The following is a 72,089-nucleotide window of genomic DNA, read 5'->3' as shown; positions in this document are numbered from 1 at the left end:
TTCTCTTGGCCTTTGGCATTAAAATAGCCCTTCATCATACCTAGAGATTGGCATGGTGTACTTTCCATAAGATCATCTCTCAATGCAAATCAAACCAGCTATTAGGCTAACTGAAATAAACTGATGCCAATCTCTAGGTGTGAAGGTTAGATAGATAGATAGATAGATAGATACTTTATTGATTCCCAAGGGGAAATTCAAGGTTAGTGATGATGTGGGGCTTAATTTCTAAAGGCCAAGGGAACTTTATCAGGATGCAGGACTTTCAAGTAAAGTGGAAAGCCCAGCTTTCACCTTTAAGCCAATCACAGCCGAAAAATAATAGCTCGCAGCAACATATGGAAAAAAAGAACTATGAACTAGTTCATTTTTGGAACTGTGAAATTTTGAATTATGAACTATGAACTGAACTAACCTGACCCTCGCCAGATGAATTTCGCTCCGCCTAGCTCCACTCATCCATCTGGAACCGATCCATTGGAATGGTGTTTCAGAAGGCTGGGCCTAATCAAAAAATGCTTGCATATGATTGAATAAGCCACTTGTCCGTCATCTATTGACGTGCTACTTCAACCACTCACATCGAAGCCAACCCGTGACGCTGATAACAGTCTCACGGTCGCTTCTCCACTACGTTACAGCTATGAAACTCCCGCCCTGCGTCCTGATTGGCTGAACCATAAAGTCGGTTGCAGAAATCACTCTCAATGGAAGAGGTCCCAGATGGATGTGAGTGAAGCTAGGCGGAGCCAAGCGGAACGAAATTCATCTGGCGAGGGTCAGGTTAGAACTGAACTAGTTCATTTTAAAATGTGTGAACTGAACTTTGAAGTAGTTCATGTAGAAAGTGAACTTTCCCAACACTGGTAACCATTCATCCAAGGTTCCAAAGGCACATACTAATGTTTACTAATCTGATAATTTTAAAAGGCTAACTGAGAAAACATTGGAGAACCTTTTTGGAATTATGCAAGCACATAATGTAATCTGAAAACTGCTGTCCTGAGTAAAAAAAAACAATGCAAATTATCTCAGCTGGTATTCTGTCTATAATGGAGTGGAATGTCTATAAAAGTGTCTCTACACTTTTGACTGGTAGTGTATCTATTTTTAGTGTTTATTGTCACTGAAATGTCAAGCTTTTGTAAAGCCTCATGCCTTGGCTTGAGAACGAGTTAATTTGTAGTATTTGTAGCAAAACCTGTGCCATGATAGACTGTAACAATAGCCTGTAGTGCATGATAGCCCACATTGTGTATGACAACAACTCTGATAATCTGTGCATTAAAACCCCAAATCATTACTCCTATCCCCATTCTATTCATAGGTGAAAGTAATGACTTATTATAAATGTTTTATACATTATTTTGGACAAAATATCACAAAGTATTATATTTACAAAGTAAGAGGCTCATAAAATAGAACAGAACAGGTTTTATTGTGGCTTGAATGTAAGACTTTAATAAGTATTCATACTGTTTAACCTGCACTATTTTGCAAAGTAATAAATAGGCTCAGTGACCGTACATTTCATATCATGTGACACTCACCGTGTGAACACTTTCTTCATCAATGTAGATTATATTGTACTGTTGCAATGTTATATTTAGAACAGGAATCCTCAGCTCCTCTGGGGCAACAACGGTAATATGGTCTTTGTAAGCAAATGGCCCCGTTAATACTTGTTTAGCATGTCTGTCTCAGTAATTAACAAAATAACAGCTCCCCCACCCCTTGGTAGCTTATTCAATTTGCAATCAAACAATGTAGTCTGCAAAGTTTTTAATTGTGCCCATGGTGACAACTGGCTGTTTGTAATTACACTCTCTGCTTTAGCTAGGATGAAGCTTGCACGCTATTCCCAGGTGGGGAGGAATTCTACCGGTGTAAGCTAATTCGGAGGCGCGGCTGCCGGTGCGCTTGCCGGTGCCGGAGATGGGCCCGCCACACATTGACCGGCACGTGCAGCACCGCGTGTACGTTCCCCTCCTGTACAACAGAAGGCGAGTTAATGCTCCCGCCAATTACTTCCACTTGGTGTGCACCCCCAGCATCTCTGCAGCCCCCCAGCCTCTTGTCTCCGCTGTAGTGGGAGGACTGTGGGAAGACCCTGAACGCTGCGGCTCATCATGGCTCGGTATTGTAATACAGTACAATGAGTGCAATGAGGAGCAACACACCCACACACGCACGCACGCACGCATGCACACACACACACACCACACACACACCCCACACACACACACACACCACACACACACACTCACTACCAGAGCCGGACAGTAACGGAGTACATTTACCTGAGTACAGTACTTGAGTACAATTCTGTATATTCTGAGGGATCTGTACTTTACTCGAGTATCATTTTTGGGGAGTACTTATGACTTTACTCAAGTACATTTGAGAGGCAAATATTGTACTTTTTACTCCACTAAATTTCTATCCATAACCGTGAGTACCCGTTACTTCTTCTAAAAAAAAGGAAAAATCTCGGATTTTGTTGTGTCCCTCTCAAACGTGATTGGATTGTGCAGGTGCCACTGATTGGGACAGCCTATCAGCAATCACCTTCAGCTTTCCGCCAAAGTCAACTCCATGGAATGTGCCAACCCGTGGCCCCACCTCGCCAGACTATTTAAATTTTCTGAACAAGTTAATGATAGTTTTCGCTTCGAGTGTTTCAATTACAAAATAGTATTTTGTATTTGAAATACGTATTTTATATACATATATTAGAAATACTGCCCATCCCTGGCAACATGGTAAAAAGATGAAAATGACTTGATTTTACTTTCAATTCCTTTTACATTCTCCAAGGTATTAACATTTTTCATAACTCCATGTAGGACGTTTCTGTACACAAATGCACTGTGGCAGTAGTAATGCAATATTTAGAAAAGGCACTTGTACTCTTGATACTCAAGTACTTTTAAAAACAAGTACTTCAGTACTTTTACTTAAGTAGACATCTGACTGTTGTACTTTTACTTGTACTTGAGTAAAATTTAGCAAAGGGTATCTGTACTTTTACTCAAGTAATGAAGCTGTGTACTCTGTCCGCCTCTGCTCACTACGCACACTCTCTTTCTCTCTCTCTCTCTCTCTCTCGCTCTCTCTCTCTTTCTCTCACACACACTCATCACACTCCCCCACTTTTTGTCTCTTTCTCTCTCCCACACACACACACACACATTCCTACAAAGAGCCATAGACATAAACACAGATACAGACAGAGTGACACAAAAACAGATGTAAACATTAACAGATGTAGAGAAACACGCACACACAGAGGCAAACACAGATGAGTGTGTAGACATGACATAGACAAAACATGTATGTATGCACATATGTACATGCAGAAGCACCGCTAGGAATTTTGAGATTTTTTAAAAAATTGAGAAAATAACCTAAAAAATGCTTACATGGTGAATTATGTGAAAACAAATGGATAAATTAATAAAAAATAAATATATTTCATACATTAAAGCATATTACAATACAGCCTATTAGGCTTAAAGAAAACACAACAAGAACAAAGTAGCCTTTATAGGCCTACACAAGACTACACAAAGAGAGGGCTAAAATATAAAGGCGCTCATGATCATTTTGCCAACAATGACATTTATAACACCAACACAAAGTGTAAAATTTAGACAGCGTTATTTAGCCTACTTGATGATTATATATAAGTGTTCTCTGGGGGCCCCCTGCTGGGCCCTTAGAATTGTCCTAACCCCCCCAATCAACACCCCTACATACATGCGCGCGCACACACACACAGGGTCATACCCACACACACACACACACACACAACACACATCTAACGTGATACACCAGACTGCACCCTTACAGCAGAAGGGGGCACAGTTTATGACTTTAGTCACTTACATTAGCTTCAGCTATGCTGGGCAGAGAGGTCCACACGCCATGACTAATAAGCACTTCAGAAGTGCCCCCCATCAGATCTGTGAATCATGAACTTCTCAGCTGACAGCAGCAGAGGCTGCAAATTATATGTGGCTTGGTGTTCCTTTCCTAACCCCCGTTACCTTACCGGGGACAGCCGTTGCGTTGTGCTTTGCTAACGGCCATAAATAGAAACAGTGGGGTGACCACCCGTCCGCGTAGCGCGTGCGCACACAGCGTTTGAATCCCAATTCATGCGTCCCACAAATTGAGACTGTGTCATGCATAATCAATGCTTGCTCAAAAAAAATTGGTCGCTCTATATCCTGCAGCCGGTCGCACCAGTTGAAGGTAAGTTCCATCTTAGCTTAGTTCTAACTGGCACTATGTTGAAGTTTACGAGCTACTAAAATGTATCGGGTTGCACCACGCTAAATAGTTTCAACGTAACACTAGTTAACTTAAATTACACACTAACTTACACCCCCCTCTCCCTAGGTGTAAGGTCCGTCGTAGGTAATTTGCTAACATGGTTTTCTCATTTAAATGGTGGGAATGTTAAATTTAACGAAGTATAAGTCGAGAAGAGTTACATACGTGACTGATTAGGCCTACACACATTTAATTTACTTGAGCAGTGTTTGAATGATGTTTGTATTCACTGGAAATCATATGGACCTAGCAGTAGCCTACACATAGGCTACCAACCATCTACCTATCATTACCACACAAAGCATACATTTCATTGCTTTGGATTGAGTTGTTATCCGAGATTTCATTAGCCATATGTGAAAGTGTTAACGTTAGTTATCCACTGCGGTAGCCTACGTTAGGCCAAGTGGTGGCTGAAATTTCCCCAAAGCACATATAGGCTACAACAAAATAAAGTCTGTTATTTACAAATACAGTGTTATTTTATTCCATACAACAACGTAAATGCGTAGGAAGTCAAACCTAAATGTGGCTTTATCATACATTACAGCGAACATTAACGTTACCCAGAACACTGAACAGTTTTTTTCCCCTGTGCATGCCTTTACTAACATGCAAGTTCACCATCCTTCCTCCCCCTTCTCGTTCCAAGAACCTCTGGAGACTTTTTTTTTTTTCAACTGCTCCTATGTTGAGCAACTACAATTCCTGTTGGTCCCTGTTAATACTACAATTTTAAATTATAATTTATTTAAAGTGAATAAATTGTAATGAAAATAAATAAAATTAAATAGCTAAAGTAAATCGTAAGTGGAAGTGCATCTGTCAATTCATTGAATGTTCAATTAGGATTATTTATAAAAAAAAATACACATTGGTTGGCCTATTCATGAGCATACATCAGCAATTACACATTTTTAGGGGAATAGGGCATTATTAATATACCATGTAAGGTGGTATGTGCTAGAAATCAGTGAGTCTGCCTGTGAGGTGGGGGCACCGCTGCGCCAGGCAGTGTCCCACATTGTCCCTCAGAAACATACCCCTTGTCCCCCCTTGGGCTTATTAGCAGGTGGTCACCCTAAGAAACAGCCTGGACTTCAGTTGTGCTAAATTGTTGGGCTTTCTCTCTTCAGCAAGCCTGAGTGGACAGAGAGAGGAGAGCTCAATGAGAACAGACGCGCGACCGACACACAGGGGTGTATTTAATATATCACACCATTTGATTTGTTTGATATGTCTTCTGAAAGAAAAAAGAAAGAAGAAGAGGAAGAGGAAGATGTGGCTATGCATAAACGATAAAATCTAGGTCATTACTGTGCTTTCTTGCACAGACGCAAGTCAGCGGCAGCAAAAACATAGAAGAAATCAAGAAGAATTGGCCCAAACGAAACCAATTAGGCAGCCGTCCAACTAGATCTACAGTGAAACTGATACTGACGAATTCACCAGCATCCACTATGCAATTTGTACTGTTGTTAGGCAGTGAGCCATGGAAACAAATATACTGAAACATCTTCACTTGCCATGTCACTATGGCATCAGGCTAAGAGTGAGTACATGGTCACTCTAGACCCCATCAGCCCGATACTGCCTTTTCACACCTATCGCCATATTACACCTTTCCTTTCTTTAGGGGACATGGACTAATATGTGAAAGAATGAAGCATATTTGCTGACATGTCAGGTTATCGATTATACATACATCTTGTTCAGGACCATAGCTAACTCAACACGATGTCATACACACTTACATTTATACAACTATAGACCCAAAAACTGTGTTATTCACTTGCCTTACAGTTTGCATCAAAAATAAACCTGGAAAGTTTGCCCATTGACTGTTGGCTGAATTTACTTTTCGACCCAGGTGATATTTCCAGCTAACAGGAGCTGTTGTGCAAGTGGTAGCATCTCGACCACATATGGGTCCAAATGCCCCATGTTCCTTCACTTTAGATTTTATAACTGCACATTCGCTTTCAGCATAAAAGGACAGAATTATTTCCTGTATTGGACAAAGTTAGCAGTTTATTCAGAATGTTTATGCTCAAGGCTGAAAGCCTCAAGATAAGTCTGTTTCCAAAAATGTCAAGGAGAAATTCAAGTGTTTCCTTTGCAGACAATCATGTGTGCAGCAGAGCAATCACCTTGTGACTGTTCATTTGTCATCAGAGAGGAAGTGCAAAAGACCCACCCGCCCAGCATGCATCCACAACCAGCACAATAAAATACACACACACACACACACACACATACACACACAGCTATACCTTAGCACACACACACACACACACGCACACAGAATCGAGAAGTGTATGGAACAAACATATTAGCAGAGATATTTTTCAGGATTATACGTGGCTGTCTATGAGGGCCTCAAATTTGTCAGCAAAACTACAGATATGGCTCTATCAATAATCCATGGCATTGTGTATTTCCCAGCTGAAGCTATTATAAAGCCGCGGATGACAGGCGGCGGCCACGGCCCCCGTCTCGCTCCCTGGTGGGAGAAGAATCTCATAAAGCACTCTCAACAGAGACATCTCATAGAGAGGGTAATAACCGCAGCCAGTTAATACCGGGGAATTATCAGAGAGAGGAGAAGAGCAATGAGCTCAGGCAAAACTGGCCAGGAAATATTATGGTGAGGATAGCACAATTGCTAAAGAGAGAGAGGTGGGAAAGAGAGAGGGAATGAGTTAGAGAGAGAGAATGAGTTAGAGAGAAAGAAAGAAAGAGAAAGACTGGGCAGAGTTTGAGAGAGAAAGAAAGAGAGAGAGAAGGAGAGAAAGTGTGTGGGAGGTAGAGAAAGAGATGGGTTGGAAGGATGAGGAGAGTTGTGAACGATCCCAGCGACAAACAATGCCAAGTGCATTGCCTTAGAGATTTTGTCTTGTGGCCCTTTGAAATGTGATGCTTTGTGATTTTCTATACTTCTGTATGAAAAATGTTGGTGTAACATAAATGAAAATGAAGGTATGCCTATTTAAAGATGTGATTTTAAACCAATAACTAGCTTGATGATGCACGTACATCTAGCTGAAGTGCTCTAATAGTGGATGCTCAGGTGCATTATATTGAGAGGGAATTACATCTGATGTAAATGAATGAATGTGCTTTTGTCACCACATATCTCTTGTATGTAAACACAAGGTCCTGGCTAACCTTTCGTTATTTCCCAGTTCCATGACATTTGTCAAGTGAGCACATTCATAACGCCAGGTGGCTGTCAATTGGAGGCCATAACCAAAAAACTATGAGGGAACAATGAACCCTCCCTCCATCCCTCCCGGTAAAGATATTCAGTGTTTGCATTCCAGGGGAACAATAAAGAAGACCATCTGTTCCTGTCATTTGTGTTTTACTGTCTTACCAACCCCCCCACACAGACACACACACACACACACACACACACACACCTCCAGCACTCCCCACCGATGTTGTTCTTTGGAATTCCTCTGTGCAGCCACAGGCTCTGCCGCGTCATGAGATGTGTGACATTGGGGGGGGGGAGAAGAGAGGGAGGGAGAAGAAGCAGAGAGAGAAAGAGGGAGGAGAAGCAGAGAGAGGGAGAGAGAGAAAGAAAGCTCAGAGATGTAGACAGAAAGATAGAGAGGGAGGGGGATCATGCTGAGAGAGAGAGAGAGAGCTGATGGATAGAGGCTGAGATGCAGGAGGAGAGAGGAGGAGAAGAGAAGGATGGGGAAGGATAAGAAGAGATGTAAACAGAGGGAAAGAAGGAAAGTCAAGCAAATGAATAAGCTGGGAGAGGAGAGGAGAGGAGGAAGGGGGTGAGAGAAAGAAAGAGAGAGAGGAGATGGAGGAAGAGAGAGAGGGAGGCGGTGGGAGTAAGCTGAAAGGGAGAAACGGGGTTGAGAAACAGACGCTGAGGTAGAGGGAGGTGGATGAGAGACTTAGAGGCAGGCAGCATGGTGAGAGGAGGAGAGGGAGTCAGGCAGAAGGCAGGGGAGGCGCAGGGAGCTGGCTGGTGGAGGTGCCTCGCCCTCCTCTCTAGTGTGGAGGGGACGGAGGAGAGGAAGAGAGGAGCTTCAGAGAGCTGCATGGGCCCTCTGTGGTACTGTGTGGGAGTGCCAGCAATAAGAGGGACACACACACACGCACACACAAGCACACACACACACACAAATGGGAGAGTATATGTGTGCCTGCCATGAAGTGTGCCAGGGGACTGTGTTTGGATGTTGGCTGAGGAAAAGAGGACCTCCCTGGGGTTAAATCGACCAAGTCTCTTCAACTGGGTAGATCTGGCAAAGGGAAAGTCTTTCACTCTCTCCATCTCTCTCTCTCTCTCCCTCTACATCTATCTCTCTCCATTTCTCTCCTTCCCTCTTTCTCTCTCCTGCTCTCTACATCCATCTCTCTCAGCCCTTTACTCTCTCCATCTCTTTCTCTCTCTCTCTCTCCCTCACTCTTTCCTTCCCTCTTTCTCTCTCTCCTGCTCTCTCTACATCCATCTCTCTCTCTCACCCCTCTACTCTCTCTCTCTTCCTTTCTCTCCCCCTCCCTCTCTTTCCCTTTCTCTCTTGTGCTTTGGCTCACAGACTGTAAACAGCGCTCCATGTCAGGGAGTCTGGGGATGGGTGTGGATTGAAGTCAGTGCAGTGCACCAGGGTTTGCATGTGTGCTGGGGGCTGGGGTGGTGGCTGGGGGTTTGAGCATGCCAGTCCAGTGACCCCATCCTCTGACAAGCAGCAGACGGAGTTGCATCAAGTCAAGATGCAGTGGAATTTGTCTGTGTGCCACAATGGCCCATGGAGAATCTGTCTGATGCACGGCCTTTGTGGATCAGCGTTTGCCTCATGACATGTATAGGCAAGGCCTTCAATGTGTTTCTTATGATAGTGATATGACTGTATAGTCATACAATTTACAAGGGTAAACCCCTTGAGGTTTTTTGGGTAACATAATGAATTTAGCTAGCATGTACAACAAGACTATAATCTGGTGATAGATCAGTCCTATGTTTTTTAGTAGGTAACCTATCATATAATGTTAAAACAGACAACGTAGGAGCAGATTTGCATATGCACTTGCAATGAGTAGTAACACAGTTTTATTTCATTAGGGTTTTGCAAAATCTCCCATTTTAATGAGGTGAAATCGTTCCAATAATCACATTCTGGAAAGCAAAAATATCCATGAGGGTGGATGAATTGTTTTCTCAATTTCTTCATTTTGTGCACGTCAGCCTCATTGAGCATTTTTTTTTGTTTATTTGTTTTAATTTTCCACAACCCTTCCATAACTGTCAGCAAGGTTAAACTCTTGAGAAATTAAACAAATTGTTCCTTTAATGCAGAATAAAGCAAACTGAGAACTTTAGTGCCAAAAACCCTCTTGGGTTCTAATTATGTAAACTATAGACATCAGAAGACACAGTATTCTTTAATGAGCACTTCAGAGAACAAAGGGAATTTAAGTGCATTTTAATAAGGAACAAGACAACAGAATATGGCAAAATGCCATATAATGGTAATACATGTACCAGGAGATACCCACAGCCTGTGGAGCTGTGTGTGTGTATGTGTCCCCTATACTAATGGCATCAGACAGATTATACACCACATGGTTTAACGTCAATCAACTCCAAGGTCTGCCCTATTTTGTATAATGAGAGCCCAACCCTTATTCAAATAATTATTACTAATAATGTCTGAACTGCCTCTGACAACCAATTTTACTGCCAGGTTTTTTCTTCCTGCATTGATGTGCCATTATGTATGACATACTGGATGTGTTATGGCAGTGGTGAATACTGCGTGGTTATGACAGTGCATTAATTGCCTGGGGTGATATCCAGGATGAGGAGTCGGGGGGGAAAGGGCTGAAGCCGTAGCTGCAGGATTGTTTATGATCGTGGAATATTACCAGATGATTTTTCTAATGTCTCTAGGGCTCCGGCTATAACACATTGATTTTGTTCCACTGAATCTCCTCCCTGTTCTTCTCTTTAGCTCCTTCTGCTTCTGTTCATACTTTTTCTTTTCCCTTCTCTCTTTCTCCCTCTATCTGCTCTCCTCTACATCTCTCTGTCTCTCTCCCCCTTGCCTCTCTCTCTCCATCTTTCCCCCTCTTCCTCTTTTTCACTCTCTTTCCTCTCTCTCTCTCTCCCTCCTCCCCTTCCCTCTCTTAGTACTGTTCAGCACTGGATCAGCAGCAGAGGATTTGGTGGCTAACAAGTGTTCTGTACGCTGGAAAGTCTTGTTCCACTTCACTGATGGGTTGGTGGGCCAATTAGCATTGACAAAGACTCCCATGAGTATTCCCTACACTCCGCCTAGGCGCCATATTTTCACTTCATGTGCCAGTACCGCTCTTGGTTTTTGTTTTTTTTCTCCTCTTTCTTTTTTTTCTTTCTTTCTTTCTTTCTCTCCCTCCCTCTCTCCCTCTCTATCTCTCTCTTTTTATCTCTCTCCGTTTTGTCTGTGCTTTACATATACCCAAGCCAAGAGAGTCGAGCATCTAAATAGATTCCAGTGCTGTGTTTCTACACGCTGTCATCCATATGAGACCTCGACTTGTGTTTTATGTGAGAGTGAGCATGTGTGGAAGAGAGGGAGAGAGAGAGAGAGAGAGAGAGAAAGAGAAAGTGAGAAAGTGAAAGAACAGACAGAGAATAGACATTAGTTTTCTCTTTTCTTTTCTCCCCCCACCTTTTTCCCTTTTTCCCTCTGCTGTCTCTCCATTCTCTCTCTCTCTCTTTCTCTATCTCTCCTTTAGTTATTTCATTTGAGGAGCTCCACTCAAGACTAAGAGAGGTTTCATTCATAGGCAAGGACCTGAAAGGCTGCTATTACATGAATCACTTTCCCATTCCTACCCATTTCAGCCACAATTTCAATGACAATCAGATTCTTACATGTATGGTGGAAAAACGATATATCAGCCCAGCATCTGCAACCGACCGCAGGTTAATGTGTTTGAAATATCGTTTAGTAGAAAAATAGTAGAAAATTAAAGCATGTTGAATCGATTGTTATGTATTCATTTATGTTCTGTGCACTGATGCTGCATCCTCAGTAATACTAACATAGTAAACATTTACAGCAAGAATAAATAGTATGTTGTATTCTGATGAACCCATTTTAATATGAATGGGGTGTAGTGGAGCAGTGGTTTGAGATTGGCCCAGGTTTCAATCCTGAACCCACTGCTGTGAGCCTGTGTCAATCTGGATGTACTAAGGCATCTACTACATATCTTTCCACTTTAAAGGAGATTTCCGGTGTGATATTGACCTAAAGTGTGTTGAAACATGATACCGAGTGTGAACGTATGTCTCATAGCCCATCTCTAGCCCAATGATCTCTTTAATATGTTAAAACCTGATCAACAGATGAACATAGCCAGGCCTCACTCCCCAAAGTGCTGAATGTGAACCAGAACTGGCTGAGCGGTTCCAGATTAGGGGCTGATTCAGTCCCAAGTCAATTCCTATGGCATTGCTTCCCACCAGATCTTGCTTGCGACCATTTCCACCCTTCACATCATGATGTACCAATTAATTTCAATTCTCATTTTTTTGTGTTTGTATTTAAGCTCCTGTAGTGAAAGGCTCGGGCACACTGATTAATCATCTCAGGTTCAGAATGGACAGAAAATGGATGATCTGCTGATAATTATTTTTCAAAGAGGTAGAGGAGCATTTCATCTTATTTTATTCAAATTCTGTGAGCCCTTTTGATTTCCATATTTTAAAAGGGAGGTAACCCCAAAGGGCTCTGATGAACTGTCATCTCTTCCCCAGAGGCGAAGAGGGCTTTCTGAACTCCTCCTAATGATGTGGCACTACTGTGAGCCCATCAACCCTGCCATGCCCCGTCACTTAGCCCAACAAAGAAGGAGAGAGAGAAAGAGAGAAAGAAAGCTACCTGAGAAAAACAGAAAAAAAAACTTTCTTTGGACGCCGGAGGGCTGGGAAAATGGTAACAGCTCATCTTAAGCCCTTGCCAGAGTTTGCCTGGCACGCTTTGGGTTTTAATCACCAGAGGCTCTCCACCACCCAGTCTTAACTAAGCAGTGTTCTGTTTGCGACTGGCCAAGGTCAAACAAGTGGATGTTTGTTCCTTTTCCTTGCACAATCATTGAGGGATTATTACCAAAGGTCGAGGACGCCATCAAGTCACAGGGCAGATGTGCTGGTTGGTGCACAATTACTCCAGATACTGCTCCTTGTTATGTTATGTTTGCATGTGTTTATCTGGCAGATTTTTTCACCTGTGTGTGTGTGTGTGTGTGTGTGTGTGTGGTCCCTGAGGAGTGAGACCCTGACCTTGGAGTTGGTAAACCCTTGCTCAGTAGTGCTGCTTGCATGCTAATACTATTTAGCCTTCCTTCCTTTCTCTGCTCTACACCCCTCACCTCAGACGCATCTTGCCTGGTCATTTAGCTATTTGACCAATAAAGCGGATATTTTGGGATGGCAAATATGTTGTCAGGGTCCTGCCTGAACTTGCCCTGTTGGCTGCCCTGCTGGCCAATGTGTGTATTGTATTTTTTTTTCTGCTTGTGTTCTTGGCTCTACCCCTCAAATGTCACGTTTCATTTCCTTTCTTTGTTTCCCTCCATTTCCCTCCATTTATCCATGTCCTTCCCTAATGTTTGTAAGTTGCTTGATTTGCCCGGTGTTCTTTTCCTTGTTTGAACGAGCCTCCGGCCTCAGAGTCAGAAAGTCTCGCGGTCTCGCGATGTAACAAATTGCTTTGCGGCACTACACACATACACGCCAGGCACCAGCTCGAACAAGGTAGCGATGGAGTTTCGCAGACATTCGTTGTGGCAGAGTCAGCGAAAAGAAGCAGAAAATGAGTAAACCGCTGTTGGAGGAACAGGGAAAGAGGAAACGGCAGGCTAACCGAGCGAGCAGTGTTGTAAAATATATACTCTGAAGCAGTAGGGGGATCTCTGTAGAGAAAACTGCGAGCAAAAAGCAAGAAAACAGTGAAGAAATTGCCAATACTGCATAAGGTCCCTTAATGTCTAGTATAGAGTATAGAAAACAATGTAATTTTAAAATGGTGCCTGAAGTTTAATCGCTGCATGTTTTGCTAATCATTATATTTTGATGGGGAAGACACACAGGGCAACTTTTTGAGCAATGTTGTCGGGCATGATACTTTTCTATGTTCTGAAACTGAAGGGTTGCCGCCGGTCTGAAACTGAAGGGTTGCCGCCAGTCTGAAACTGAAGGGTTGCCGCCGGTCTGAAACTGAAGGGTTGCCGCCAGTCTGAAACTGAAGGGTTGTCGCCGGTCTGAGACCGAAGGGTTGCCGGTTTGAAACCGAAGGGTTGCAAAGGGTTAAATTCCCTGACCACTAGGACACATTTGTGTGTGTGTTTGGGGGGGGTTGAACACTGCTCTCCCATGCCCATCTATGGCTGAAGTGCCCTTGAGCAAGGCACCTAACCCCTCATTGCTCCCCGGAGCGCCGCTGTAGCAAGGTAGCTCACTGCTCTGGGTTAGTGTGTGCTTCACCTCACTGTGTGCTCATTGCGTGCTTCACCTCACTGTGTGTTCACTGTGTGCTCTGTGTGTTCACTAATTCACGGATGGGAGAAATGCAGAGACCAAATTTCTTGTATACACAAGTATACTTGGCCTATAAACCTGACCTGAACCATGTTCTGACTGGATGATCACGATAAGTGATGAAGATTTAAGTTCTTCAGATTTTGTGGTCAAATAGCTGTGATATAGCTCAAACACAACATTGGTCAGCAACATTACCGAGTACCATTCCCTTTCATGCTACGCCTAATCTGACCTGAACATGCAAGATCTGTGCCAGCAAGGGACTGCATCTGCACCGGGGTGAGCCGGTGTTTGGGTCATTAATTCCCACCCTGGCATACATTTGAATCATTTGTCAGTCATGAAGAGAGACTTCTCAATGGCACTTCACATCATCTCTGCTTTACCCACTCGACAGCCTTGGTTTACGTTTTTTACCAAATAACCCAAGGCTCTTCTCTTTGCAATTTTCATTTTAGATTGATTTTACCACTCCTGGAAGCCAATTTGGACTGTTTGCATGTTCTTCCATTCTACTGATTTGATTCAGTGGGGAGAGTTGTTAGTTGCGTTCTGCATGGAGAAGGCGGATTAGATTCCATATTAAAAAGAATGGTAATGGCTGTAAAATATCAGGCGCCCGAGGCGATCGGGAGCCTAGACGAGGCCTGTCTTTCCTGTCCCTTGTACATTATTAAATCACTGCAGAAATGGTGAGCTAGGGATACAGTTGAAAATAGAGAGAGAGAGAGAGATGGCAGGATGGGAACCTTAGATATGTAAACAGATATGTTTACATTGAACAGCAATCATACTGTCATGATTTTAACATGGCCATGCATCTTCACACAGACTGGGATTGATTGAGGAAAATGTCGCCAGGTTCTGAGGTAACGTTAAATCTTCCAGAAGCTTAAGTTAGCTGTTCACAACAGTCCTAATTAAGCCACTTTGGCGTTTAGGATAGGTTATTTAACAGAACACAATTACAGTGAAAGATGTAATTTAATGTTAACTGTTAGTAACGTAAATAAATACTGTTTGCCTTAAAGACAGTAGCTCTTGGCTGCCTTTCTGATGCCTCTTTTGGTTGACTATGTAAATTCCTCTCTGTACTTGTCCTTATCTGAAAGATAAAACACAATGTCATTAACAGAAACCATGCTTTCCTTGTACACTGGTATATACAAATGGAAAACAACTGAAAATTCAGTAGTAGTTGCACTGTTTGTTTCGATGGCAGCTGGTCTCTGAAGCTCTGAAACTCTGAAGGTAAATGAAACTTCTGTCATCCGTGAGCCGAGCACTTATAGCAACCATAGCAACGATGCCAGGATTCTATGATAAACACTAAAAGCGAGATTGGAACGTCATTATTACGCCATCCGGAACTTTTTCGCAGGCCGGAACAAATTGTTCATGACAGAGCCAGTCAAACACTGAGCTCTCTCAAACACTGTTGTCTGAATGAAGGCATAGATAAAGGGTCTGTTTTTCACAAGAGAGGTAAGTTACGGAGAGGAATATTCAAGAGCTGCGTGTATGAGTATGTGAACAGTTCCGACGCAAAATCCTGTAAATGCCACCTCTGTCAAAAATGAGATAACAATGGTGAGTGAATGCTCTCCACACATAGTATACATTAATCAAAAATAAATACCACCCTATTCCTGGTCGATTTATAGGCAAAAAACTATAAGACTCTGCTAAAAAATACTCAAAAAATGCTAAAAAGAAAAGTAGTCAGATGGATTTAGAAGGGTTTGCATCTAAATTCTTTTTGTGTCTCTGTGGGAGAGTGTGTTTGGGTGTGGGTGTGTCTGTGTGTGTCTGAATGCATGCGTGGAAGTGTGTGTGTGTGCGTGTGCGTGCATGCGTGTGTGTATTTGAGTGTGGTTCAGCATAGCACAGAGTACCTGTTAACTTCTTCAGCACATGGAGGCCTAGTTCAGTGTGCCCATTCAGTGTGCACTCACATGAGTAGAGAGAGGGGAAAATAGTCTGTTTTCCCAAAGTTCTGTCAAGAGTCAGGGACAGGAAAGTGTGCAGAAAAAATGGAATAGGAAGAAAGTGGGGAGTTAATATGTAGATATCTGGAAAACGAGTGGTGAAAGAGTGGGAGAGAGAGAACAGTGTGACTCCTCTCTTTCTGTTTCTTTATCTCTCCCTTTCTTTTATATTCTCTTTCTCAACCTATCTCTCCCTATCACTCTCTCTCTATCTCTCTGTCCCTCTTTCTCTATCTATCTATCTTTCATGACTCTCTCTCTCCCTACCCCCTTTGCTCTCTTTCCCTCACATGCACTCTCTCAGTGGGGTGAAATCCACAAATCCTCACCATCTTTGCATTTAAAACGCACATACAAACACACCGCAACACCCAACACTCTCATGTAAAAAAGCGAGCCTGCATCCCAGAACACAAAAGAAATATTCACAATGCTCCCGAAGACAAAGAGAAAAAGACACACACAAACACACACACACAAACACACTGCTCGCTTCGCAGTGAGCTGAAGAGTAGTGGGAGAAGCTTCTACATCAAATGCCAGTAGCATAGTTGCTGACAGAAACGATGCAGACTGCCACTCATATTCCTCAGAGAGAGGAGTGAACTTCTGCTCAACATGTTCCCCCTCCCCCACCCCCAAACACACACACACACACACACACAGGGAGTGTGACTTTGCCAGAGTGGCCTCGTCTGTATGCAAGCCTGGAAAGGGGAGGGGCTCGGCTCATCCCTCAAAAATAATTATGACATTTATGGTTGCGGCTCCAAAATTCTCATTTTACTTCTCAAATGCACATGAAGAAACTATTCTAGAGGAATTTGGGGGAGAATAACTCAAAGCCAAAGACCGGGGCACGACTAGCAGTGCCTGATCCCCGTGAATGTTTTAAACCCAACCACTGAAAGCATTTTTTCTCTGCTAGGGAAGGCAGGATAGCTTAAGTGCAGTGCCTTCTCAGAGATATTTATTGCCCTATTAATACATATTAATACATATTAATACATATTTCTAGGTAAATTATACATGAGTACAAATCACATTTTGTATGCTTTTGACAATTTGGTAGGACTAGGTGCCTGTTGGAGCTGGGCCCACGTTTCTTCTTGTCTCCATGTGCAAACTGCCTCTCATGTGCGGCACGATCCCTGGAGATGCCAAGAGTTGTGTTGATGTTGGGAAACTGTGATCTCTCCCCAGTTTCAGCCTCTTTCTAAAGAGCGCTTGTGGATAAGGGTATGTGTTTGTCTTTGCTTGTGAGAGTGTGTGTGTCTGTGCTTGTGAGAGTGTGTGTGCCTGTGTGTCTGTGTGTGTGTACATTCTTATATTTCTGTGTGTTTGTGTGTGTGTGTGTGTGTGTGTGTGTGTGTGTGTGTGTGTGTGTGTGTGTGTGTGTCTGTACGCACTAGTATGTATGAGAGTGTCTGCCTGGATGAGTGTGACTTGCATGTGTGTGTGTGTGTGTGTGTGTGTGTGTGTGTGTGTGTTGATGTATGAGGACTGTGATCACTCCCCAGTCTCAGCTCGTCTTCTGAGCAGGAGAAATCTGAGACATGAAGCGGCACCGCAGAGCAACGATGAGAGCACGGGCAAAAACAACGGATTTCTACCAAAACAGATTGTCAAACCAGATGGGAGGCTCGCCCTGAACTGGGCCAACATGGATGGACTTTGATTAGGAAAATATGGCAGTCTTCTGACTGACGAAGGCAGAATGGCTCTCCCATCCAACACCTCTCTCAGCCTGCGTCAACAAACTCCAGAAGTAAATAAATAAAAAAAACAACCTTTTTCCTGAACCATAGTTTGACTATGTGTTCGGACAGAGAGAATAAGCATCTTTGAAATCCTCCCAATAGACACTACCTGGGGGGTCATGGCTAGCAGTTTATTCATGGCTATGCTGAGTCATTCAATTAGCCAAGCATACATGCTGCGTTATGCAGCGTTCATATTCCAGAGTCTCTGAATAACAAGCTAGAGAAAACCAGTTAAATACTCAGGTGCAGAAATCTCTCTCTCCAGGACATACACAGCGCAGCATAACGTATAATTGGTCCCATGTTTAGGGGTCCACTGGTGAGTGGGGTTGTTAGGCTGGAACAGAGAAAGCAATGGCTAGAGGGTGGAGAAGTGTTTGATTAAGTCCCAATGTAAAAAGCTGAAGTGTTTTACACCATAACCTGCAGAGAGGCTTCAACGAGAACCCTGACCAGGGCAGGTCCGACACCACTGGACCAAAGGATGTGGGGCCTCCTGCGTACAAACCAGCCTGAATTTCAATGCTGTTCACGGAATCAGTGCACGAATCTGTGGTTGCCCGCCGTCCAACACACACAGACACTCTCACACACTCACTCACTCTCTCTCTCTCTCTCTCACACACACACTAGTATACACACCTCATGCCCATAGGGGGCCGCACAGGATGAAGGTTTGTCTTGATTCCCTAAACTGGGGCTCGACTCCCTCCAACCCCCAGCCCCAACCCTGGCACTTCAAAAGGCTCGGGACTCTCCAGCCCTGTGCAGTGCAGTGCAGTGCAGTACAGAGCAGCGCTGCCTCCGCTCCGCGCCAGAGTCCTGCAGGGGCCGTGCTAATGGTGCCGGCACTCGTTGGCGTTTCATTAGAGCTCGCAGGAACTCCCAAGACTGGGCCGCCGTTTTGCACAGCCCTGCTGTTATTACAGCACCTCTGGCAGCACCTGCCTCTGCGTTATTAGCATGCAACCTTTGATTTTTTTTTTTTTTTTTTTTTTATTTTATCTTATTTTATATTATATGGTAGGAAAGGAGTCATGCAATTAGGTGAGTGGGGGTTGTTATATTCTTGGTTTAATAAAGCATTTTTTTTTAAATATCCACAATATCGGAAAATATCCACAATATCCACTGTGTCGTAGCTTAGTGGTTGTTTGAGCTAAAGGAACAGCTGAGTGTAATTCAAACAGAGGAGGTAAAAAATTATATTTTTTGTTCTCCCCCCTCTCTCTCTGTCTCACTCTCTATTGGTCTCTGCGGTTTGGATTGATTGTGGCTGCAGTTGAGCTGGGCGTAGATGAGTGCCTGGGTTTTAAACACGCCTGCAGCACTCCTCAAGGTTCATTTCAATGCTGGAGGCAGAAACCACTCCAGTAACCATGGGTCTAACTTGATCTTTTTGCCAAAGGTTTTATCCATATGGTGGTATATAATGTCTTTGCCAGGAGCACCTACTTTAGAGCTCTTCCTGATCCCTTTAGTGATCGTGGGAATCCAAATAGCGAAAAACTTTTACTTTGGTATAGATATTTTTGCAGATTGTGCAATCCATAAACGTGTGCCAGCAAGATGATGTTATTTTTGTTTGAAACTACCAATTGGATGGAGATTTTTTCATTACCATATATAGAATAAATATGAAATGTTGTCTATTAAGATACTGGTGTGATTGTGTTGTATGTTATTCATGCTTATAAAGCATTCAATAATTTACAAACCATGGCTTGTTGTGTCAGACCAAGACTTAAAATGTTTTGTTTGTATCAATAGTGCAGTGCAGTGCAGTGCAGTGCAGTGCAGTGCAGTGCAGTGCAGTGCAGTGCAGTGCAGTGCAGTGCAGTGCAGTGCAGTGCAGTGCAGTGCAGTGCAGTGCAGTGCAGTGCAGTGCAGTGCAGTGCAGTGCAGTGCAGTGCAGTGCAGTGCAGTGCAGTGCAGTGCAGTGCAGTGCAGTGCAGTGCAGTGCAGTGCAGTGCAGTGCAGTGCAGTGCAGTGCAGTGCAGTGCAGTGCAGTGCAGTGCAGTGCAGTGCAGTGCAGTGCAGTGCAGTGCAGTGCAGTGCAGTGCAGTGCAGTGCAGTGCAGTGCAGTGCAGTGCAGTGCAGTGCAGTGCAGTGCAGTGCAGTGCAGTGCAGTGCAGTGCAGTGCAGTGCAGTGCAGTGCAGTGCAGTGCAGTGCAGTGCAGTGCAGTGCAGTGCAGTGCAGTGCAGTGCAGTGCAGTGCAGTGCAGTGCAGTGCAGTGCAGTGCAGTGCAGTGCAGTGCAGTGCAGTGCAGTGCAGTGCAGTGCAGTGCAGTGCAGTGCAGTGCAGTGCAGTGCAGTGCAGTGCAGTGCAGTGCAGTGCAGTGCAGTGCAGTGCAGTGCAGTGCAGTGCAGTGCAGTGCAGTGCAGTGCAGTGCAGTGCAGTGCAGTGCAGTGCAGTGCAGTGCAGTGCAGTGCAGTGCAGTGCAGTGCAGTGCAGTGCAGTGCAGTGCAGTGCAGTGCAGTGCAGTGCAGTGCAGTGCAGTGCAGTGCAGTGCAGTGCAGTGCAGTGCAGTGCAGTGCAGTGCAGTGCAGTGCAGTGCAGTGCAGTGCAGTGCAGTGCAGTGCAGTGCAGTGCAGTGCAGTGCAGTGCAGTGCAGTGCAGTGCAGTGCAGTGCAGTGCAGTGCAGTGCAGTGCAGTGCAGTGCAGTGCAGTGCAGTGCAGTGCAGTGCAGTGCAGTGCAGTGCAGTGCAGTGCAGTGCAGTGCAGTGCAGTGCAGTGCAGTGCAGTGCAGTGCAGTGCAGTGCAGTGCAGTGCAGTGCAGTGCAGTGCAGTGCAGTGCAGTGCAGTGCAGTGCAGTGCAGTGCAGTGCAGTGCAGTGCAGTGCAGTGCAGTGCAGTGCAGTGCAGTGCAGTGCAGTGCAGTGCAGTGCAGTGCAGTGCAGTGCAGTGCAGTGCAGTGCAGTGCAGTGCAGTGCAGTGCAGTGCAGTGCAGTGCAGTGCAGTGCAGTGCAGTGCAGTGCAGTGCAGTGCAGTGCAGTGCAGTGCAGTGCAGTGCAGTGCAGTGCAGTGCAGTGCAGTGCAGTGCAGTGCAGTGCAGTGCAGTGCAGTGCAGTGCAGTGCAGTGCAGTGCAGTGCAGTGCAGTGCAGTGCAGTGCAGTGCAGTGCAGTGCAGTGCAGTGCAGTGCAGTGCAGTGCAGTGCAGTGCAGTGCAGTGCAGTGCAGTGCAGTGCAGTGCAGTGCAGTGCAGTGCAGTGCAGTGCAGTGCAGTGCAGTGCAGTGCAGTGCAGTGCAGTGCAGTGCAGTGCAGTGCTTCCACAATTATGTGTAAACCTCACCTGTTTGAGACATGGCAAATAATCTCCAGTGTAAGTGAATTACTCATGGGCTTATGCACGGAGCCCTCGATGCCCATTGTTTGTGCCGGTCTGTGTTTAGTGGCTGACGGCTTGCAAAACAAAGACATGTCAAGCGAAGAAAACGCCTCAGGCTCATTACGGTGCTGTAGCCAGTGGGGTGTGACACTGTAATTGTCAGGCCTCAGATCTTAACAAATAAAGTGCCACTTAATGGCAGAGGAGGAACAGCGGATGTCACAATAAGACACCGGACAGGGGCTGCATGGTCTGGTGCCCAAACTCTGGGCACAGCGTGACCATTCAGTGCAATGGTGCTTCTGCACTATATGTCAAGTTGAGGAGACAAATGTATATGAATTAATGGGGCAAAATAGATACATTTAGATTCAGTGAGCACAATCTATTCACACCGTATCTGCACCCCTTACTACCCCCCCCCTCCTCCAGCCCTAGAACAAGCAGACCCAAATACAATCTGCGAGCAGACAGTGAGTGTGTGTGTCTCTGTGTGTGTGTGTGTGTGTGTGGTATTTACATAACAGAGGCCTCCCAGGAAGGCTGGAATGCCTTGCTGTGCATGTTTGCAGCATAAGTAGGAGTTTTTCTCCCCCTTTTTATTTTATTATTCTGTCTATGGGGAATCGGCTGTCTCAGCAGAATGGTATTGTCTCATGACAAGTTGCCATGCAGAGAAGTAAACACACCTCCCTTCCCCTCCACACCTCCTCTCCTCTCCTCCCTTCTTATCTTCTCCTCTTTTCCCACAGTCAAGTGACATGGGCCCTTCTCAAAGAAACACCCCTTGATTGATGTTCTTAGAGTGCCGGTGTTTGCACACTTTTAAATGTGTTGTGCATTGTAATATCTCCCCCTCCCTGCTGGTCTATCCCCCCCTCCCTGCTGGTCTAATATGTTTCTCTCTTTCCCTCTCTCTCTCTCCCTCACTCTCTCTTTCTCTCATCATTCTTATCAGACCCATCACTCCTACTCTCCCGCTCTTGTTTTCACTCTAGTATCAAGTCTGATGTGTTTAAGATAAAATGGCTGTCTACCTATCATGCTAACATCCGGCTTTCAGTAGTTATCTATTTCATTGGAAAGAGAGATCTGCTGGGTGCACATGTTGAATTGCCAAGGAGGTTTGATGTTTGCCGTTAATATTCTCCTCGCAAAGTCCCTTGCAGTAAAGAGGGCACATTTTGCACAGAAACCTTTGGAAAAGGCGGTCGAAACTGATATGAAAGATGGCTGTGCAATTAAGTATTTTAATGATATTCAGGCAGAGAGATGTCAGAGAAGAAGCCCTTCAAATCACACCAACGATGAGCATTAAAGAGGGCAGTGTGTTGGTTAGGTGATTAGAGGCTATCAGGTCAGGCAATCAGAATTCCAATGATATATTTCAAATGCAAACACAGTTATTGATAGATTTTTTTTGGTAATGTATAAGGGGATATGCCTCACCACCATGATCATGTCTAAATTATACTTTATACTATACAGGTATTCGTTTAAAGATAGTCCATTTATTTATAGATGTAACTTGTTCTGTTGTTCTGACAGACATTCTAAAAGACATTCTAAAATGGTTTTCTAAATTGTTTTTATTTTATGTAAAGCTATTTGAGATTTTTGTATGTGTGTGTGTGTGTGTGTGTGTGTGTGTGTGTGTGTGTGTGTGTGTGTGTGTGTGTGTGTGTGTGTGTGTGTGTGTGTGTGTGTGTGTCACATCCAGAAGTCACGGTGAGTGTGTGTTCTATTCTCTGGTGGGGAAAAACAAAGGCTCAGGAGGAAGTGAAAGTAATTCCCTCAACGCGCCAGCCTGATCAGCCTCTGAAATGATGGGCCCTGGTCTGGTAATGGCTTCATGCTTGGTGATTTCCTGTCTTAGGGTCCTCACTAGGCACCTGTATTACAGGATGAGACTTTTCAAATGGTTTAAAACACAAACAAGGCACAAACTGCTCAATAGGTTTCAGCCATCCAACAGGAACAATTATACTGAGTACTAGGGCTACCATAGTATCTATCTAGCCATAGAATTCCAGTTCGGTTTTTAATTCTTTGGTTCTATACCTCCTGATTCCATTCTCCTACATTCTGTGTGAGAAGCATGTCAGAACAGCCCAAGTAGCTGCTGATCCTGAAAGAAAAGCTAGTCCTGATACAATAAAAATCAATTTATAAACAAGGCATTCAGAACTTTTTTTTTCTTAGTCAGGAAAACAATCACAGAGTATCCAACACATAACAAAACCAAAGCAAGAAGCAAAGAGCCTCTAATTTGAGGAGCTGAAAGCAGCACTGCTTCTCGTATGACAACACTGAGGCGTAATGCTGCCAGTGGAGTCTAATCTAATCGAATGAATCTCGTCAAAGAGAAAAGACGGAATAAAAAGACTTGCTGTGTGTAGGGGAGTTTGTTCAAGCCTGGCTGAGCAGAAATTACAGCTGTGCGTCTCTGTAGGGGGAAGCCCTGCAGTGCCAGTGCTCAAGACATGTGATCGCACAGATTAATGAATAACTGCTACCGACACCACTTATGAATCCTAACACCCAAAGATAATGTCATTCGCATTGCTTTAATGTGCAATTTCGACACTAATGCATGAAGTATTGCGCTGTGTCTTGCTGGGAGACCACTCTGTGGTGTGGGACCCTGCTGTGCTTCCACAGCTGCATGGGTGAAACAGAAGCATTCAAATTAGCCCACAATGAGTCTGGCTGGAGGAGACTGAATCAAGACATCCCCAAATTTAGAAGAAAAGATGCTCATCTAATCCAAAACTATTAAGAGGATGTGCTATTTTTTGCAGACATAGAAAGTATAGTTATTTAAATAATGTCTGCAAAGCACATTGTGTTGACATCTGTGCAGCAATAAAAGAGTTTTTATATGCAAGGATTTACAACATTTTTGTTTTGTTTTGTGGTGGTGGTTTTCATGTTTCTTTTATGTCTGAGCAACTTTGATTTATGGCAGTCAAGGGAAATACAACTATCAGTATGGCTGAGACTGTCTGCTTGCTTATTGTGAAGAGTTGCATTACGAGAGGTTCATTGTCAGAGCACTATTTTGGGTTTGCCAAAGGCAATTAAATCTGTGGACTCTGTAACATCCGGGATGTAAGAATGCTGAAGTTTATTATTTCCATTCATAAACCCAGTTATGATGGTCTCCTGAAAAATAGTGTGTAATGCAAAATAATCTAAAACAATGTGACTCAAATAAAACACTCAATATAATATAATATATGGACAGACCTTTTGAAATGTCTGTACATGCTTTGATTTGTGAATAAATAAATTGCAAATGTACTTTTGGATAAAGAACTGATCAATGACTCAGTCTGAAGGCTTATTATAGTCTTGAATTACATTCAATCCCATGGATACTGTAGCCAGTCTTATGGCTTTGCTATTATCCCCAAAGGAGTGTTTGCCTGTTGCTTAAAATATTGAATTCCTTACTCCTCCTTTTTGTCTTATTTGCTTTTACATTAGTCTAAAACACAAACATTTACAAGCTTTTAGATGAGGCCCCTTCCAGGAAAGGTAGGTATGTACTAGTATGCATGTTCCAGGAGGAACTGATCCCATTGGCCTGGTTGTCATTGGCACCTTGGTATAGCAGTTGAGCACTTCTGATTTTAATTAAAATAATTGTACACTACCTTTGGAAAGTTCTGAAATTTCTGGAATTTTCTGAATTTCCTTGTTTTTTAAAGATTTCTGAAGGACACACTTATTGTTTTAATTAAAATAAGTTCAATGACTATATCACCTACTACTGTAATTCTCCTGTATCCCCTATTCAAACTGATTTTCACGTTTTCATGGAAAACAAGGAACAAAGAAATTGTAGGTATATACACACACTTGTGTGGCATAGTGTGCACTAGCGATCAATTCAATTTCAGGTGTTTTAGGTCCATAATTATATCAATCCTCTCTCAGGCTCTTGGCAAATGCAGGTTACCTTCTCCGAGGAATCTGACTAGAAACCCTCAAAAAGTGTCCTCATCCATCTTGTAAATGGCCTGATGAGGTCTGAGAGGAGTATTTAACCTTATTTTACAGTATGCCCCCCATACTTGACAACTGAAGGCACTCACGGCACCTGACATGCTATCCAGCACACATAAACAAACATACAGTACCTATACAGTTAAACACTTACACGTCTGTTTCACACACAATTCAAGAATTCAGACATCAGTGACATAAAGTCTACTGATGCCCCCTTACTACCGCTGTACTTCACTTATGAAACACACTACGCTCTGTTATGTTTGAGGCCAGTCTTTCTTATTAAGCGTAGTAGTAGTTATTATCCTCAGCTTTAGAAAAGGTTGTGTTCTCTGCACATATTTAGACAAAACTACACTTTGCACAAGAGTGCACAGATTCTAATGCACTCATTAGACATGGCGCATGAGTACCGTGGGGGTCTACTCTGTCCACTGATTTATTCTGAGTTAGTCAGCTGAGACGTCTGGGTTTGGGTGCTTTAAATTATCTGCAGGTGTTTAACTCACTCTGTTAAAAATTAAGATGTACTTGACAACACTTACCAGAGTCATCTCCCATATGATATAGCATGATATATCTATACACATACCTGACTTGATTTGTGATCTGTGGCCCAATCAATGGTTAATATTTAGAAAATCAAATAGTTTGGTGTGGAGAGTTTGTCTAAATGTGTGTCTTGTTTCCTAAAATTGAAGTTATTAGTAACCTCTGTAATGCACAGATAATTGGCTGCTTTGCTTGTCCTTCTCTGTCTCCAGAAAGACATATATACAATCATACTTTTTTCAGCCATAGAAATTTCCAATTTAGCTGTCCAGATAAATAAAGGCTGAACTGAAAAAAGGATATTAAAAACAACATGGAAATTTAGTCTACCTAGTGTGTGTGTGTGTGTGTGTGTGTGTGTGTGTGTGTGTGTGTGTGTGTGTGTGTGTTCTTGTGTAAAAATGTGTCCATGCATGTTGGTGTATTAATATGCTTGAGTTTTTCTGAAAATACTACTATGTTAAACATAAGGAAATACTGTAATATTTATTTGTCTTTCAAAACAGGGTGAAATCATTCTATATGACAAAGGAAGTACATTTGTTGGAATTTCAAATGTTGAGATGAAGTCAGTCCAGTCATGGAGGTCTTTGATTCAGCACCATGGACAAGGCCCGTCAACGGGCCTTATACGAGACCATACTGAAACGGATAGGACATCCTCTACCAAAATGTCAGCCAAAATACTCCGATTCAGGATGAATTGAATTGTTTTTTTTTTTACTTAGTAGCGTTACATAAATGCAAATTGATTTTGATATCCATGGCTAATACGTAAACTAGTGCTGACAGTTGTTATGGTTGTTTGGTAAATATGTTCCCATTAAAACGTTTAAATGACACTGTAGCTCGTGAAAAAATAAATAGATAGAAGTACAATACAATATTTTTTATTAGGCGGGACATATAGGGATTTTTTCTTTTGTTATTTCACAATATACAGTTGTGAGCAACGTCACTGAACACTAAATCAGTCAAAGCTACGCAGATCCGGAATGTAGAACACACCATAATGTGAATATGTATTTTATAAATTAGGTAAATGTTTAGTAAAAGTTTTTTTCTTTTTATTAAAATGTCTCCATTGGCTGTTATATGACTTTTGTTGTAATATAGTAGGCGGCCTACATTTCGCATATTTTCAATATGTTCAGCATCCAAACGAAACACCATGGACAGCACAAAAAACATGATCTCCCATTCGTGCAAAAATGCTTTGGGCTAAAAAGCACTTCTTGACACATGTACGTCCGTCACTCCATATATCTCATTTGACTGAGGCCAGATTTCTTAAGGCTATACAAACACAAAATAAAGCATTAATAAATACATGTGGTTCGGGACTTATTCTTCTCATATATCTTCTCTTTTAGACCACTCTTCAAGTCTTTTGGCAAAAGTTGGTTTCCCCCCAACAATAAAAATCCAGTAGCCCGTCTTGGGTAGAAGCACACAGACCGATCGATTCCTTTATCCACGGGATTGCATTGGCCAATGGGTTGGAAATATGAACTCCATAGATTCGTCCGTTGAAAAATATTTTAAACGTGTAAGCTATTTGTCCACTTCGGTGACATGTTCAAACAACTGACCTTTGCGTGGTTCCCCATCCATCCACAGAGGAGTCACTCGCGGTGCGCCTTGGCAAGGTAATTATAGAGGAAATACCAAAAACCCAGAAAACGTGGAGTACTTCCATCCGCCCATGAGATTCCCTCTCTCCAGTTTGAGATAGAGACGATCCTCTCGCTCCACCATCAGTAGAACTCCGTTACTCGCCGCTTCTCGCGTAACGTCCTGGTCCCCAGCAAACGCGGAGATGACTGGATATTCATTTTGCATCAGGTTGACCTAAGTAATAAAAGATATTGTGCATTTTCACTAAAGCAGTCATTGATTGTCTATCCACTTCAACAGGCAGCGCTTACGGGAAAACGCCCGTGCGCATTTAGTCAATGCTCACCTGTATGGTTTGTCTGTTGTACACCTTAACCACATGGAAGCTGAAACTGTAAATTCCTCTTCTTGGCGCCGTAAATACGCTGGCTTTAAGGTCGAAATGATTACCGATGTTCACTAAAGCCTGAAACAACAACAACAAAGCATATGCAATAAATGACACCTGTGAACGAAAACGGACCCATTAAAACAGTCCCGTTGGAAAAGAAAATTGTGAGGATTTCACACTCTGGTCAACGATTTCAAACTCTGGTCCCTGTGTTGGGATTGAACGGCAAAGGAAACATAAACCAGCTTTATTTACTAAACCCATGGACTTCCTCACTCCGATCTGTAAAATCATCTGTTTTCCCCCTGTATTTTCAACAGTGATTGCAAAAACACTATGCGGCTCGTTCAAATCGGGCTACTACAGACGTATACTGACCAGACGCGTCTCTTTTCATCCATAGCGCTTCGTCTGGGGTATATAATACACATATCGTTTGCCAATGTATATTAATATTAATTTGAAATATCTCAGCAACGTTTTCGAACAATAGTACCTATATATATATATATATATATATATATATATATATATATATATATTTATATATATATAGCATTATATACTTCTATCTACTACTATCTACTTTTCAGTTAAGGTTTCTCACCTGGTCGAAGTAGATCGTCATTGAAGTGTTGCTCATTTCTGATGGTTCATGGTTTGTTGCTCTGACAGCGGAGAAAGCTACTTTAGCGCTCCCAGACCGGACAGATATTCCCAGCGAAGAGGTGACACCTCCGTCGGAGGAAGGGTTCGAATCACACACCACCAGACACTTTCCCTCCAAAACGATGGGCTCCGTTTCATTCTGGCCGTGGCATAGCCCAATGCCACATCCCAAGAGGAGAGTAAGTGCCAGCATGGCACGGGGTCCGGGGCAGCGTGCTGGCACCATGATCGGAGCAGGAATCCTGTGCACACTGATCTTAACGATCAGCTCCTTGGAGGTTTGTTATGGCTCTATCACCTGGTCCAACCTAACCCCTCTCTCCCCGTCTCTATCCCTCACACACACACATACACTGACACACGCTCTCAAACTCCCTTACTCTCTCTCTCTCTTCCTCTCTAGCTCTCTCCCTCCTATGCGCCTTAGCAGATGTCAGGAAGATCTTCAAACTGCTGGTGTGATGGTTCCTGATAATTAGAGAGAAAGAAACAAAATGTTTTGGAAAGCAGGAGGAAATGATGAACAGATTAAAAATACATTTTAATCAATTGTGATCATTAGCAAAATTCTCAATCAAAACACATGGCTATGAAAACGCACTGAACAGCTTGGCTATCATTTTAAGCACACGCATGATATGACAAATAGACAATTTGTAATGATTTTCGAGTAATTGTGATGGTCTTTGTTCACCCATGCCTCTCTTAAAATGTTCTTATTCAACTTTGAATGTCAGACTCGCGTTTAAGATCGACTTTATCACTAGAACAACGTGCCTCAAATACACTTTTTCATGTTAATGTGCATTTCCCCGCAATATGTTATATGTCCCATATTTTACCTGTTCAATCCATAGCGCTCTTCTGGGACCGTCCTCTCTGCATGCACGGCAGTCCTGAGAGTAAGTGAGCGAAGGTTGCGGTCTGACGAGAGAAAAAGAATCGCCCCTCCGTGCCCTCTGGAGAATGACTCCCGCCCATCCTTTATATTCAAGTACAGTGTAATTTTACACGCTGGTAGGAGAAGCACTCCACACTCCACGCCGCTGACTGGCCACCCGTCTAGATTAATGACACTGTTTGCATAACCAGTTGAATCAAAGTTGATTTGTAAGCGAAATCCCCCGGGACAGCATGTTCACCTGTTAGAGGGCGAGAATGTTTTTCCTGTTGATATGGTGCAGTGTTATGTGGAGATTAATCAGAATAGATGGGAGTGGAACATCTGATAGGGTTTTCTCCTTGTTCGGGTAATTGAGGGTGCATGCTACTAATTTGAATGTTGCAGTGACAGTAACTGGAGGACACACGAGATACTTTTGCTCCATCCAGTGGATGAAACATGTTATAGTTTTAGGTCCATATTTGTTGAGATTCAATATCCTCTCGTTTCTCAAAGTTTTATATTATCTCAGGGATTAGTTAATATAGTGTATCTCTTGTGCATAGCAAATAATAATAATAATAATAATAATAAAATGGTTGATGAAAGGAAAAAAATGTTTTTTTTTTAACACATAAGCTACACATTACACGAGAAACAAAGTCGTATACATGTACAATTTGTCAATGTAGAACAGGTAGTAATAATTCTCTTCGTCCTTGCCCTCTTTGTAAGATCAAGGTACGGCAGAGTCATTCTGCTGTGTAAGTGTGGGCATCTGGCAGGCTAGACACACTGTAACAGAAATCCTTATTTTCTTATGATCTGCCTCAAGTTTCAAGTCTGACCCGCAGAGCCAAAGCACAGCACGCTGAGAGCGACCTCATTGCTCCACGGGTCTTAAAGGAGTGCGTTTTAAAACCGTGAGGTTTTGAAACAGTCAAGCTGCAGAGAAGGCTTCTAATGAACTGTCAGACTCCATTCTCCAAAAAAGCTAATTGGGAATATTATACAGCCTGATCACACCGATGTGCTCAAATGACTTTGTTCTCCCCAAAGCCCAGGAAGATAGTGGGCTTCAGTTAGTTTCAGAAATGATACATTACCACTAATGAGAGGAAATCTCTAGTGTTTGTGTGGAAATGTGCAGGTGAAATTAGGCTATAAAATCTATATCAGTGCAATGATACCATACTTAATTCAAAATACATTTGGGATTGTTCTGGCCATCCATAAAATGGGATGAAACAGCATCTTTTAAATCATTTAAGTTGACTTTACACATATTTCACAACTGAAATAATTCAATTGCAGCATGTGTCCATAAGGCTTTAAAAAGTAAGACTCGTAAATGGGTGTGATAATCAGACACAGCTGAAGTGATTACACAAAAAGCAGCTGAAATGTAACAGGTCTGGTTCTGACATAGGGCAAACGTATCAGAGCCAGCTAGGCTATTGATCTTAATTATCACAGTGCCTTCCTTTTATGCTCTTGACTGATAAGTCTCATTCTTGCCTCTTCTCCCAGAAGAAAACCCACACAGTCAGCATTGACAGACAAGCAAGGAATGGCTGACTTAAAGTGACCTGCAACTAGTAACTGACCCTAGGCATCAAGGACATGTAGAGCAAGACATGCTTGCACACACACACACACACACACACACACACACACACACACACACACAGAGAGAGAGAGAGAGAGAGAGAGAGAGATGAAATGTCAAGTTGTGAATGCAGTCAACAGAGCCTGCATTAAGATACCTGAGGCAACAGCAGTCCCCTCTGAACAAGCTGCTAGTCAACCATGCGAAGTGACATATAATATTATGAATGTTACAGCTATTTACTTTGACAGGCAGCAGAGCACAGTATCCTAGCTCTTGGGAGTGTGATCACTTTGTTGCTGGAGTGAATTGAAAGGTGATGGAGGAGCCACTTCTTTTTTTATGTAGCCTGATTAAGGTGGCAAGAGGAAATGTGTTCAAAAAGCTCATATTCGATTGTGATAAATGATATACTGGCTAATTTGTTACCTTGAGCAGGAAAGCTTTAGGTTAGCCTAATCATGCATATTTGAGTGAGCCAGATTCGGCTAATGTTCGTGCCCTCTAATGGTAAACGTACCTCGCCAAACCAGAAGGTGTCAGTATGCGTTTCTAAAGTGTCTAAGGGGGGGATGCATGCAGAACTCTGTTAGTGGATCTGCGCACCTGTTGGTAGACGTTGTGGAATGTTAACGTTTTCTTATCAGAGTTTAGATTCTATGTTCTAATCTGGATTCCATGCGAGAGCAGTGCGTAGCCGGAGTAAAAGCAACCACGTTGTTTTTAGGCCTAGGCCTAGGCTACTTGAAAACATTCAGCAGCATTCAACGAAGGCTCTCAGCTGAAGCTTTTGTTCTGTTGCCATAGCTACAGGACGCGGGGAGGACTTCTCGTCTACTTCTTGTAGACACCGGTAGACACGAGTACAGCCACAGCTTACTGACATAATATTACAGTAGCGAAGGTCGTGGAGCTGTCTCAAATTATGCCAACCGAATTTCTCAAGAAACAAGGGTAACGTTAATTAATGATAAGAGACTGCATTTGCATTTTGTAACAACTGAAACTGGCTTTACATTCATTTTACGTTAATGTCTTTGAATTGCAGGCGAAACCCCAAGAAGAAAAATCCACGCGGTCGGTCTTCAAGTCGGCCCCGTAGTCTCAAAAATCACATTGAGACGTAAGTCCGATATCTTGCCTATGTTTGCAAAGACTGCCCCTTTAATGCCTCTCAATTACAGTATTATTTTAGTATACTCTTATCTTACCTAAACTTAATTTGCTTGGGATACTTGTCTATCAAACTGCAATGATACTCATACTGGCTAGCTACCACGTGCGTTAGGAGAAAGCTAGGGCACCGAAGTAGTTGGAAGTAGAAAAATATTGCGCACACCTGGGGGTCTGCGCATTTATGAGTGAAATAAAGATCTCTTACTCACCGTAGAAACACAATACAAGGATACAAGGACGTTTATTGTCACATGCATATAGTTACTGGAAGTAAGAAATGCAGTGAAATTATGCCAGCCTATTTGTGCATTTATGGCGGGGGCAACAGGGGAAGGAAAAACTCCCTTATCAAGGAAGAAACCTTGGGCAGATCCACGGAATACTACTATCATCCATTGATTAATTGGTTGATTCATTTTTACTAGGCTCCCTCCTGAGGTCCTGTTGAAGATCCTATCCTTTTTGGATGCGTCATCTCTGTACTCTATTGGCTATGTTAACAAACAGCTTCATGAGCTTGCCAACAACAAGTGAGTTGCCGGTTGAAATCTTAGATCTTACCTGACACGTCTGGATTAGACATTAACTTGGCTAAATGTTGAGAACCTGTTTCATCCATAAATAATAATGATTTGACTGGACATCAATAATCAGATGAGTGAAAAACCTCCCTTTTGTTCAAAGCTGCTTACTGTTCCTTGACAGTACAGCTCCACCAGTTACCATGGTTACTTTTAGTCCCTATAAAGTAATGGATGATCATTAAATGTTGTCTACGTCTTGTGTTATGCTCCCATGTTTAACATACATTCACACCTATCGTCCTCCAGTGCTCTGTGGTACAGGCTATATGTTCGAGAGTGTACAAAGCAGAAGCTCAAGGCCAAGCTGGGGGACGAGGTGGCCGATAGGCTTACCCTCGCAACCATACACGAGAAGCCCAAGGGTCACTGGAAGAGGCTCCTCTTCAAGAAGATGGTGGGCTTCAACCAGAGCAAGTGGATCAGCCAGCTCAAAGTCGTCAGCCCCTACACAGGGCTGCCAAAGCAGACGGTACATGTCCTCAGGTCAGAGTCCCCTCACTCCCGTTTCTCATAGAGACAACTATCTTCACAGTAGAGTTCTCAACGGGTCGGGTCGGCCCGACAAACCCCACGGGATCCGCGGGTTCTGGTCAAAAATATAAGCAAATGACTCGGGTCGGGTCGGACCTCAGGCTTAATCTTTTCCTCTCAGTGAAAGAAAAAAAACATTTATTAATCATCGCTGCTGTTGCTTTTGCGTGCAACGTGCATCATGGAGAGGGGCAGGGGCAGACCTAACGCCGCTGCGTGCACGCCTTTAGCCTGGAGAAGAAGATGGAGTTGGTGAAAAGTAAACTTGCCGCAGGTGAATTCACCGTCGCCACTACAGGAGTGGGAAAATCAGAGGTCTGGAAAGTGTTTGGAGTGGTGCTGGATTCTGATGGAAATTCTACAGGTTATGTGCAATGCTCAAAATGCAAGGTGCTGATGAAATATGACAGCAAAAAAACAGGGTCGTCCAGCCTGAGCCGCCATACATTAAACTGTGGGCATTTAAACATTCGCAGCAGCAATCAATGACGAAGTTCCTGGCCAAAAATGTCCCCCTTAAAACAAAACGTGAACATTAAAGGTTGATCTGAATTCCCGTCTGCTGGTCATGATAATACGTGTATGAGGTGAAAAAAAAGGGGGGGGGGCGTCGGTTCGGGCAGATAATTCATGTTGATGTGTCGGGTTACATCGGGTCCGGGCTTTAAAAGCCACGGGCCGGGTTGGGTCGGGTTGTAATTTTCAGGCCCGTTGAGAACTCTACTTCATAGCCCTTGGAGGAATTAGGCCTGTGTGAACGCTTGGTGGTGAACAGGAGAATGGTGTGTCTTTCAAAGCACCGGTCACCACTTGGGCCCGTGCAATCAGGGCCCCAAATACTTAGTGTGTGTGTGTGAGAGTGTCTGTGCCCCAGCACACCAGAGGGGTATACTACGAGGCAGAGTTAGTGGGTTGGTTAGGGAGGTCACTTCAGGGTTCACCCTGGGTTTTTAGTGATGCAAAGTACATAGCCATTGAAACTTATGCTAGTAGCGACCATTGTTTTGCCACTTGCGTAGTCCGATGCATTGTGAGGCGATACAGGGGATTTCCAAAGCCATAGTTTCTATGAGCATTCTCAAACACGGTCATTAAGTTGTATAGTTTCAAATGAGCTAGGGCTGCACGATTCAGAAAATGTCATGATTCGATTCAATAAAGTTTTTTAGGCTCAAGATTTGATTCAAAATCGATTTTCGATCCAAAATCGATTTTCAATTCAAAAACGATTCTTGATTCAAAAAATGATTCGCAATATATAGTTACTTTTCCCATATTGCATTAGACATACAATTTAAAAGAAACGTAACAAATTAAATATAGTTAAATACTACTCAACTACAGCTTTGAGTAAGATTTATTGTTTTCATTCAAACTGTTATACTGCGCCAGGATTGTGTAGGCTACATCACTAGTTTTACAAGCGCACACACTAAAAGGAGAACTAAGATTAAAATGCAGACTAAAGACTAAAGACTAAAGTGACACCAGGAAATGTTTTTGTTAATTAATCATCTTCGTAAGTCGGTATATGGTTAAATGACTCATTACAGGGCGAATGAAGGCTCTCTCGCCCGCCCCTACTGCCTGTAGGAAGAATATCCCACTTGCAAGTTCGGGTGTGTATCCTACCCGCCCGACCCGAAGCAGGATCAGTTTACAGCACAGATGCAGGCTAACGAAACGCTAGAGATTGTTGCAAACGTGTGTATAATGGCAGAGCCGGCGAAGAAGCAACGAAAACCCTTGACTGAAGACGCAAAGAAAAGGAAAAGAGCTTCAGACCGAGCGAGCGGGAGTTTCGTAGAGAAAAAGCATCAGGCTTGCCTGGTGTCCCTTTAAATATGCAACTTTTGATATCACAGCACAATGCTACAGTAGGCCTAGGCCCTAGGCTATGTTTTCACAAAAATTCAGCTCAATGTTACTGATGCAAGACTGATGTTTACCGAGCATGCCAACGTTTTTTTTTTTTTTTTTTAACTCTTAGCACTGTCACCATACATTTTCTCACGGGATATTGAAGGCCCTCCCGAAATATTTTTTGGATGATATGGGGCGCCTGGTTCACGGAGGTGAAGGGCTGGACAAATGTAAAATGGCAATGTGTTAAACTATTTACAGTAGTAGGCCTACGCTTAAACAGGCTTTGTGGGCAAAACTATGAAAACTAGTAGTCAGTCAATATCAGCAGGATCATGAGACTATCATTAGCCGGAAAATCCCGACAGGGCAAACCTGGCGTGAAGCCAAAACGAGGGAAAAAAAACAACTTCATAAATTGTCTTTTAAATCGATTTGTTGGCCTTTTACTGTTTCTTGGCTTCTGCTGAGAAGCAAATAGTTTGCCACACACAACACAACACAACACTGAACCAGCCATGCAACTTCGAGAACCGCGGCCCGACAAATCTCGCGAGAATCGTGAAACATGACTTTGTCCATAGATATAGCCCTTTGGAGATAGTTTTTGCCTGTTGTTAATCCTTCACCTCCACAACATTGTGTACAGGGGGATAAGTCACGAGAAGTTTGCTATTTACAACAGCAGAATAAAATATAAATGTATTGCGACTCTAGAGGGAGCTTTACAGTCGCCAAAAATACCTAAACCTGCATAGTGTACCTTTTAAACAGTGCATCTTGAAATTACATGCTCTCTGCTAAGGCAGCTTGATTATGGCAAAAATCAATAATAATTTCATTGGTCAATATTGAGATCATGATTACTTGACACAATTATGCAATGATTTTGGAAAACACCATCCATTTCAAGAAATTAAACTGAAAAATATTTTTTTGTACAAATGTAAATATGCAAGAGTATAACAGTTACCAGTATAAATAAGAGCTGGTTTGCTGGATCTATAACTAAACTCTGCATCGCTGCAAAACAGAATATTACAAAATAATCGTTGAATCTTGATTATTTTTTCATAATTGTTGGAAGTCAGAATTGAAATTGAAATTCAATATTGATAAATTGCACAGGCCTACTCTGCATTATTTTGATTTGTCATAGAGATTCATTACAGGATGGTTGTGAAGAGGGTAATTATACTGTCTTCAATTATCATGGCCAGAAGCTGAATGTCATATACATAAAATATGAGCCTGATTTGTTTTTTTTACTTATTTATTTATTTATTTATTTATTTATTTATTTATCTTCCTATTTCTTTATAGTCTCTAAATTCCCCCTAAATCTTCTCTGAAACCAACATGTCAGAATGGGTTTGTGTCTGGTCTCTCTCTTTTGGCTGGCAGGAGCTTGGGCGTGACGTGGGAGTTGACGGTGACGGATGCATACGGACATCAGAGAACCTTTAAGCACTCGCACACATTCTTCTCTGAGTGCTCCCTGAACCTGACCTGGATTGGCCTGGGTACCATCCAGTACTTGTGGATTAAGTCGGTGCAGCTCCACAGTGTGGTTCCCCTGACCTTAGACCGGGGCGCGGCCTCTTGCAGGTAATAGGGGGTCTCGCCTTTGCACAAGTGCAAGATGTCCCAGAAGGATGCCTGACAAAAAAAAAAAGATCGCTGCATGTTTGGGCTCATGTAAACTACCGGTCAGAAGTTTGGGGTAACTTTCCCCAGAAATTTCCATTCCCCCTCCATTATAGACAGAATACCAGCTGAGATCAGTTGCATTGTTTTTTAATCAGGGCAGCAGTTTTCAGATTACATATTGTGCTTACATAATTGCAAAAGGGTTCTCGACTGTTGTAGAAAGAAATGGGCGGCTGATCTTTAGGCAGGGATCACATCAGCCAGCGGCAAGCAGCAGCGGCAAACCCCATGTGACCCCAAACTTCTGACCGTTGGTGTACATTAAAAGGATTTATTTGGTCTCTTATGCTTTTTTAGTTCAGATCCACTCTGATTATTTTTGTTGGTGGCTCAACAAGCACTGCAAAACAAAGGAATGCTTACATTTAGAGAAGGAAATCCAACTGTATATATCAACGACTACATCATGCTACTGTGATCGGTTATTTCAATGTCTTGAGGTGAAGGATTTGTTACCTTTGCTAATCATAGACATGTGCTTTTTCAAGCACTCAGCTTTGGATGTGCTAGAATTAGACACTAGAAACTTATTTGGCACAAGAGACTTATCTCATGAAAAATGTGCCTTGTAAGGTTTTCAAAGTTTGAATTAAAGGAGAAGTTCAGTATTCTTCAACCTGGGGCCTGTTTTTAGATTGCATCTAGTCATACATTTTGCTTGTCACCAAAGCGACGTCAATCGGTGCAGTTTTGAGTAAAAATGGAATGTACTTTTACAAATTGCATATAGCATAGCCATTGGGGACAGCTTTGCTACTTTAAAGCAAATCGCTCTTTTAAGCCATTCACTAGGATCATAATTGGTGCATAATTGGACCTCCATGCTCCGTGCTCAGAATCTTGCTCATGGTGTTATAAAGCACTTGTCGCCTATTGAGGTATGCATTTATTACGCATATGGTATAATCTTCCAATTCATTCTGATGGTTGGTCTATATGGTCATATTCCGGGTAGGACTGCGCACTGAAAATGAACATGCACTTTTCCTGCCACTTGGATTAAGGCCCTTTATGCAGTTGTGTTGTTGTCTAAGCCCTATAGCTGTCCCTCCTGTGTTTGTATGGGCGTGTGTGTCCTTGTGCGCAGACCAGCCTGGCGTTCTCTGATCTTTGAGGTGGATATGAGCAAGTACAACTGGCGCTTCTTTGGCTCCTGCATGCTGGTGAGGGCGAGACACTGTGTCAGCTTCCCTGGCCTCGTCATGGGGATCTGGAGGGTATGGAGTCACTATTGTTTTTATTTATTTATCTATCTATTTATTTAGATGTTTATTTCTGTGTTTGTCTTATAACTTGTTACAACTTGTTGTTGTTATTGTTGTTTTCTCATTCACATAATGTTTGGATATTAGCGACAGCCAGCTCATTTTAGCTACAGCTCTAACCTGTAGACATAAACAAATGTTTCTGTTGTTCAGGCACTGACTTGCAAGGTACTTTTTACCATTCGTAAAGTTAGTCCCTTATTCATGTGCTGGAAGTATATCTTGCTGGCTCATATATGTATACTTCTCTCCCTAATCAACCCTCCTTTAGCAAATAGCATTGTATGGGCACTAAAAGATTGTGGCCGAGTTTCTCATTCCCAGGGCTAGTTAAAGGTGCGATTTGTAGGATTGTTACCGAACGTTCTGCAGGCCAAAATCAAAACACTGGTGAATGTTCTCAAGACTACCAGACGCGAGCCTCTTCTGGGTTGCCAGATGTAATTAAGACTTAGCTAACGTTAGTTGACCTGCAGATGCTTTAACGTTTCTCCAACCATGACCCAGCTACACATTACGGAAACAGTGAAAACAAAAAATACCTCTCTAACCAACGTAACATATTTAGCTGAAGTTAGCGATGCAGATGAAGTTTAGCCTAGGCTACCTGTTGTGGAGAAATATGGCCAGCTCTGCGTCAGACTTGATATTCTTCGTTTGACAAAGACGTCACCATCTCAGGAAGCTACTCCGATGTCCACTTAATTTGTTTCTTGTTTAAATTTTGGAAATTTGCCTGCCTCTCGTAGGCGTTCATGACTACAACTGACAGCTGTTGACAGTTGGCCTTTGCTAATTTGGCAACCCAAATAGGAGGACGCGCTAGCCCATTATTAATACGCTATTCTAGAATTAATTGTTCAAAACATAAATGAAAATTCCAAGACATTTCGCCCCGTAACTCATTTTTTTTCATGGGTTTTACGGGGTTTTACGGGTTAGAGTAATGTTGTCAAATAAGCCATTACTTCAATTCATCGTGTTTCCTTACTCTCTGACAACATATGGTGATCATTTTTGGAATGGTTACAGTTTATTTTCCATTATTTCCTACATACTGGACCTTTAAAAGGCATTTAAAAAGTTTAATGGAAAACCAGCTAGTCTCTTATGGAAGTATGGTGTAAAACATTTTGCCTATGTATATCCTCTAATTATTTCAGCATTGTTGTATCAAGTTGAATAGAATTAGACTGGTATATTCACATTTCATTCATTCACATTGAATTTGATCAGACTGGTATATTCATACATAGTATTGATGGTTATGTATAGCCTGATGTTTTTGAAAAGAAAGATGGTTATCTCACGTTTGTATTCCAGGACAATGAGGACGTGGTGTTTGTCAAGGCGAACTTGCATCTTCACAAGCTCGTAGAGAAATGCCTTCTTGGATCAATTACTGTGTATGTACGCTATGTTTCATAACTGCATAGATACACAGACACAGAGAGAGAAAGGGGGGGGGGAGAGAGATCAGTGTACACACAGGTGTGTGACTGCCAGAGAGTATAGTGTAGTTGTAGGAGCAACGCATGTGTTTGTAGAAGGCAGCAGATGGTCTGTCCACTCCTGTCTCTGGTTTTGTGGGTGACATCTCCATCTTCTGGCCACTCCACAGACTGTGGACTTGACTCTCGCTCTTCCTCAGCTGCCAAGTACACACATACACATTAGCACAATGCACACACATACAGACACACACACGCATGCATACATACATACACACCCATACATACAGACACACGCATACATACACACACACGCATACATACACACACACGCATACATACAGACACACGTATACATACAGACACACACACACTATGCATACATACAGACACACGCATACACACACACACATATGCATACATACAGACACACACATACATACACACACACACACACACACACACACGCATACATACACACACACGCATACATACAGACACACGTATACATACAGACACACACACACTATGCATACATACAGACACACGCATACACACACACACATATGCATACATACAGACACACGCATACATACACACACACACACACACACACACACACACACACACACACACACACATATGCATACATACAGACACACGCATACACACACATATATACACACACACATACATACACACACGAATACATACTCACACATACACACACATACATGCAAAAATGTGCACACACACACAAACACAAATAGCCAGCTCTGTCAGGTCAGATTTGTGGCTGGCCCCTGTCTCTTCAACCAAAATAGCTGAAGGCCAAGCCGCCACCACCACCAAATGCTTTTTTTTCATCTCTTTTTTTTTTTCTTATCTGTGTGTTTTTTTCTCACTCTCTTCTATTCTGACTTCTGATCTTTGTCCTCTTCCCCTGCCAGCCCCTACTCTATGCCAGAGCACAAGCCTCTGTTTGATGATGTCGACCCCGAATACGGTCTCCATGGATACAAGGTGCATATCGAGCTCCATGACATGACAAAGCTCATTATGTCTGGCCAGTTCAGTGGGCTCTTCTGCCGGAGAGGTGAGCGTTGAGATCAGGAAGTGTTGGGTGGCTTTGAAAATGTGTTTATTGATCATGACTACTAAAAGGGTAGTTTTGATATTAGAAATGTGTTGTATGTTTGTATATTGAGTTAGCCTGACGAGCCAGACCCACATCAAGATGTAGGGTCTGGGAACTCACCATTGGCAGTGCTCAATCTGAGGGGCAGGATGCACGCAATAGTCCCATGCATTTTCCTAAATGGATGCTAGTTGGCTAGTTGATCAAACTTTTGCCAATTTAAAAAAAGCTTAAATTGCGTCGCGATTCAAAGACCGCTGTTCGCCAGTAGCAGCATCCATCTTCTTTGTTTTCAAGTAGCAGGAAATTCTAAAGACTCTATACACGATGTGATTGGCCTGATAGAAGTTTCATTTTTCCAGCTCGCAAGCCAACAGAGAGTTGCTAGACTACCCTGGCTGCAAATTACATTTTCTGCCGCTAGTGTGCGTCTAGATTTCTAGGCTAATATTGAGTACCATTGTGTGTTTTTGTTTGTGATTAACAAGTGAGCTCTGGTAAGTGCCAGCTTCAGGGTGTTGTTGAAAATATATTATACATGTGCCAACAGTTTGTTGTTTCTATATGCATGTCAGCATTTTAGCTGCTTGTCCCTACTTTTTTCAAGCCTTCTCCAGAAGATCAAAGATACTTAAAGTGGGTTTGGCAGATTTAACTCCATTTCATTTAAATATTTGTGTTCATTGTTTCATATAGGACTTACCCATTAGTTTAAATAATATATATAATATAAAAATATGTCTCTGTTTAGATAAGATGGCTTTAACATGAATTACATTGTATCAATTGAAAATCTAAATGCAATTAATAAATGAAGGCTTGTAGTAAACCATTTTGACAGTAGAGGGTGCTATATTCTTACATTGTTCTCACAGTTTGTTTCTAGAGAGCGGTATGAAAGGTGCTGTGTCTCCTGAGACCTGGACATGACATTCTCTCTATGTTTTGTTTCCTGGTAGAAGACATAAAGGATAATTATGTAGTCCTGGAGGCCATCTCAAGGGAGAAGAGGTCACAGCACACGGCCTTCGCTGACAAGTTCAGCTTGAAGTGGAGATCAGAGGGACTGGAAGGGTCTGTGGAGGTATGGCCGCTGTAATGATGTTTTTTAAAGTTTATTTATATAGGATTTCATACACAGAGCAGGGTTCCCGCGGATCCTTAAAAAGTCTTAAATACAACTTTCATGTTTTAAGGCCTAAAAAAGTCTTAAATTGTCTGGGATGTCTTGAATTTCCGTAAGGGAGGTATTCAATTTGCGCATGGGACCGCCAGCGAGTGCAAGAGAGTGAGTGAAATGTCTCTTTCGTGTATTTAAAACGCAATTGCGCAAGTGACTACGGGAGGAAATGTAGTGGTTGCAGAGTGAAGATATTTTTCATGGGTGTGGTTAAAGATGTGAAAACGGTCATAATACTGCACTTGGAAAATGTGCAGATACCCTGACAGAGTTCATTCAGTGTGCTTTACATAAAGAAAATAATAGTTTGAAAAGAATAAAAAAGAAAACATACAACACACAAGGTAATAGTACATAAAAGCAATAAAGAGTAATAGCTTAAAGATGTTTAAAAAGTAATAATTAAAATACATAAAATGATAATCTGTGATCAACCACCCAGTGAAAAGTAGCACTCTTAATGGAGATTCTTGAAGTAGTCCCGCTTATGTGTGCACATATGTTTTCTTTCAGGGCCAACATGACTGACTGATAGGGCCCAATAGTCCCGATCAGAGTAGTTAATGCCCAAGAAGAGTACAACCCCAAATCAGAAAAAGTTGGGATGTTGTGTAAAATGTGAATAAAACAAATTGTAATAATCTACAAATCTCAAACTCATATTTAGTTCCAAAAAGGACACAGACAACATACTGTATCAAATGTTGAAAATGACCAATTTGACTATTTCATGAAAAATATGTTAATTTTGAATTTGATACCACCAACATGTTTCAAAAAAAGTTGGGGCAGGGGCAAAAAAAAAAAAAAATTAGCCTAAATACAGATTAATATGTTCAATAATGTCTAGTCAGTACACCAAATAAGGAAGGCCTAGATAGATATTGGGAAAATAAAATAGGCAGATTTTAGTAGTTTGGTCTTTTCATGTAGCCTTGGCAACTAGCCATCTATAGGCATCTGAATAATATGCACATGAACTGACACTTGTTAAACTCACCTCAACATGTATTTTGCAATCATTTAACCCGCAATGGGCAATGCTAAAGTCACTGTTACAAACAGTGCAGCGTGCAAGACTAGGCCTATCATTATTTTTTACTCTTATGAGACAAGGGTAGCCTACACTTTGAAATGGGTCTTACATTTTCCTTTTTTTTGAGGCACTGACTGCCATGACGCTCCTGTTCCTATACACTGAACTGATTAATTAAGTTCGGGAGAAAAGAGATAAAAGCCCGCCTACACTGAACTGATTGGTTGATTTAGCGAAACAGGCCAATCAGGATGCTCACTGTCTTGGATGCGCTCAGGCACACACGAACCACCCTTCTCTCTCTCCCGTCGTGTGCGCTCTACACTCACACGCCGTCTCGCATGCGCGCTCTTGATCGTGGTGGTGGTCAATGCTGATATTGTGGTGGGCTTCCACAAATACTGTAAGTTAATGTATGGGAAACACTGATACCACCGTCTTATCTGGGCCTGATCTTGTTTAAAATGGACTGAGGTAACATGGAAAAAGGTCCTGTGGTTAGATCAATCAAAATTAACAATTCTTTTTGGAAATCATGGACTCATCTGGGCTAAAGAGGAGAGGGCCTATCCAAGTATCCAGCCTATCCAACTTGTTTTAGTGCTCAGTTTGAAACCCAACATCTATGACGGTGTGGAGGTGCATTTGTGCATACAGCATGTGCATCTGGCAAGGCACAATCGATTCTGATTGATGTATACAGGTTTTGAGCACATATACAACAATGCCATACAGGCAGTGTCTCTTTCAGGGAAGACCTAGAAAGACCAGTGCATCATGGAATGAAAAACATGAATACCCCATACTGTTGAGCAACTTCAATCCTATATTGGGCAGGAATGGGACAACATTTCATTCTCAAAACTCTGGCAACTGGTCCAGGGTTTCCCGCAGGAAATGTGTTAGTCAAGGTGGTAGGTCGTAGGCCCCAGTAGGACAACAGTATACAAATATTTCAAAATATTTGTGTAATTTGTGCAATTTTAACAAAGACTATTACAAACTATAGAACAAGTGCAAAAGAAAGTGCAAAACAACAAAATGTGCAAATGTGATCAGTCACTACTTATGGCAGAGCTGACAACTAGCATCGTTACAAGCAATCCTCCCTGGCTTTAAAAAGATCATTTGGTAATTGCACTGTTTTACTATTGGACCATTAATGCTTATCTTCATGCAGGCTGTCAGACTGTTGACCTGCAGCCTGTTCCGCAAGTCTGTCCTGATCTATACACCGAGAGTGAATGAAGTTTAGATCATTTTATAGTTTTGTGTAATATGGATGGCATTTGAGCACGGAGCGCTTTTTAATTTAGAGGCCGGAGTGGCCGCTCTGTTCCGCTCCCATACCGCTCACACCACGAGTCTGAGGCATGCCCAACTGTCTTCCTAATAAAACCAAGACTGTTAAATTTCAAAGATATTGGCCATATAGCCTAAGTTCGTTGATGGGGATGGAGTTAGCTAAATAATTTAGAAAGCATACGCGTAGGCACAGATGGGTCTGGACGGGCCTAGGCCCGTCTATTGTCAGTCAACACTGTGCTGAGAGCAGGTGGCTGTTTACTCGGCCGCTTCTCCGGTCAAATTCGCGTCAGGTCAATTTAGCTCCCCGGTTTTAAAAGACTGCAACACTGATAGTGCAACAACAAACAAGCTTGGCAACGTTAACTAAAGGGATCAGTCGGGATTAATTGCCACTTAAACATTTTAAACTTGCGCCAAACGGATGAACCCAGCATCGGTGCGTCGCATAAATTAAAACACAGATTGAAGCAACAACTTGATCATTGGACAACCCTACCACTAAACCTTTCCATAGGCCTGCAACGTTTATGACATAAAACAGTGGTCCCCAAACTACGGCCCGCCACCTCATTTTGGGTAGCCCCCCAAAACATGTCTGTGGTATATAGCAACCGGCCTGCACGGGAGTACGACATCGTCAAACTATAACCTCCGCAATTTCCCCCATTCATTCTCTATGGCGAGTCTTAACAGTACACATGTAATACTCTTTTTGTCCACTAGTGGTTGTTTTGGCGCTGTTTTGCGTTTGCCATCAAAAACGGAATGAAATGTAGTCCTACCTGCAAACAATGTAAGAGGCCTATGCTGACTGCATCAGTGCTCAAAGTATTCTAAAAGTTTATCAATAAATTGTTAATAACTAACTAACTTATATTCAAGTCATATTTCTGGGACTTTCTGGGATAATTATTTTTATTTGTTCAAATGTTCATACAACGTTCACAAGTTCAGGTGAGTGAAAGTAAAAAAAAAGTCTTTTTATCAGTATTATTCATTTGAGTTACATTTTACACATGATGGCAATATAAACACAGCTAACAATGCTATTAAATTGCAATAGCCTATAGATTAAATGTAATGGAATATTCTACTAAGGTAGACTGCTGTTGTTCACAGCACTAAGCTATTTATGGTTACTGATATACTCCGAGTCTCTGGCCCTCTCTTACAGCCAGGCATAGTAAGCTGGCCCTCGGAAGAAAAAGTTTGGGGACCACTGACATAAAAAGTGGAATATGAACGCATTTCATCACACCTGACAATTAAACGGAGCTGTGGCTGTTCGCGATTTGACTGATTCTTGAGAACGAGGAGCGAGACATTTGCACCGCTCAGTAGCTCTGTTTCGGAGGCATATCACATGTAAAGATTATAAAATCTGATTATTTTTCGATTCATGACACGTTTCTTCTTATTTTTTAATGCGTTCTGCGGAGAAGGGAGATTGGCGTTGGTCACAGTTTGGAATGAAAGGGAGAAAACAGGACAAAGTAACACTTTTTTTGACAACGTAGTTAAGGCGGCAGGCTTGTTTTGCCAAGGCCTTGACTGCAAAGTGCTGCGGGAAACCCTGTGGTCTCCACAGTTCCTAAATGTTTACAGAATGTTGTTAAATGAAGTGATGAAGTGAAGCAGCACAGTGATAAACGTTCCCTGTCCCAACTTTTTTTGAGACATGTTGTTGGCATCAAATTCAAAATGAACATATATTTTCCAAGAGAGTCCAAATTTTCTCATTTGAAGATTTGGCAAATTTTTCATGGGCGCAACCCCTCATACTCAGCTCTGCTGCTCATCCCACAAGTGCATGTTCCTTACAAATGGGGCACCATTTGAAAGGGAACTAAACAGGCTTTCCAACGGTATAAGATGTATTGCCAAAAATAATTGTTACCACAAAGAAATAATCTACCAAACACAAATTTCGTTACTTTTTGTGCTAAGTTTATATAAAATAAACTTATTATTATTATTATTCTTAAAAAAGATAAAAAGGCTTATTTTTCTGATTCAGGAGTGTAACTTTTCATTACTGAAAGAAATGCACGAGATGCTGTTCATTTTTAATCGGATTCCCACTAGATAGATAGGCCATACTTAAACTTTGGTAAGTACAGATGTATTTGTACATCTGTATGGAATTGTATAAAGTGTTAGCACTGGTTGTATTTCCCGGCAGCACACTACATTTCCTCTCTCTATGGACATGCGAACACAGTTTCCACAGAAGCACCTGTTGAGTGAGGAGTGGACAGTGTTCTATCTAATTTCAATACCTAGCCTACACTAAGAAGGTTGGTCTAAAGTGATTGCATTGGCAGTCTTACAGTAGCAATATATAGTAAGCTTTTATTGGGTGAGAAAGTTCAATGATGGTCAAGTGTCAAATTGAACTCGTCAAATGTGGAGGCATGGTTAGAACCCTTGGCATCTAACTTCGACGCACGGATTACCCCCTCTGCCAAGCTGTAGCTAAATCAGTTGTTGCCATGCTCATGTTAAGACGATGGCACGTCGGCATCTGCGCCTGTAGTTTATGAATATGTTTCACCTGGTGCAAAAACCTAAAAGTAGCCTGCCTAGCTGTCTCCGAGACATTGGTAATGGGAAACATTTGTAACGTTTGTAACTTTTGTCCTAAGACTCTTCATATACGTTTCGACTTTTAATACGAAACATATAGGCTAAGCATCAGCCTTTGAGCGAGCTGCCTCTGTCTATTTAGATGCTCATATTATTACAAATAGTTGAAACGGTTCTATTTTCGTTCTGCTCAAACGGTAGGCAGCCTAAGACCCAAACAGCCTCCGGCATATGCATTAGCCTAGATAATGTGTTGTTCATGTATGAGGTCAGGAATGAGAGAATATGACCTCATGTCAATTCCTGATGATTCACAAGACAAGATATAAAGGAATGAAGTAATGCATAAATCATGAATTAATTCATACATGAATTCATGATAATTCATGTACCCTTACCGTAAAGTGTTACCCACAGCACCTTTAAGTGTTGGAGTAATGTGGTCTGTTATTTTAGTTTCCGTGAGAACCCTAGCCGCTGCATTTTGTACCATCTGAAGCTGTTTGATAGTCTTTTTAGGAAGGCCTGTGAAAAGCCCATTGCAGTAATCAACCTTACTGGAGATGAATGCATGAATATGTTTTTCTAGATCATGTTTTGACATTAGACCTCTAAGTTTGGCAATGTGTTTGAGGTGAATCTGAAATCGAAATGGAAAAGAGCTGCTACTTACAGGAATTCAAAGTTCTCTTTCTATAGGCTGCTGTTGGTGCATCCCCTCTATATTGTATCAGTTATATTTATTGTTTGTTGCATAGACACACATTTAATCCATTTATTATTGTGCTTCTCAACTGTAGAGGGACTCCGATAGCAAATGTTCTTTAGTGCTGCTTTAAACTGCGTTTGAGACAAACCCATGGACCTTGGCTTTCTTTAAACCCTTTTTACCTGTCCACACGTACTACAGTCCAGCAAAGTATCCCACCTCCTCTCCATTCCCCTCACTGTCTCCGCTACAGACGTTTCAGGACCATGGACAGCTACTTAGCCAAACACGCTCATTATCAGTGCTCAAAATCAAGCATTCTGCTGGGCGAACTAGTGAAAGTTCTGTACCTCACATACTGTACATCTGGTCATTTTGGTCTTAGTTGTTAGTGTCAAGTGGCAATTAATATTGTGGGATACTAGTTGCCACATCTTTTAATTGCTATATGTTTTGGAATCATAAACAAATGTGTAAATTTGCCAATTTACTTCCGGCACACAGTACTTAACAAAGCCTTGTTTTAAAGGTGCCACAATACCAGTTTCGGCCATGGGAGGCAGTATGCGGGCAACATAACCGCCAGCCAAACTGCAAGACACGTTTCCCGGTTGTTACTCTAATTTTTCGGCAGACATTACACATGGCACCTTTAACCCTTAGTGTTTTTGTGTGATTGTGTGTGTATGTGTTGTCTGTCTGTGTGTCTGTCTGTCTGTCTGTCTGCCTGCCTGCCTGTCTGTTTCTGTCTGAACATGTGTGTTTGTCTGTGCGTGTTTGTGGGTAGCATTGCTGTGTGATGAGTGTCACGGTGCTGGACGAGTCTCAGACTCCCTTCTGGTGCATATGCTCTCCGGTCCCCATCATGCTGTCCAGAGGGTTGGACTCCAGGGACTACGACTATAGGGGCGAGTCCTATGTTATCCGCTACAGGAGCCCGGAGGGCAAAATCTCCTTGGACCTCATCTGGATGGAAGAGTTGGGCCAGTACTTCCTGGTGATGTTTAATATTTACCTACCTGTTACGAAAATCAATAGGTACTTCGGTAAGAGGTACTAAGAATAGCATGTTTAAGTTTTGTTTGCATGTATTGGATTATGAAAGAATAGTTTTCTATTGGTGGTTAACAGTTTTTTTCTGTTTATGGTGCGTTGGAATTGCTTGCATAATGTTAGTGTTAAATTTGTAATGACTAAAACATGTTGCTTCTAGGAGATAATAGGCAGTGTTTCATTTAATTTGTAAATATTCAATTGGACAAGGCTTCAATGCATCTTACTAATTTATGTTGGCTTAAAGCAATGACAATTTGTTTCTGTGGATTAAAGCAATAGTTAATCTCTTTTGCAGTTCTGTTCTATTCTTCAGTAGGCTGGTTATCTGTATGGATGGTGGTTGTAAAAAGCTGGAGACCCACAGGTCTCCCTACTTAAAACTTGCACATACAGTACACGGTCAACGTTCACAAGTCAGTCCGTATAATTTGGGGATTTGATCTGTGTGTGTGTTCAGGTAGGCTAGTTTTCTAGTTTGATCATCATACGATCTCCCTATGCTTGGTGGACACTAGGCTAGCCACTACTACAGTCCAGCACCCAGAACAAGAATGGAAATGTTTTCTGGAGAATTTATGTTTTACTTATAGTAGTTCATAAGCAAAAATAAATAAAAAATAATAATTCACAAAAGTTAAGGATATGAATCCCAACAACAACAAAAGCTCACACTTGTTTTACCAACCCACAAAAAGTATAAAAGGATAGCTAGTGTGGCTTGAATTAAGCTTGGTGCTGGGGGCGGGGGGCTCCTGCTCCTGCTCCCTGAAGGCCCAAACTGTAGGGTTTCCCACTGTGTGTGAACCTCTACTTGACACCTGCATTTGTGTGTTTCGTCACAGTTCAGTCCTATGAGGTTGACAGCTTAAAAACACATTTAAGGATGTAGTTACACTTTGGAAAGCTTTCAGTACTCCATAACATGGGTCTAATGATGGAGACTGTGACATGCAGTAGCAGCAAATATCCGACTCCTTCCAAATGAAAATGGGCTTGAATGGTGACACCGTGACACTGATTCATAGTTAAAAGAGCATTTGGCTCAGATCGTTTGCTGGAACAAGCCGCTTGTGGCAGTTCCGTTGATGGGCAAGCTGAAACAAGACGCCGGATAATGCCTTAATGTATTTCCCAGCTGTCTTTTCTCCTCCCAAGGTCAAGCTGACTATGCAGGAAATGCTATTTTCAACACTTTTTTTATAAAACACTATCACTTTTTTATAAAACACTGGATCAAATCTGCTGTGATGGGGGAGTATGCGTGTGTGTGTGTATGTGTGTTCATAAGGGTAGCTTGTGGTAGCATTTTGCACACCTGAGCCCATACAATACTGTGCATGCAATTTATTTATTTATTTATTTTGCTTTGTTGTAAAATGTACATCACAGAGCTCCTAGTCAGTCACTAAAAGAAACTGAATGGTTGAATACCTTGAGTGTGGTTGTTCTCATGTCATTTTAGGCTCAAGCCTTAGCTTATACCAAGCCTGTTGGGGCGGCTTCTGTGGTAGATTACTGAGAGAGAGAAAACTCTTGAAGGTGAAAAGCACCATATGTTGCCTCGGAGTTCAATACACCAGTCACTCAAGTCACCGTCCTTCACACACCTAATAATCTACTGCTGTGTTGTTCCCAGGCTGAAGTGCACAAATGCTCCATGTACGGCTGTGCTTCCTAACAGGTTGTTCAGAGATGAGAGGGCTTGAGATGGGGCCTCCAGGGGTGATTATGAGCGTGCATCTGGCCAAATCCAATTTTCAGGAGTAAAACTTTCAAATTCAGCAGGGTAAATTACTGCTTTCCGTATTGTAGCGTTTCCAAAGACCTTATGGTTGATGAACCGTCTCACTGGCACTACACTGTTGGCTTTGCTAATGTCGACTTCCAAAGCCCAAGAGTGATATGAAATCGGCAATCTTAGGAAATGAATTGGACCAAAACACACCAAGGGCTTTTACTTTTCTAATCCTCTAACAAAAGCTTCATCCCGCTACATTGCTTCACTAGACTCCTAACACGCCGAAAAGCCCTCAAAAACAATGCACAGACAATTCCTCACAGCAGGCATTTATGACCGATCAAGCGGCCTTGGGGGCCTTGCAGTCCTGATGGCCTCTTAAGACCACTTCTCTGCTTCAAAGTCACTGGGTCAGGTTAATGACGAGGGAGCTGTGTGTGTGGACTCGCTCGTAGCTGATGGTAATGGCTGCATGACTCAATGCAGGCTAGGACCTCTGTGGATGCAGACTGCTGTTGTTTACTATTGATGGTGTGTCCTTGACAAAGGGCTAGGATCTGAAGAGGACAGCTAGGTGCTATCAACATATTAAAGCCATAAATATTTCAAACAATGTGATTTTCTTGTGAATTCAGTCTTGCCTCCACACACTTGGCTGGATTTGACTAGAATGTAGGTTGTTTTGCTTGTTCTTCTCCACTAGGTGGCATGGTTTGTGTTCTTAAGCTGAACCAAATTTGGAGTGGGAAGGCATCTGTCAATTCTGTTCTTCCTTCCCATTTAGTCCAAAACTGATCTGATCGGAAATAGACTAAGTAAACCAATGAGTGTTCGATCGTCAAAGCAAAGCACACAATGTGAGACTATAACATCCCACCTTTATGTGCAGCACCCTTGCAGCCACAGGTCTGTATGGAGCCTAATTGCCAGAGAAGGGTTTGGTTGCTATGGTGCTCTGATATCCTTTAGCTCGCTCCATGTGGCAGCGCTATAGCTTGTCAAGTAGCACTATGTGTGGCACTGTGAATGTGTCACGCTCGATTTATAACTGCCCATGCTAAACAACCTGGCGCACACCTGCCAGATAGTAATTTGCTATGCTTTTATACACATATAGAAACATCTAGAATAATGTGTATCCAAGCAAGCTTTATCTCAAGAGTTTTGTGTAATATTTTCCCCCATTCAGTGTAAATTGTTAGTGTAAATTGTTAGCAGTAAGAGGTTCAATTATGGGGGTCCTTTTTTGGTGGGTTCTCTATAGACTCGTTTAGGATGGAAATTGCTTCTGTTTTTAGCTTGCTGATGCAAATGTCCTCCCTTGTGAGTGACCAGCTGGCTTCGAGCCTAATCAGCCTCTTAAAGTATTGTTTATGCTCGGTCGCGCTCTCACAGGTAGTAAACACATCAGTTGTCCCAAGAACTGGTCTTCACACAGCCTCCGTGCATTTTCCTAACATGTCCTTGGTGCAAGCACTCAGCTGAGTAGTGTTATACCTACAGCCATCATTCAAACTGGAGAAATGGAAAGGAAGCAGAAAAAAAGGCACCACTGTTTTCCACAGATTTCTTTTGCTCAGAAGCGATAACGTTTTACTGTATGACTCACAAACACACACACAGAGTGACGCAGATGATGGTGTAGAGTCACACGCACACACACACACACACACACACACACACTTGCTATGAAGAAACACAGACACAAGACCAGAAGTGTTTAATGCAGAAAAAGATTTGGCCTCCATCCAGCTTGAGAATTATATATAATGCACTCACTGCAGGTCTTTTTAAAGATTTACCATGCAAGCTATAATAATGTTCATAGAAGTTCAGTTATTTGTTTATAATTCATAGTTTGACAGGAATTCTTTGGTAATGTTGAGTCAACCACTTGTACTATGGACTATGGACTTATTTCTTATTTTTATATTACAAATAATCTAGAAACTTTGTTGAGTGGCAATTGTCAAAGATCACTGTTTTCAATTATTTATGTATGGAGGAGAAAGAGCCCCTCATGATATTTTTCAGAAAGCTTGTATTTCATGAGACCACACAATAAAGCATCAGCATGTTTTTATAAACAAGTCTTAATGGTAACACACCTGACCCCCGTCCCCAAAGCACCCAAGCCAGGCTTGATGTTCCGTGGTGCAGTACAGACTACCCTTGAGAATAGTAAAAGCTTTTACCTCAGGACATTGCATCAACTATATCAACAGAAGACAATTAGCTTGCTGGTAAGCCTCTATTGGCAAGCTTTTCCTGTAGCTCACTACCTTTTTCACTGAAAACTACTTCCTGTAGCTTTAGACATCTGTATTAGTGACAATGGCAGAGGCCAGGCTGTCTGACATTCTGCAGAAACTTGAAACTGTTGTACCTCAGCAGACTAATTAAGAGTTATCCATCCACTCCATCTGGACCTTGTTCCAGCAATTAAATGTCTGCTATTGCCGATTCCGCAGGCGTGGTAATGAGGGTGAGGCCTTTGCCGTCTGTCGCCCTGCTGCGTGTTGTGCCATCCATTTGCAGAAGGAGGGGCTGGGAGGTGACCTCAGTCGGGCCGAGACAAGCCCACGGCTAATTGTCACAGGTTAATCTTTATGGCGCTAAAAGCCGGCTTCCGAGTACCGCAACGTGCTCGGGAGTGTAAGCGTCAGAAGCACTGAAGCAATCCATTTCTCCTCCGACTGGACGTTGGTGCAGACAGAGGGCATGCCCGTACAAACGTCTGGGGTCGGCTGACAGGCGGAAAGTGGCGCGACGGGTAGCCTAAGAGAGCGCCTGAAGGCCTCTTCATTGAACCCAAGTCTGGAGAGTCAGCCCATCTACCCCCCCGACTCCCCAAATCCCAGTCCCGCTGCTTGGGGAAGATCAGGCTGTTGTGGAGCCTCCTGGGAGACTGTATTGTAATAGGCTTATTATGCTCAGCAAGGGCTCTGATTTTTACTCCAAACTTGAAAGAGCTCATCAGACCACACGACGAGGCGAAATCTCATTAAATTTCAGGAAGTATCCCAACCTATGGCTGCTGGGCTCGTTGCTGGTATATTACGTATGGTGCTGGCATGTCTATCTTAAAGGTCTCATCTCATCGTTTTTTCATTAATTTTGCAGCGGTCTGTAGTATTGATGAATGCCCTGTGAGCCGGTTTTGGTGAAAAAAATGCTGTCCTGCATCTGTTTCATGCTGTTCTAGTTTGGTGGGGAAGGTGGGCGGAGAGGAACGACTGGATTTCGCCTCTAGTCATGAATATTAATGACATGCTAATGAATTCACCTCTGATTGGCTAACAGTACTGTGACGCTTCCTCCAGTGCATCCTCATCCGATTCTGCCTGTGCTATGCTCCATATTCAACTTTACAGTGCTAAAACCTGGCTAAAACTCGAGGCAAAACTGTTGCACAAAATGTCTTCGGAGATACAACTTCATGTGTTTGATCCTAATATTCGAGTAGGAAGAAGAACCGCTTCCTGATCGTTTGTCGGTGAACGTTGGTTTAATAGAATGGTAACAATTGCCTGTCAGCTTAAAATTTCTCCTAAAAGAGGTAAATGTTTGTGACAATCGTCATCTTGCTTTCAAGTAATAAACAGTTGCAATCTTCCTAGTAGATATTTTACTTCACAACACAGGTAAGCACCCTAAATGCAGTTCAGCCACTGACCTAGCCTGCTAATGCTATCAGAATAGCTAGATAGTTATGGTTTGAATTCCATGATACTATCATTGAAAGACCACTTGGTCATAGCCCAATATATATATAGATCTAAATGCAAACACACCTACCTAGCTATATTTTGCTGGAATTGTACCAGAATGCCTACAGAAGCAGAGGATGTGTGCTGCAAGACTTCTCCGGTAATGAGAACTATGGCTTTGATAGCCTGACAATGGCAGAGGTTAGCCTACTCAAGTTGTTTTCTGTCACGTATGACAGAAAAAGTAGCCTACTATAGTATTTTGGGACTAAATATTACAGTAATCTTATAGGAATACTATAGTATTTGGACATACTATAGGTACTATAAGACTACTATAGAAAAACTATAGCGATTACAGGATATTATAGTTATTAGTAGTACTTTTACAGTATGTCCCAATTATTCCTATAAGATTACTATAATATTTTGTCCCAAATACTATAAGATTCCTATACTACTTTTTCGTAAGGGGATTGCTCATGTGGTTAGAAAAATGGGCAACACCAGTACCCCTGTTGTCTGTATGATCCTGTACCCAGGATTAGAACCGGTCTGCCTTAGCATAATGTACTCCCTTCAAAATGCACTAAACATTCGACTATGACAACTATGGCCCTCTGTGAGACAGAAGATATGAAAGGTAAGATAAACCTTTAGCTTAAAAGGGACAAAAACTGATGAAACTCCTAAAACAAATATACAAAACAGGTCAATTTTCAATAAATAACTATATTATATTTACATACAGCAGTACTCAAAGTGTGGTCCGCAAGCTATCTCAAGTGTTCCACAAGTAGATGTGGTAAAATATAATAGAGGAGTTGTTTGCAATATTGAACCAACTTGTATGTAAATCCAAACAGTTCTGCAACACTGATGTAACCTATGCCAGTTTAAATCATATGAATCCTCTGACACCATAAGCAAGGTGCAAAGACAACAAGCAAGGTGGTTCAGTGAGAAGGCCTATTGTGTCATACTGTTGAAGTAGGTCTACTGTTTTTTTTTTTGCTAGGTGGTCCGTGAAACACTGACAAATAGTAATATTGCAGTCTATTAAAATAATGCAAACACAAAACAAGAACATCCAAACTATGCACAGAATTAACAATGTCCTCTTTTTTATGCAGACATCTGGCCTACAGATCCTTTGTAAGATGGTGCTGGGATTATTTAGGGAAAAAGGTCTGAGTTGCTGTTTCGGCTTGTATTGTCCTGGGGATCCGAAGGGACAACACACAAAACACATTCGTTGGCTGTGATGATTCTATTACATTGCTCTTTGATTGCGCTGGGCCATAGGTGGAGCCATCAGGTGTTATTGTGGAGATGTTGCTTTCATCCTCCTCCTCCTCTTGATCAACCCGAGGTCTTCTAGCTGGCCTTGGATGAACAGGCTTGATGGCAGTAGAGGTAGCAGGCCCCCATGCCCATGGTGTATCCGAAGTGCTTGTATCAATACTCATACTTTTCATGAAGTATTCTGCTTGGGTACCTAAAGTAAATAAATGTGTATTACTGTCAAGTTACAAGATACTAATAGTACACAGGACATTCACTATCTCACACAAAACTGTACTGGCACAATGGAAACAAAAATATTTTAGTGACTGTGGTAAGGTGTAGGATTTACTAAGTAGCACACCCACAAGAAGACATTCGGTAATATCAATTCTATCTGTTATGCAATTCATGGGTTTCATCAGGTCCATTTACACAGGTGTATTAATCAAGCACCATGCAGTCTACATTCATAATCGAGGTGCTTGATTTTATACACCTGTGGAAAGTGACCTGAAGAAATCCATGAATTGACTTTCCCAAACATTGACAAGCACATAAGAACCTGTATTAGCCTACTAGAAAAAGACTTCGAGAAACTAACTAACACAACAATAAAAGTTAGATCACAAACCTTTGCTTCTAACGTGATGACCTAAAGTAGGCTAGAAAGCTGTGTAGCCTGACATGAGGATGTGCTCTGGAAGACATACAAAACACTAAGTAAACAGCAAGTAATCAAACAAAACATCATTGTAGGCCTACAAAGGTCAATGTAATAATGGCAAGAAGACATAAATTAGACTGAAGTGTAAATACCTGAGCTCTAGTGATAGCAACTTAGCCTAATTCCGTTCGCGTTATGTAACGTTACTGCAACAATTAGCTTCCAATAGGCCTAATCAATGGAAGTAGCTACACCTGGCGTGTTAGTGGCCTGTAGGCTACGTTCGGGAAAATAGACCATTCCTCTAATGGATTTTACCAGAGCCCTTCCTATTAGACATTCTCTTATTTTACACGTCGCGAACAGAACACTTCAGTTACGTGCCTGGTGTAGCTTCCTGTAATATAGGCTAGCCTAAGCCTAGCTTGTACCCTTTTCATGCATGCTAACGTGAAGAATATGAACATGCTATTTTGTAACAGACGTCAGGTGGAAAAGTTTGTTTGTACTTACAGCCTGAGCTGGTGGTCGATCATCATGACGGTACAGAACCAGGTTTTCAGAACATCGATGCAAAACCACTTTCTAACTGTAGGCAGTGACTGTGGTCGAAATGATTGGAACACAGAACTAATGTTGCACTACTCGGTGGTGGTGTTCCAACGATAAATCCGAACCATTTCTTCCTCAACTCATGTTTCTAAGGCAAGACATGCAACATTGATGTGTTATTGCCACAAATAACACAGGCACGATTTTTTTCCGCCATGTTAGCAACTTGCTGTTAACGCCTACTAGCTGCAGAGAGACAATCCCCTAGCCGCAAAATCTTCCAGTCTTCCTGTAGGCGGTCACAAGCCAAGGTGGGCGAGGCCATGAATAATCAGTTTCCCTTCGGCCTCATTGGGAAGGGGTCTTTCTGATTCGCTTGTTTTTCTGTATATTTTCTTTCATTGGCTAATGCGGGCAATGGGGGTAGAAGATCATTTTCACGTGTAGCATGCATATGCAACTTGGAGTGAGCTATAGTATTTCGAAAGTAACAAGTATTAAACGGTTTCTCAGTGAATGAGACCTTTAAAGGTTGTATCAGCGATAGATACGTCACTTCTGTTGATATTCAAACAAAACAGAATGCTAGCTCACTACTCCCTTCCCCTCCCTCCCATGCAAATAAAACTCTCCTAAACGCGCATTTCGTCGGTTATTGGTTGAAACCTTGACACTACTGAGGTTATTTGAGCTCATTTCTACTGGGTCAATTCTTTCAGCATACTGTCCCGTTGGATTGTATAGTCCCATCAGTTTTGGGGTCTTTCACCATATGGCATCTCCGACCAATTCAATCTACAGTACAACCTCCACTTTCCCCCATCTGCTGCATGCTCACTGACTAGGTTGCTACCTTCTTTCATTTGTACATCAATGGTAAATGGAAGGTAAATGGGCTGCTTTGCTAAGTCAGCATACAATCACTCATTCACAGACACACACTTGTGTGTTTGTAAACCTGGGCGCGTCGCTTGTAAATGTCCCTGCCTCCACCACCACCACCACTGTGCGCTCCAGAGGGTAGCTGCGCTCCAGGCCTTTGGCGAAATCCTTTAGCTGGTCGCTGGTGTGCTCCAGTGCGTGGCGCGCTGATAAGCCAGCACACCAGAACGAACGTGCCGGAGTCAGTACGCACAGCAGGTGCTGCATACTAAACGGTTCCCCCGAGTCTAACACATCAGAGCCCTTTCCTAAGCATGCACTAATCAATATCCTGATTGACTCTTAGGTGGGAGCGTGTGTGTGTTGTTAGGTCCTTTTCTTTTAAACCTTTTAAAACAGCAGAACCTGTTGTTCTGATTGAATTGTGCTTAGAAATAAAGAGACTGGTTAATTCTATTTGATGTGTGTGTGTGTGTGTGTGTGTGTGTGTGTGTGTGTGTGTGTGTGTGAGAGAGAGAGAGAGAGAGAGCATACTTCGGCATACTTTGCTTTTGACAGCACAATGATGGCTTTGTGTTTCTGTATAAGTGTGTGTGTGTATGTGAGAGAGTGTGTGAGTGTCAACTGCATGTTTAAAATTGGAAAGCCGACATGGGAGATGTGAGGACACATGGTCAACAGGCAACAAATGCCGGCAGCTCATGGAGGTAATGATGCGCTCTTTTGATTTTGAGGATTGCACCGCTGATTTATTTTGGTGAAGGGGAGAATGAGAGAGAGCGAGAGAGCTGTGGCTGCTGGGGGAATTCTCATCGAGGAGAACTCGCCGAGCAATTGTTTTTAGCGTAAAGGCCTGTGCCCTAGGCGAGATCCATTGATCTGCAGGAGTACAGAGAGAGAGGGGGAGAGAGAGAGGGGGAGAAAGAGAGAGAGAGATAGTGAAAGACATGGAGAGAGAGAGACTTGAAGGAAGCGGCAGCTCAGACACCCTGTGCAAACAAGCCTCATTATATGTGAAGTGTGGCTGCTGTGGGATTTACGAGGAATAATATCTGGAGTGGGTTTGGCTGTGCCATACACACACACACACACACACACACACAGAGCAGCAAGTAGCGTTTGTTTCTTTATCTCATGTCGCATTTCCTTGCGAAGCATTACGGCCTGGAACACGCCACTGTTTACTTATGCTTAGGGCAATAAAATATTTGGCACCTCTCGAGCTCTGATCCTCTGCATCACTCTCCTCCTAAAACATAATGCTCTATTTTATATAATCCCCTGACTGATTCATGGACTCGATAAATAAGAGAGGATATACAGTGGTGTCAGTGCTGTGTTTGAGGAGTGGGAAATGCAGTTTAGCCTCGCCGGGCCTCCTGGTGGGTCCAGCAGCTCAAGGAAATCTATTACAGGTTTTCAGATCTTTTGGAGTTGCACTACAGGGATGCTTGTGATTTCCACAGAGGTATGGCAAGTGTGTGTGTGTGTGTGTGTGTGTGTGTGTGTTTTGAAAAAAGAGAGAAGGGTAATATATTGAGAGGGCTTTAGAGCAGTTCTCTGACAGGTCAGGCCGTATAGAAGTAAAGATTAGTTCAGATTTAAACTCTATAGAGGTTGGAATATGTCAAGGGGCTCATAATTTCTAGCCATGGGCTGTGTGGTTTTATTTTCAAGAGTTATCGTGGCCAATATCTCTTGACATTTTTAAACTCGGTGTATTTACCATCACATGCAAATCCAGCAACTGGTATTTTTTAATGACAATGGAATTGAACACTTGTGACATTTTAGCAAAGACACAAAATAAATAGATAAAAAGGAAAGAATATCAGCCGCTGGGCCACCTGCACTGGTCAGCTGTGACTCACATCAAAGTTGACTGAAATTACGACAGTCTGGTCAAATTTCCACTTGCGTGCACCCATCATAGCACTAACCTGACAGCTTGGCACCTCCTAGCTTTGATACATTAGCTGGCCTAAATCAAAGAGACACTGTCCGGTGATATGAAACAAAAAACATGACTCACTGCAGGGTCTGAGGTTAATGATGAAAACTAATGAGAATGCTGCCATCTATCTTTGTCCCCTTTTGAAACAGCCAGGCTACACTGAGGGACTGATGCGTTGCTTTGGCAGAATAAAAATAAGGTCTAACATTCATTTTTCCAAAATATGCACACTCATGTCTGATGTTGCCAGTTTCATTGATTATGGTGGAAGCTAATTGTTGCGCTCCGCTAACGGCACATTTCAGTTGTGCGTCCAGTATAGCCCCGCTGAAACACATTGACAGTGTTGTCATGGCAATTGCTTATGTCCATAATGTGACTCTGCAATACACAATAGAGCCATACTTACATTGGCATATGTCGCTCTAATAGTTACCCCAGTCATAAGGAGAAATGCCATAACAAATGTAATGGCCTGGCTCAATGGCCATAACCAGAATTAAAGAGGACAAACGTAAGTGCGTGAGAGTAATGTGAACTGAGATCTGAAATGCATGAGTGCAAACAGGAAGCAGGAAGAAGAGGGGGCATGATGCTGAAGCCGTTTTTCTGTTTTCTTCCCTTTAACATCTTTTGAACATTCGTCAACCTCTCTTAGTTCACTACCAGCTTTTATCCTTCTATGCATCCAGCCAGTAGTCCATATCATGACCCCTAGACACCAGCTTTCTGATCAACATTAAAGATGAATACATTTTTCTGTTGAAGCTTTATGTGGTGCTTTGACCAGTGGGAGACTACTGTAGGTAATAACGGTGCTTTTCAGCTTCCTTCTTTTTGAACTGATGCTTTTCCTTTCTCTGCAGTGATTTTTTTTGCTGTGCTGTCAGCCTCTAACTCTGACTCAAAGTCTGACCTGCACTAACCATCAGCACTCTCCGCACCTTACAGATGATGATGGTGAGGAGGAGGAGGAAATGGGGGATGGGGAGGTTGAATGCACTTTGGCGCAATACATTCCAACAACATTTTAATATTGACCCTGTCGTGTTATTATTATTTAATATCGACCAGTGGTGTTATTAAATTCTCAGTAAACCAGTAGACTGAGGTTTAATGGTGTATTTCACCATCCCCCATTCTGTTTTAGTTAGTTAGTTAGTGTGCTTTTCTCCAGAGCCACTGGCAGCATAGCTAGTGAATCAATCAGAAAACTCAAATGCATTTTTAATTGCATTTTTTAAAACACTCATGAACATACAGATACCAACGAAAAGTGTGCGTGTGAGAGAGATAGAGAGAGAGAGAGAGAGACTATTTTCCTGATTGCAGGCATCTGGTGATTTATCATTGTATTTTGATTCATGTTATTTTTTCCACTGTTTGAAAGAATGTAGAGCGTGAAGCACTTAACTGAGGCACTGGCATTTCGCCGGCGGTCAAGCAATGGTGGCTATCTGCGAAGGAACTCATTTTCCGACCATCAAATGGCATGCAGTGTGTGTGTGTGTGTGTGTGTGTGTGTGTGTGTGATGAGGAGGATATCCCACTAATGATAAAGATTGATTCAAGCATATGCATACTGTAGGCCCAGGCCACTGTCCTTTCTGCACGCCTGCTGATTGTGTGGCTTTTGTGCACACATGATGAATGACTGCTAGTTATGCCACTTGAGGGGTAATTTTCTTTTAACCTGCAAGTCTATGAGCCGTACCTGCAAGCAATATGCAACTGCTGAATGAATCTGTCATGAATCCTTCTCTATAGAGAGAGTAATAGTGTGATTGTGTGTAGTTTGTATGTTGAGCGCAAACTCAAAGTGAGCTTGGATGTGCTTCACTGAAAATACATGACACACTAGTATACTAGTACATGGAATATTATCATTCTTCATTGAATTGCTCTAGTTAAACAGGTGCACACAGAATACCTTAAGTATACTAAACAGTGTCTACTACACAAAACAATACATGACACGAACATACTACATACTGTAGAACAGTACATGACATATATGGCAGAAAAGCACTCTGCATTAAGGGGCATCCTGGTTTATAGTGCAGGAACCCACGGAGGGAATGATATGAGGAATGGCCACAAGAAGGCATTGAAGGACCATCTGATTCCCTCAGCTTTGTGTGTCTATGCAGGAGTCGGATTAGTTGGTGTTTTGAAGGCCATATCTGAGCATAATGGGAAAATTAATAATTGACTACATTTTACATCCCAGGTTTTAATCATGTATAACCAGAACATCAAATAAATAAAAACCTCAATATAAAAACAAAGTGCACTTATCTTATACTGTAGATTTGCCAACTCAGACAAAGTCCTTTCAGGCAAGTCCCTCCACTGAGCGGCCATATTGCAACGCTTTTTGGGCACTTATCGGGCATCTATTTCGGCAGAAATGGGTGGGCGCAAGGCTTCACAGCACCAACTTGCTCCAGCGGCGAGATCACAACACATGATTGGCTCAATGTATTCACAACACAACACATGCTTGGCTCAATGTATTCATATGTCGACGTTTTGCCGCGGAAGGGGTGGGATATGTAAGGGATAATGTATAGAACGCCGGTCATTACTGGGAAAATAAGTCCCGACAAGGCGAACCGGACGCGCAGCGGAGGGGTCTTGTTCCGCCCTGAAGGGACTTATTTTCCCAGTAATGACCAGCGTTCCATACATTATCCCGCTTATTACACGGCTACTTGCCAAAACGAAATAATAAACTCCCCACAGTATGACTTTAGCCTACATAGCCTAGCCTATTTGTTACCGTTCATCGTGGCATTTGCTGAGACACAAATAGTTTGCATCAACACACGCTGAATTTGAATCAAACATTCTTCAGAACACCGCTGATCAACCGTCTGCTTTCACTTTTGAATGAAGTTCCAGTTCTTGCGTAGTGATATGAAAGACGTATCAGAAGCACAAAACTCGTTGCCATTGACAGCGGTAATTATATGTTTGCAGCGGTAATTACATGAATATATTTTACCGTAGAACTTTGGGAAATCCCATTCAAGCCAATGGAGCGTTCTACTTGTCATGTGAAGAGCCGTGTAAGTGTAGACAACTGGCGTTACAAACTAACCCCATGCATTTCTATAGAGGATTTTTTGAGTGCTGTCTCTCCCATTAGAAAGTCTCTGACTCAGAGTGATCATGCCACAGGAGCTTGTTTGGAGATGATCTATCCCAAGAAACCTTTGATTTCATAAAATGCTGCTAATCCATAAAACAGCTGTTTGGAAAGTTTAGACAATATATTGTGTGTGTGTGTGTGTGGATGGGTGTATGGAAGGTGTGGGTAGACTAATAATGGAATCAAATGTAGTGACCACTTAACACATCTCCCAAGGTAACCAAGGCCTCTTCCTCCTCCTCCTTTTTTCTGACTTGGTCTGCTGCTGTGCTCTGGAGGTCAGATTTCCATCCTCTCTGTGTGTGTGTGTCTTTCTTTCTCTTTCTCCACTGTGGCCTTGTGCAGTTTGTTTCTTCTTTCTTCTCATTTCCCCCCTCTCTCTCTGTCTCTTCTCTCAGTGCCCCAACCTTGGTGCAGCTAAATACAAAATGCGTCTCATTAGGGAATATCAGCCGCCACTCGCTGGGCAACATTCATCAACGTCAGTGGGGAGGATTGTGCCAGGTCAGCTGCATCTCACCCACTCTCGCACTGTGCTGTCCAGACTTTACCTGTCCGCTGCTCTTCATTCTCCCAGCCACTCAGTGGACAAACAGACGACTTTAAAGGTCTTTTGGGACTGCCTAGCTCTTATCCAGCTGGTAGGCTATGTATGGCCTAAGGGCACTACAACTATCCCCTTCTGAAGAGAAAAATAATTTCAGTAGATTTGTATGCTGCTGGCAAACATGTGATTTGTGAAAGAATATACTGGTTGACAGCTGAAAGACAAAATAAAGCAACCATTTTATTATAATATTGGGGGCTGTCTGCCTATAAGGCATGCGGGATCCATGCACCATTGCACAGTAGTCACTGAAGTCATGCTAACATCTTGGCATTTAGTGTTTTTTCGTGTGATTTGTCTGTCCTTCTGTCTGTGTGCAGGATTACTCAAAAAATACAGGCCCAATTTCCATGCAGATTGGTGGAAAGGTTTAGCATGGTCCAAAGAAAAACTCCGACTGATGGACCAACTGCATCATTTCAGGTTCACCTTCACCACTGTTGTGCCAAATGCCCTCCAGTGTTATTGGTGTTGTTCCAGATAGCATGATATCATAGAGCATCAGTGGCGCAAAAAGTGGGTATATATGCGGCGCATAGGGGCGCAGCACCATGGAGGCGCCAAAGCGATGGTAAAAAAAATAAAATAATATATTTGGTATTTTCTATATGTAGCTACTGCTGTCCGTGTCTAAATCATTTCAACATTTTCTCAATGTTCTATAACATTTTAGAGGACTAACAGGCTAGAGTAAGCGCCTATATCTCATAAGATTCCATCATAGAATTTTGACATAGAAGAGGGAGTCGGGGCGCCATGAGCGCTGAACGAGCAGATAGGCCTACGAGTAGCGAGTTGCCGTCTATGGAAAAAGATGGATACAGCAAAAAAAGCTGTTGGCGGCTAAAAATAGAAAAAGAAAGAGGGAAAAGAAGATGGCATGTCAAGGGATGCAACAGCAGTTAAATAAGTGGACGGTGAACGGCAACAGGTAGGATTTAAAGTGATGACGTCTGTGCTTGGAGGCTTGCAAATATGAATGTTAACAGACTAACTAGCGTTTGTTAAGCATAATGCCGATTGAAACATAGCCTATTCCATTCAGATAGCTAGGTGGCTACCATGCTCATACTGCACTTTTAATGGCCAACTGCAAACAGAACGCTAGCAGCAACTCATTACATGTTTCCATATCCTAACACTTAAGGCTCCTTGTAATAACTTAATATTGTGTTGTGTTGTCAATGTGGTGCAAACAAACAAGGCTAGAGTAGGCCTATCAGCCTGCTGACAAAAGGACGTTATGAGAACCGTTTAGACTCTCTTAAAGTGACAATGCACCATTTATCAATACTTCATTTATCAGTATATCCAGTATAACATCAAGTTAAACATAAAATTGGCAGCATTTCTTTAAAAACATATTCAATACATACTAATGCACAGTAATAGTGTAAATTATTGGCCTTTTGTTTTGCTTTAGTTGTTTGTGGTTTTTTTTTTTTTTTTTGGGGGCGGGCAATATTGTTGTTGCATACCCTTCAAAAAATGGGTAGCTGCGCCCCTGTAGAGCATGATATACTGTAATGTGTACGTGTTCTCACCACAAAGCATTAATGAATTAATGCAACAGTACACCATTTTCATATCCAACTATTTGCTGAATGGTAATGTCCAACACTATGATTATCATTGGACAGTGTTTAAGTCGACATATGAAAACCAGTAACACACTGATATCTTGAGTTTGCTAGATGGTCCGACAGATGTGTTAATCTGTATATATGCAACATATTGTATATAGTGCAATCAAAACAAATGTGAAATTAATAATAGTGAAACTATATTACACAGAGTGCCAAACCATAATATATATGGTAACAAACATGCAACCCCTGTGCAGCCCTGACCTGGGCGAAACGGAGAGAGATGGAGACTAGCAGTGACCAGCACTAGTTTTGTGTGTTAATTAATGGGTAAACATAATCTTCCTCAGTGCATCAGAGGCACACCCAACCCGCCCACGACCCCTTTCCCCCCCTCAGGCTGACCCATGCCCAGCTGTGATGCGAAGCTTGGACAGCGACGACCTTCTAACAAAACTCTCGAGGATAAGTGCTGCACTGCCATCGCTCCCAGCCATGTGGAACCTACGCACAGCAGCCAAAAGTCTGGTAATGCAATTTATTCCACACATTCACACACACACACTCTCTCTCCTTGAGAGGCAGATGTATAGAAGCATCCAAAATGGCACCAATCAGGTTCATCCATATTCTTATATATTACCAACAATTAATGAATGCCTCGGGTGTTGACATTACCTTACTGATGTATGTCTTCTGCATCATTTGACTTGTACACATCGACTGGTTGGACAGCAGACATTTAAAAATGTGTTTTGTAGATGATAAACTACAGAGAGAGAACACAAGTATGACTAAAATATGCATGGCAGCCTCGGAGCGTATGCAAATCAGGCCTTAAGAGTCTTACGGACACGGACAGGCTTGTAGGGGAACATGAAAGATGTAGAGGAACAGCAGGACGACATCCAGCATCCGCTCGCATTTCACAGCCATTTACGGCTCAAACAAGACAGGGGGAACAGAGCGCAAATCTGCTCAGTCTCTGAGTCCAGTAGATCAGCTCTCAAGTTTCTGCTGGACATCATAGAGAGTAAGGCAGCTACTAATGCATCCACATCGCAGAATCGCTTTTGAGTCTTTACTAAACGTGTCTCTCTATAGCAGAAAGCCTCTCTGGTCTTTTTTTGTGCTGCTACATATACTGCAACTTGCACACTCGCCCCCAATTTGATTGAACGTCACATATAGTTTGTCTGCTTCCATATGTTCAGATGCATGTTCCCCAAGGAGTACTGCCATGCAATCTAATTGGGCGTTAACTCAATTACAGCAAGGTTGTTACTGCAAGAAGTTCTGCTGATTTGCAGTTATATATTGCATTGTATATTCACAAAATGCTTTCATCCAAGTACTTTGAAGGAAAAATATACAATTTACCAGCATGCGAGTTTCCAATGAACAGTCATTGGCGTGTAAATGCCAATGGAAGTATACATAAGTACTGATACCTTATAACTAGGAATAAACACGCTATTCTCTCGAAGTGTTTGTTTGTTGCTGTTTGTATATTATACAACATCTGCTGGTAGAGCAAGGAAGATGCAGTCTCTGGTGTGTTCATCCCCAAGCTTCGCTGTCACCTTTATGGCTGGTAACAGCAAATTGCCTCTGGTGACATCTCAGTAAGCACACTGAAGGTTGACCAAAGGTAATCTGGGCTGTTGTCAGCAAGACAGACCTCATCAGGCTCGCCGTGACAGGTTCAGCGTAGCACGACGGCTTTCTTCCTCCTCAGTGCCGACGCTCCACCGACACCACCGCCACAGCTGCTGCTGCCGCATGCGCCTCGGAAGCCGTTCCCACACGACACTCACAATGCGGCAATCCCACGTCCCTCCAAGCGTATTGATTGATTCCCCTTAAACTAAAAAGGAGTAGAGGGAGCACACACACACACATGCACACGCACACACACACGCGTCAGTCTACTGCGTTGAACTAGACCATTTCAGGACAATCACACACACAAGGAGACACCTATTTTGATTTTTTTTTTACAAGAAATCACACATGAAGCCATTTTAGTTGTGTTAGTGTATTTGTGCTGCCTGTTTGTTATTATGTTGATATTTTTCCCTTTTCGTCTGAGTATTCAGGGATGGCTGGTATCAGCTGCTCTTACAGGCTTTGTTTTCATAGTCGAAAAGCCAACACCGTCTTTTGGGCCACGAGGGGGTTTGTCTCCGTACCCTCTGGCCTCTTGCCAAAGACACAACCTAAAACTTTGCAAGGTATCGATGCGGCGGAATGTAACTCTGACTCCTTTGCATTCCAAGGCGTTCCCCCTATACGCACATATTTAATAACGCGCAGAGCCTTCTGACTCACCATGTTTTTGTCCTCCTCCTTTCCTCTCCAGTGGCGGTGTGCGCAGCGTTGCAGAGCACTCTCCTCGCCGGGGGAATTGCGATCATACGGCAGCACAACTGAAAGCATTTCAAGGAGGTCCCGCCGGAGCCTATTCAGCTTTATCTCTGCATAATTACCCCAAAGTGATCGCAGAAATCAATGCAATGCCTGTCCCATCTGTCCCAAGTGTGGGGCTTCGTAATCAAAGTGCACATACCTGTCCTGACGACGGGGCCTAGAGACAGCGAGAAGCATTCCTTAATATGCCAAGTCGCCACGCTTGCCAACAGCAATGCCAAGGGGCCTTGAAAATGGGTTTGCTCCAACACTGGCACTGAATGTGACTTGTGTTCTGCTGCATTCTCTTTTGGTGCCAAAGTAAATCTGCACACAGAGTCAATATAGTTGCTTTTTCGTATATATACTGTATATAAATATATATTTAATATTCTGTCCAGTGTGATTTTTAGTTATGTTGTATCATTATATTGGAGATTTTGTTAAATAACCTCTGAACAAGTGGACCTCACAAATTACTGAAAGGCTTTTCCAGTGAGCTCCCCTTTGGTGCATAATTACACCACTATGAGACATTATAGCAGTGCCGGTGGATTCGGAGAAAGAGGTCTATTCATGGCTCACGTGAGTGATGTTAAGTGCCAGTCCGAGGTGGAGACTGAGGGCCATTTGTTCTGAGTCTAAATCAAGAGTGACAGGCGGTAATGAAGACAAAGGGTATTATTCAAAGCCTCAATTTCACACTCAGCAACATCTGGCGAGCGGGGGACAGAAACGCATGCAACGGCAGAGGCTGCCGCTGGCTCCGTTACGACCGAGTGAGGTCAAATCTCTCTCGCGTTGTCATTAATTTCCCCTATTGGAGCATGCTGGAGAGGTCATACTGCTCCACAGTCCACAACTTCACTGCAGTGCACACTTAGTGCGTCCATACCAATGACTTTACACTAAAGAAAACGCTGTTGGTAGCCTGGCAGAGGAATGCATACTTTGAAAGGATTCTGTCAGACTGTGCTCAATCTCCTTCACCACAGAGGCTGTGTGCTTGGCTCAAGCTTGTCAAATGTCAGCCTAAATCCATTAAGATTTACCGCCCAATTCATTGGATATACACTAAATATTCCATTACATCTGCTGCAGAGTAATGATGATGTAAATGCATTATTTAAACTAATTAGACGTGGCAGTGTATGTGTGTCCTTGTGTGTGTGTGTGTGTGTGTGTGTGTGTGTGTTTGCGCGTGTCTGATTGCTTCACTGTTGCCATATATTGCCAGTATTGGCCGTCCTTTCATACGACTACAGGGGCCTTGGATGCTGCATGAATGAATGAAAGAGTAGGTGGAGGAGGGAGGTGAATGGAAAGAAGAGGACTGACCTCTGTGAGCGGAGCTTTCCATTCACTGAATAAATCTAAAACAGGTGTCTCAAATCCAGCCTTCTCTACGTTGAGGACTTTTTTTGTGTGCAGCTTTTTGACATTCTTTTTTTTTTTTTTTTTTCAAGAAATCTTTGCTGCAGAGAATCTGGGGACTGCCACTATCAGTTGTTTTGACAGGCTTTGTTTTCATATCAGATTAAGGTGCGACCTGTCCCAGATATCAAAGCCATGTCATCTTTAGGACTACTGAGGACTTTTTTTTTTATGCCATTCTCCCTGGTCCCTTGCCAAGAGAAGCCCAAAACTTTTCAAGATATCATTATGCATTTTTTGCATGTCTCCCTGCAGAGATTATTTCATAGGCACATTGCCTCCGTATTGCCATTTCCTACCAGTGTGACCTTATCATCATATTGCCCCATGGACCTCTTTGCAGAAAGGTTGATAAGAACAGGGAATTAAGAAATGCATGTCTTAATAGGGCTGTCTAGTGTTAATTTAGATTGAGTCATTGTGAAAATCTGCACATCTCATAGACTTCTTGCTGCAGTATAACTCACTTGCCTTTGCAGGGATGATAAGAATGTCATTAGTGTCTCTGTTTTGTCATTTAATCCTAATTTAATATTAAACTGTGCACAGTGCAAGTAAACAGTTTCTCTACTCTGTCTCATTCACTGTCTGTGTTGCAACTGTGGATGTAGACTAGGAGAGGCCATCAAATGATTGGCGCAATCAAGCACTATTTATCAAGCGCTCCTGCGCAGCCGATGCTGCCCAGATCCCTTTTAATAACTGTCAGAGTTAGTGGCTATTCAGTGTCCCGCATGCAACCATGTTATCTGCCCACTCGAGTCACCGCGGCCGTTTTATTTGACATGGTGATGTACTGTATGCGCTGCATTTGCCATGGTGATCAGTGCACTGATTGGGTTTCATTCTCACCTACTCAGCTGAAGGCCTTCTCAAAATGAACATGTTCTGTCCTGAAGTCACCAGTTGGCACGTCGGGTTGGGTCGGCGCCGCAAGGCTGTAGCCTAGTTCCCCATCTCCCATGTGCGATTCTGAGCCCATGCTCTGCAGCCCTTGTCTGGCCGATGCTGACGAGTGTCTTTTTCCCTCTGCTGTAGCCTTCTGCTGCAAATTGATTCCACGCATCATAGACTACGCTAACATCGTGTCAGGACAAGGTAAAATGTCTTTAATGGGCTTCAGAACACGGAGCTTATAGAGATGATTTCTTTTCTATGTTTATTTTAATTAAGCGACTAAATTCTGCTTAGTGAGGATTAGGGAAGGAGTCGCTTGCGTTTAGCATGCACAACGCAGAAAAGTGTCCCAAAAGGGCAACTTTCCCCCTTAGTTTTATCTCAGTGTTGTTACAGCACACTGACACTGGTTATTACTGCCATTGTTTTAGCCCTTCAGCATTATTTGAGACCATTTGCCCTCGATCCTCTCTCAGAGGACCTTAGTGAGGCCTTTCCAAAACACAGCAGCCAGTCAATTCTCCATTGTAGTGCAATAATAGTCACTTTACACAGAGCATGATGGTGAACATAACCATGCTGCAGCTTTCAAAAAACAGTATTTGTGTCGGCTGCAATCTTATATTGCTTTATGAATGATAAGCCTACATATGATGCTAGTAGCTTCTCTGAGACAAATGCCGTGCACGGTTTTTATTCTATTGTAGATGGTCATGGAGCCATACAGAACATCCTATAACATCCTTATTTGAATGTTTTCCTTGAAAAAAGATAGTTTTTTTGCTCTGTTGTTCCAGTTATTATTCACAAAGAATGTTTTCTTATAGGCTATACGCATTGGAAACAATCAGCAGTTTGCTTTGAAATGTGCTGACATAAATCAACTTCAGTCTACAACACAACACCTGTGAAGCATATTGATAGTCCGGCATGGGTTTCCACACAGATAAGGTTTAACTATTAAGATATTGCTGCACTTTGTCAGCGTGGAGGTAAACAAAGATATCAGCTCAGCAGACATGAAGAAATATGCGTTGAGACATTGCGGAGTCGCCGGTGCACAAAAGATTTGTCAGGTCGTGAATCACCAGACTGCGGCCCCCTCATGCATCAAGAGGCTCTCGTCAAAAATGCCGCAGTGAGTTTGATCTATGATAATGAGTTTGAGCTTGATTGTGTACGGCTTGTAGAGGACTCCAGTCCACCCAAATTCCCAGACACGTGGGTGCAATCTCACTTAAATTTAAGGTGTTGAGAGAAAGAAAGTATAAGCGAGCCTTATGGTGATGTTTTATTTTTGTTTATTTGGGGGTGGAGTGAGTGTGTGTGTGAGTGTGTGTTGGGGGTACAAAGATAAGGTTGGCTCTCATTGGGAAATGCATGTTACACTTTAACACAGAAAACTCCACATAGCCTACAGGTGACCTTGAGAATCCCATGAACTCCAAACCTGAGGCTGCATATTGACGCAGACCCTCTCACTGTTCAAGTCGATAAAATGACATATGACAATGTCATATTTTATGTGTATGTGCAGCATATTGCATAATTGAAAGTACTGTAGCATGAGAGAAAAGACTAGCTAATACTGCACTGAACAATTCATTATTTTGTGTAGTGTGATATGTAGATAATAACAGTCTAACACCCTACAAATTGGAAACAGTAGAGAGGGCTATTGAGCGCTATTATAAATTACTAACAGTTGAGATCGGGATTACAGCCAAAGATGTGATCTGAATTCTATGTGAATTTCAATGTTAGCTTTTCCCCCTCCCTTACGTTTCAGGGATGGGAGAATTCACACAGCAGGGATCCTGTTCCCTTTGACTTGTAAGTATGTTTTTCTGTTTCTAATTTTATATATACACTACCGGTCAAAAGTTTGGGGTCACTTACAAATTTTCATTCCTCCATTCCACTCACAATGTGTACATAAAATGCTTACATAATTGCAAAAGGGTTCTCGACTGTTGTAGAAAGAAATGGCTGATCTTTAATATAATATCTACATTGCCCATTATCAGCTTCATCCAATGTTCCAAAGGCACATTCTGTTTACTAATTTGATATCATTTTAAAAGGCTAACTGAAAAAACATTGGAGAACCCTTTTGCACATAATGTAATCTGAAAACTGCTGCCCTGATTAAAAAAAACAATGCAACTTATCTCAGCTGGTATTCTGTCTATCATGGAGTGGAATGAACATTTTTAAGTGACCCAAAACTTTTGACCGGTATGAGTATTTTTAACCATTTTAGTTCATGGCCTCAATTATCAGTTAATAAAAGTATGCTGTAACCACGCCTGCCAACTTCCATTCAGCCGCAACAACCGCAGTTAACTGATGTAAATCCAGAACCCTCCACACCCTCTACTGTACTTTATGTCTCCCTGATCCGCCTACACTGGTGACAGGCAGGTAACCATAACAACACTTCATCCTAAGTCTCTGCACTCTTAACCACTTCTGTGAAGCAATTATTAAAACATTTTGATGAAGCCTGCAATGGGCCAAGTACCCCACTAATATCCCTCCATTAAGCTTAACAAGAAGCAAACCCGTCTTGGCTTCATCAGTGCAAACAAGTGAGTCCCACTTGTTTTGATATCAGACAGCTTACAATAATAAATGTTAATTTATTAAATAAATACATTTAAATAATGTTAACACATTTCTATATAATCATACCAGAGATGTCCCTTTCCTTTGTAGAGCACAACAATCAATCTAGTAGTGACTCATTAATGAAAATCATACTGTATTTGGATGTCAGCCTATTGTAGATGTAGCTACAGCAATGCTCTGATGTGAAAGGACAAAAGATAAGCTTGGTCAACATCTTCAAAGATTGTGGGTTATTATTAATGGTGTGACAGACTAGCTCGTACGCCTCCTTGAAACATTAAA

At 42.4% G+C, this 72,089-nt stretch overlaps 2 protein-coding genes and 1 long non-coding RNA gene across 6 annotated transcripts; 2 read left to right on the top strand and 1 right to left on the bottom strand.

Moving 5' to 3' along the window:
• The first annotated feature begins 15,270 nt into the window (after positions 1-15,270).
• Positions 15,271-17,663, top strand: LOC125309706. Of its 2 annotated transcripts, none has more exons than XR_007196175.1 (3): positions 15,271-15,379; positions 16,955-17,121; positions 17,403-17,663. It is a non-coding gene; the product is annotated as an uncharacterized LOC125309706 (long non-coding RNA). The 2 variants fall into 2 exon arrangements; XR_007196174.1 differs by having other exon boundaries at positions 17,295-17,663.
• An 8,751-nt stretch (positions 17,664-26,414) lies between these two features.
• On the bottom strand, positions 26,415-29,380 carry cbln2b (cerebellin 2b precursor). Its single transcript, XM_048266408.1, has 4 exons — positions 29,060-29,380; positions 28,156-28,685; positions 27,504-27,623; positions 26,415-27,391 (listed from the first exon to the last, which is right to left on the bottom strand). Exons 2-4 carry the CDS (start codon positions 28,441-28,443, stop codon positions 27,194-27,196), a joined length of 606 nt encoding a protein of 201 aa, XP_048122365.1. The 5' UTR covers positions 28,444-28,685; positions 29,060-29,380; the 3' UTR covers positions 26,415-27,193.
• A 1,993-nt stretch (positions 29,381-31,373) lies between these two features.
• fbxo15 (F-box protein 15) lies at positions 31,374-63,389 on the top strand. 3 transcript variants are annotated; one of them, XM_048266467.1, is made up of 10 exons: positions 31,374-31,663; positions 31,758-31,832; positions 32,311-32,415; positions 32,716-32,952; positions 36,268-36,471; positions 37,661-37,790; positions 39,162-39,244; positions 40,240-40,385; positions 41,387-41,511; positions 63,171-63,389. In XM_048266467.1, exons 1-10 carry the CDS (start codon positions 31,635-31,637, stop codon positions 63,222-63,224), a joined length of 1,188 nt encoding a protein of 395 aa, XP_048122424.1. In that variant the 5' UTR covers positions 31,374-31,634; the 3' UTR covers positions 63,225-63,389. The 3 variants fall into 3 exon arrangements, with proteins under 3 accessions (XP_048122424.1, XP_048122425.1, XP_048122423.1); XM_048266468.1 differs by lacking the exon at positions 63,171-63,389 and adding an exon at positions 42,121-42,290 and having other exon boundaries at positions 31,375-31,663; XM_048266466.1 differs by lacking the exon at positions 63,171-63,389 and adding an exon at positions 48,034-48,563 and having other exon boundaries at positions 31,377-31,663.
• Positions 63,390-72,089: the final 8,700 nt, after the last annotated feature.

The sequence above is a fragment of the Alosa alosa genome, chromosome 16, assembly GCF_017589495.1.
Source record: "Alosa alosa isolate M-15738 ecotype Scorff River chromosome 16, AALO_Geno_1.1, whole genome shotgun sequence".
NCBI lineage: Eukaryota > Metazoa > Chordata > Actinopteri > Clupeiformes > Clupeidae > Alosa > Alosa alosa.
This window is presented reverse-complemented; position numbering and strand designations above follow the sequence as displayed.

Excerpts from the sequence above, each read along its gene's own strand:
- fbxo15 (XM_048266466.1), top strand. The coding sequence starts at position 31,635 with ATGCCAACCGAATTTCTCAAGAAACAAGG. Across the intron at positions 31,833-32,310 it reads CTCAAAAATCACATTGAGAC|GCTCCCTCCTGAGGTCCTGT; the intron begins GTAAGTCCGATA and ends CATTTTTACTAG. Across the intron at positions 40,386-41,386 it reads TGGGCTCTTCTGCCGGAGAG|AAGACATAAAGGATAATTAT; the intron begins GTGAGCGTTGAG and ends GTTTCCTGGTAG.
- cbln2b (XM_048266408.1), bottom strand. The coding sequence starts at position 28,443 with ATGGTGCCAGCACGCTGCCCCGGACCCCGTGCCATGCTGGCACTTACT. Across the intron at positions 27,624-28,155 it reads TGACGATCTACTTCGACCAG|GCTTTAGTGAACATCGGTAA; the intron begins GTGAGAAACCTT and ends TTGTTGTTTCAG. Across the intron at positions 27,392-27,503 it reads ACAACAGACAAACCATACAG|GTCAACCTGATGCAAAATGA; the intron begins GTGAGCATTGAC and ends TTTATTACTTAG.